The 71,848-nt window shown below is 40.3% G+C and overlaps 1 protein-coding gene, 1 long non-coding RNA gene and 1 pseudogene across 3 annotated transcripts; 1 reads left to right on the top strand and 2 right to left on the bottom strand.

The window, feature by feature from the left end:
• Positions 1 to 5,261: 5,261 nt before the first annotated feature.
• On the bottom strand, positions 5,262 to 6,513 carry LOC122467082 (annotated as a pseudogene).
• Positions 6,514 to 8,612: 2,099 nt separating this feature from the next.
• Positions 8,613 to 9,696, bottom strand: LOC122496919. Its single transcript, XR_006300987.1, has 2 exons — positions 9,489 to 9,696; positions 8,613 to 8,884 (listed from the first exon to the last, which is right to left on the bottom strand). It is a non-coding gene; the product is annotated as an uncharacterized LOC122496919 (long non-coding RNA).
• A 23-nt stretch (positions 9,697 to 9,719) lies between these two features.
• ACTR2 (actin related protein 2) lies at positions 9,720 to 48,471 on the top strand. Of its 2 annotated transcripts, XM_043603520.1 has the most exons (10): positions 9,802 to 9,967; positions 17,969 to 18,079; positions 20,153 to 20,167; positions 23,338 to 23,553; positions 27,570 to 27,642; positions 31,647 to 31,783; positions 33,865 to 34,014; positions 37,837 to 37,982; positions 41,631 to 41,763; positions 45,778 to 48,471. In XM_043603520.1, exons 1-10 carry the CDS (start codon positions 9,920 to 9,922, stop codon positions 45,946 to 45,948), a joined length of 1,200 nt encoding a protein of 399 aa, XP_043459455.1. In that variant the 5' UTR covers positions 9,802 to 9,919; the 3' UTR covers positions 45,949 to 48,471. The 2 variants fall into 2 exon arrangements, with proteins under 2 accessions (XP_043459456.1, XP_043459455.1); XM_043603521.1 differs by lacking the exon at positions 20,153 to 20,167 and having other exon boundaries at positions 9,720 to 9,967.
• The last annotated feature ends 23,377 nt before the right edge of the window (positions 48,472 to 71,848 follow it).

The raw sequence follows: 71,848 nt of genomic DNA on the forward strand, positions 1-71,848 counted from the left end.
ATAATATTCCAGTATGCATATTTGGACACCCTATATTTTGTCTGTATACTCATTGGTTGATGGCCATTTGGGCTGTTTACTTTTTTTGGCTATTATGAATAATACTGGTATGAACATTTATGTACAAGTTTTTGTATGGGCATATGTTTTCATTTTCCTGATATATACCTAGAAGTGGAATTGCTAAGTCATATGTTAACTGTGTTTATCCTTTTGAGGATCTTCCACCCTGCTTTGTAAAGCAGCAATACCATTTAACATTCCCACCAGCAATCGATAAGGCTTCCAATTTCTCCACATCCTTGTCAACGCTTGTTATTATCTGCCACTTTGATTACAACTATCCTGGTGAGTATGAAGTGAAACCTCATTGTGGTTTGATTTGCATTTACCTTATGGTTTCTTTGATGCTAATCATGCTAAGCTTCTTTTCATGAGTTTATTGGCCATTCTATATATCTTCTTTGCATAAATGTCTATTCAAATCCTTTTCCTATTTTTTAAAAATTATTCTAGAGAAAGAGAACGTGAGCAGGGGAGAGGGGCAGAGGGAGAGACAGAGAGAATCCCAAGCAGGCTCCAAGCTAAGCATGGAGCCCACTGTGGGGCTTGACCCAATGACCCTAGGATCATGACCTGAGCCAAAATCAAGAGTCAGGTGCCCAACCAACTGAGCCACTCAGGTGCCCTCTCCTTTTCCTTTTTTAAAATTGGGTTAGTTATTTTTTATTATTGAATTTTAGAAGTTCTTTATATATTCTAGATACAAGTCCCTTATCAGGTGTATAATTTTCAAGTATTTTCTCCCATTCTGTGAGTTGCCTTTTTATTCACTTGATGGTATCTTTGTAGCACAAATGTTTTCAGTTTTGGTGAAGTCCAATTTATCTATTTCTTCTTTTGTTGCTTGTGCTTTTGTATCACATCTAAGAAACCATTGACTAATCCAAGGTTGTGAAGATTTATATCCCCTATGTTTTTAAAAGAGTTTCATGGTTTTAGCTCTTAAATTTACATCGTTGATCCATTTCAAGTTAATTTCTGTATATGGTGAGATGTGGGCAGGGAATATTAACCTTTTTAATGAGGAATATCACAACTAAAATGCCAACTAAAACTATAGCTTATACACACTAAGTGCCTATGAGATTTGTTTTTTTATTTTAAAAATAATTTAATTAACCTAGTTTTAAAACTATAATTCTTCTCTTGGAAAGCACCTGCAGTGGATAATTAGGTCAAAACCTAATAGACTTGGAAATGAGAAATTGTGGGTCAGGCAAACTATACTTGATTGTTTTCTGGTCCAAACAGGCAACAATCATTGATGACTGCTTCAACCATTAAGTGACAAACTCCTGGGGAACTCTGTAATAGATCATTGAATAAAACCAAAATCTGCTGAATAATGTTAACATCACTAACTGCGGGACATCCACGCATTGTGTTTCTTCAAATGTGATGTGATAGGAATTACATATCACTGCCCATGAAATACTTTCACCAAAATAGTTGAACCTAGATCTAATCAGTCTCCTAGATCTACCAGTTTATAGAAAATATGGAGGCTTGAGGAACAAGAAAAACAACATTGCATGGATACAATCAGCCAAATCCAGAATGAGGACATTTCAGAGGACAAATGATCCAATTTCTTCACCCAAAATATGGTATAAGAAAAGAGAGGGAAGTGTCATGAACTAAAATAGTCTTAAGAGACATATCAACCGAATACAATATGCAGGCCTTATTGAGATCTTGATTGAAAAAAAAAACAAATGAAAGAGGACATTTTGGAGATCACTGAGAAAAGCTGAATATGGACTGAATATTAGGAGATAATAAGAATTTGTTAATTTGGTTGGCTATAATAATGGTATTGTGATTATGTTTTTCAAGCCTTTATCTGTTAGAAAACATACCAAAGTATTTAAAGGAGGCAAAACATGATGCCTGAGATTTGTTTTAAAATACTCCAGCAAACAAGAATAGCAAAACTGTGTGTGAAAGGAAACATGGAACAAGAACAGCAGAAAGCTGATCACTGCGGAAGTTAGCTGATGGGCTTATAGGGTTCATTTTACTATACTTCTATATGTGTTGAAAATCTCCAAGCTAAAAGCCAAAAATAGTAATCAAATTGATTATTAAAAAAATAACTTAAAGCTATTAAATCATAAAGCACATAAATTCTCCAGAATTATTTTCCTCCAATACTGAGATGTACTTATGTTATACAGAGCATCCAAAAGCAAGTAAGAGGCTAAATGAAGTCAGGAAAAGGGTGCTTGGCTGGCTCAGTTGGTAGAACATGTGAGGGTCATGAGTTCAAGCCTCACATTGGGCAGACAGCTTACTAAAAACAAACAAACAAACAAAGGAAATTGGATAGTAAAGCATTTAGTTTATTAACTTTCATATTATTTATTCCCTTCCCCAACAGAGATATGGAATCACAGATCACAGATCCCTATTTGTGTGTGTGTGTGTGTGTGTGTGTGTGCGTTCATAATAATTGTGCTCATCCTCGGCTAAATCAAGACAATAGCACTATTTACAGTATTGCAAGATTTTCACTTGTTTCTGATATCAATACAAAGCAAAGAATATCCATACAACACACCTTGCCTATAACAAAGTTATGTATAAATGTCATTTAAAATTTAATCGACCATGAGAAAACAATCAGACAAATCCAGAACATGGGACATTTCTATAGCCAAATGATCTGACTTCTTCAAAAAGTTAATCTCATGAAGAAAAAAAAGGGAGAAGACTTCTAGATTAAGAGATTAAAGAGACGTAACAACAAAAACAATGTATGAAGCCTGATTGGATCTTGGTTTAGGAAGAAAAACAGCTGTAAACACTGTAGGGACAACTGGGAAAATATGAATATGGACTGAGTGTTAGGTGATATGGAATCTAACGGATTGCTAATTTTTCCTACATATGATGATGCCATGGTTTTGTAAGAGATTGCTTTATTTTTTATAGGCATGCTGAAGAATTTAGGAGTGTAGTAATGTGATGTCTGAAACACTTTCAAACGGATTAACTTACTTCCATCTAATTTGACTTAACACTTCTAACATAAATGTTTCTCATAGCAACACAAATGGGAATGACCTGGAAGAGGTTAGATAATTGACAAGATGGAGAAATACTTTTCTGGGATAAATACAAATCTTTTGACTTAGTGACTTTTACAACTAAATAATTAAAGAAATGACATGGATGTCCTCTTCCTGAGTTTTTCAGGTACAGAATATGCTGTAATACATGTGGTAACACTACCAGTTTCTAAAATGAGTAAACATCTTTGGAGTGAATTAGAGTTCTACTCAAAACATCCCGAAGGGGATTTTTTGCTCATTAATTTAGATACTGCAGATACAAATAACAGTATTTTTAAGGAAACCATTCTTTTGAAAAAAATTTAAAAATTTTTAATTCCAGTGTAATTAACAGATGGTATTATATTAGTTTCAGGCGTACAATACAGTGGTCCAACAATTCTATGCATCACCCAGTGCTCATTATGACAAGTGCACTCCTTGATCCCCATCACCAGTTTCACCCATTCCCCCACTCATTTCCCCTTTGGTAACCATCAGTTTGTTTTCTATAGTTAAGAGTCTGGTTTTTTGTCTTTTTTTCATTTGTTCATTTGTTTTGCTTCTTAAATTCCACCTGTGACTGAAATCATATGGTATTTGTCTTTCTTTGACTGACTTATTTCACATACCATTATACCCTCTAGATCCATGTTGTTGAAAATGGCAAGATTTCATTCTTTTTTATGGCTGAGTAATATTCGTGTGTGTGTGTGTGTGTGTGTGTGTGTATGTCTGTGTATATATCACATCTTCTTTACCCATTCATCTATTGATGGACACTTGGATTGCTTCCATAACTGGCTATTGCAAATAATGCTGCAATATAATAGGGGTGCATATATCTTTTCAAATTAATGTTTTCATATTCTTTTTTTTTATTTTTTTTTTTATTTTTGGGACAGAGAGAGACAGCATGAACAGGGGAGGGGCAGAGAGAGAGGGAGACACAGAATCGGAAACAGGCTCCAGGCTCCGAGCCATCAGCCCGGAGCCTGACGCGGGGCTTGAACTCACGGACCGCGAGATCGTGACCTGGCTGAAGTCGGACGCTTACCCGACTACGCCACCCAGGCGCCCCTTCATATTCTTTGAGTAAATACCTGGTAGTGGAATTACTGGATCATATGATAATTCTATTTTTAATATTTTGAGGAAACTATACTGTGGAAATCATTCATATCTATAAATTCTGGAGAGAAAAGAGTTTATTATTTTTATTATTTTACTTCAATACTAGAAGACATTGTTTTCCTTTTCAATTCAAGCATGATACATATCTAGGAATACAAGTGTATTTTAATATTGTTTTACTCTATAACCATAAAAATATACCAATCCATTTCCACCTAAGCACAGAGGATAAATCAGGTCCAAGTGAAATGCTAAAATTACTCCAGGAAAGTCATCCCCAACTGGGATGCCAAGTGGGGCTTAAGGTTCATGACAGATCTGGAGTTTCCAAAAATCCTAAGGGTAAACAAAATTCAGGCTTTGGAGTCAGCCAGGCATGTGATTAATCATAGTTTGGATATATTATAGTTAGGTGAATTTGGGAAGGTAACTTAATTTTTTAAAACAACTTTGTTGAAATTATAAAATATATTTTACATATCTCAAATGTACAGTGTGATGATTTTTAGTAAATGTATATAGTTGTGCAACCATCACCAAAATCTAGTTTTAGAACATTTTCATTTCCCTATAAAGTTCTCTCATGCCTATTCTCAGCCAAACCTAGATCCCAGCCCCAGCAATCACTGATCCACTTCCTTTATCTACAAGTTTGCTTTTTCTAGAAATTTAATATAAATGGAATTATACAATATGTAGTTTTTTGCATCTGGCATAATGTTTGTTAGGGTCATCCATGTTTATAGTATGTATTGTTTTCTTTTTATTGCTCGATACTATTGTATGCATATATCACATAGTTTACTCATTCACAAATTGATGGACATTAGAATTGTTTAACATTTTGCCTGTTATAAGTAATGCTGCTATGAACATTTGTGTATGAGTCTGTGGAAATATGTTTTCATTCCTCTTGGGCATATACTTAGGAGTGGAATTGCTGGGTATGCTAATTTATATTTAAAATTTTTCAAAAACTACCAAATTGTTTTCCAAAGTGGCTGCACCATTGTACCTTCCCACCAGCAATGGAGGGCTCCAGTTTCTCCACATCCAACATGTGTTATTTTCTGTCTTTTTGATCACAGATATTCTAGTGTGGGTATGATACGGTATCTCATTATAGTTTGTTTTTTTTTTTACACTTGCATATTTTCCTCACTGTAATGCCTCCAACTACCACGTTCCCCTCAGTATTGGTGGGTCCTCCCATAGTATTCTGGGAGTGAGCAGAGATAGCAAGAGGAGTGGAGGTAGAAGAGGCAGGGAAGAGTAAGAGAGACGGGAAGGACACTGTGGAGTGACTGCTGGCCCACCAGGCAGCTGGCTGGGCCCCCAAACCTGACCTCAGCATGGGAATATCATACTGGCAACAGTAAGCGGTGCTCCTTTTTCTCGGCAGCCTTCAGGGCATTGGTCTGCGCAGGTGCCCCTCCACGTTGCGCACCTCCATCTTGTCATCCGTTGAGATCAGGATCGCAGATTCCGACTCCTTGTACGTGGGACTCAGCCCTCCTGCAGTGGACCTTGCTCTCCTCCCTTGAGTCCTGATTGGCTCCCCTTTCTTCTAGTTTAGCTTTCGTCCTCCCCTTTCTCCTGAAGTTGTTCACTATCCAAAACATCAAAGCATTGACGAGGAAGGGGATGATCAGCATGATGATGGCCAGTTTCAGGTCTGAGTTTTCAGGGGACTCAATAGGGCCACCTTTTCCCACTGATGTGTGAGGAGGATGATGAAGACAACAGACTTGATCATGGTGTTAAAAAGCACACTGCCTTAGGCTCTGCACTGCAGAAGGTCTCCACGTTCATCAGAACGGGGACTCTCACTGCTGCCACTCTATCAAGACGCAGACGGACTTGCACGCCCATGTAGGTGAGCAGCATGCCCACAGTTGTGTCCCAAGAGGAAGCTGAAGTGAACAAGGATCCTCTTCAATGAGACCTGCTAGGTTTGCAAAGTGGATGGACAGCATAATTATGGCTTGTTTGGAAGTATCTAAAAACCGTATCTTCTTTCATGCTTTGGTTCTTTGGTTTGAGCTTCGACGTGCTGAAGGCCACTGCCCAGAGCAGCCCTGCAGGAAGATGCTGAAACTGCGCAGGAGTGCAAGGCTTTCGCCTAGCAGCTCCCACCAACCAGCAGGGCCGCCTGCCCTGCAGTCCCAGCTGTTCCTGGGGAGGCCCTGCATTGACTACCTGGCAGAGGGGCACCAAAGCCAGCCCACCTGTGGCCTTGCTGCCTGCAGGCCACCACTCTCATTAGGGTTTTCATTTGTATTTCCTCAAGGATTAATGATGTTGAGCATCTTTCCATGTGCTTGTTAGCCATTCATAAAACTTCTTGGGTGAAATGTTGATTCAAATCTTTCACCCACTTTAAAATTAGATAATATGTCTTACTATTGTTGTTCTTAATTTATTCTGGATATAAGTCCTTTGTTGGATATATGATTTGCAAATATTTTCTCCTAGTCTGTGGCTTCTTTTTTTCTTTTATTTTTCTTAATACATCAATAAAAAGTTTTAAATTTCTGATAAGTCCAGTTTATCATTTTTTTTATGAATCATGATTTTGGTGTTGTAGCCAAGCAATCTTTGCTTACCTCAACATCAAAAGATTTTTCTTGTCCTTTCTTCCAGAATGTGTAGAGTTTTAGCTCTTCTAAATTTAAATCTATGATCCCTTTGAATTAATTTTTTTTTAAATTTTTTTTTCAACGTTTATTTATTTTTGGGGACAGAGAGAGACAGAGCATGAATGGGGGAGGGGCAGAGAGAGAGGGAGACACAGAATCGGAAACAGGCTCCAGGCTCTGAGCCATCAGCCCAGAGCCTGACGCGGGGCTCGAACTCATGGACCGCGAGATCGTGACCTGGCTGAAGTCAGACGCTTAACCGACTGCGCCACCCAGGTGCCCCTGCTTTTCTTTTTCAAAATCGTTTTGGCTATTCTGATTCTTTTGCATTTCTGTATACATTTTAGGATCAAACTTGTCAATTTCTAAAATGAAAGAAAGTCTGTTGGGATTTTGATAGAGATTACATTCGAATTTATAGGTTAATTTGGAGAGAACTGTCATCTTAACAATGGATGTTCAATCCACGAACATGATATATTTACTTACCTAGATCTTCTTTGATTTCTCTCAACAATGTTTCAGTGTTCAGTGTATAGGCCTTGCGTTTAATTTATTTGGAGTTTTCTGATGTTCGTGGAAATGGAATTGTTTTCTTAATTTCATTTTCAGATTGTTCACTAATGACATATGAAAACATATTGATTTCTGTTATGTAAGCTTCTATCCTACCACCTTGCTAACCTTAATTTTTTAAAGCCCCCATTTCTCATGTGTAAAATAGGGATATTTACCTAGTAAGATTTTTGTGTGGAATAATGTATGTAAAATCGCCACAGAAGGCTAGAAATGAAGTCTCCCTCCCCTCCCCCCACCAAAATAATTGCCTTAAAATGTATGATCACATTATTTTGAGGAAAGTGAAATGACCAGGTTGTGCCTGGTGTAGAAGGCAGGAGCCAGTTACCAATAGTACTGAATCTGAATTTGCGTAATCAAGGGGTTTGCTGCATTTTCATTAGTGTAGTGAATAGATATTTGTTGATACTTTCTATCATCTGCATGTATTGTTTCTATAATTGTAAGAAAACAAAAATTATGATTTCCTTAAAAGTAAAAAATAAAAGTTTGAAATTTAATTTCATAGAGAGGAAAATTAAAAGGACACAGAAATGTTTGAGTTCAATTTGCTCAGACCAAATAAATACACTTCCAGGAGGAAAATGGCACAGTGTTAGGCACTGGGGCCACAAAAGGAAGATGTGTAGTTTGTGAATGAATGCACTGTTTAGCAGGCTGAGGTACCTTAACCACTACTGAAGCAGGTGCGGGGAAGACCTATTTCCGAGGACTCCTGTCCGTTCTAATTTCTCAAACTTCCAACAATTATGGCAGATTTTTTTTAAAATTTTTTTTTTCAACGTTTATTTCTTTTTGGGACAGAGAGAGACAGAGCATGAACGGGGGAGGGGCAGAGGGAGAGGGAGACACAGAATCAGAAACAGGCTCCAGGCTCCGAGCCATCAGCCCAGAGCCTGACGCGGGGCTCGAACTCACGGACCGCGAGATCGTGACCTGGCTGAAGTTGGACGCCTAACCGACTGCGCCACCCAGGCGCCCCGATGGCAGATTTTAATCTATTTTATATGTTGAGGTTCCATGTAAGATTAAATTAGAATAAAGTCGCCTATGCCTTTATGACAGTGTAGAAACCACTGGTCTAAGAACAGAACAAAGTGAAAATTGAGAGGCAGCCTAGTATTATAATACTGGACTGAAGGGCTCATGATCCAGGTTTTATTCTAGTCCCTGTACATGTACAGCCATATGAAAGGCACAATTCTAGTTCTCACCTCTCAAAAATGATGGCATTTTTTCTAGATAAATTTTAATATCACTCATCCAATATTTGTTGAGTGTGATAAGGACAAAAATATTATTCACATACCCACGGTAAACTAATAGTGAAGAAAGAGAGTAAAGAGCATCTTGAGGGTTATCCAGCAAAGTCTTCATAGATGTGACAACTGGGTTTAGAGCATGAGCAGAAGTCTCCTGATTGACGAAAAAGGTAAAGGCATTATAAATAGAAAGAACTATATATTTAAAGGTATTTAATAACAAATAGCCACCACTGAATGGATACTTTATGCATTTTATCCTCACAACCACCCATGGAAGTAGAGGTTAGTATTCCTATGCATAAGCAAGGAGATGTCCAAAATCACAAAATTCTTGAGTGGCAGGGCCATATCTGAAACTCGGGTTGTCTGATTTCAAAGCCGAGACTCTGGGTTCAAACAGTACATACACTGAAGAAGAGTGAAGCAATGTGCTGTTGGAAGGGAGGTGGTGAGCGAGGACGCTGAAAAGGTAGGCACCCACTCCTGCTCGCTTGACTATGAGCAAATTGGGTAAAAAAGGGTTGGGCTGGAATTGGGAGACATCGAATATAAACGCATGATTTCATGTGTGTGTATCCATCCCCGCTCTGCTCATTAAAAAGGCCTAAAAGCTATGATACACCAAGCCATGTTCATTGGTCGTCAGCGGGGAAGTCCAGGTTTACTTCCCATGCCCTCCGCCCTCCCGGCTGTCTCTCCTCGCTACATTCCACTGCCATCTCGCAACAGATCCAGGGTCTTTCAACTGCCTGCACCTTTTGCAGACCGGTAAGCGACCCCCTCAACTCCTGCAACGCCTTTGGCCGACGCATCCGCCAGATCTGCCGCCATTACGGTCGGGAGAAGATCCAGGAACTAAAAGCGGTGAGGAAGAACCTGGGTGGGCGGTAACCCGTACGCCTGAGCTGGAACAGAAGCTGAAGCCAGAGTTGTAGGCGGGGCCTCAGTTGCAGGCTCCATCTCTTATTGGAGCGTACTGCTGCCAGTCTCGGCCCCCTCCCTCCTACCTCCACCGCTTCCGTGCAGGCTGTGTCTTAAATGGCGGGTGGGGCCGGGCAGTGACTTCCGGTTGGGGGAAGAAAGTTGGGCCGAAGGAGGGGCTGTGAAAGAGGAGGAGGAAGAGGAAAGGGCCGGGCAGCAGGGGCTGTAGGTCGTTCGGCGGCGGCGGCTCTCTTCCGGGAGGACGATGGACAGCCAGGGCAGGAAGGTGGTGGTGTGCGACAACGGCACCGGGGTAAGAACCCGGCGGAGAAGCCGTGGCCAACAGGCCCGGGCGGGGATGTGCTAGTGGCGCGCCGGCCCTCGGCGCCCAGGGTTGCACCCCTGGGCCCTCCGGCCGCCGGGGCCAGGGGCGCGGGGCAGCTCTTCCGGCCTCTGCGGGCGTGGGGAGCTAGCGGACAGAGTCCAGCCCTGGTGTCCCCGAGCCTGCCACCCCTGCGGCTCGGGGTCAGGGCGGCGGGCGAGGCCGACGCTGGACGGGGGATCCAGTCTGCTGCCTGGCAGGGGCCGGCTCCGCGCCCGAGCGGGGACAGTTTGGCTAAAGGACTGGAGGGGTAAAAAGGCTGGGTAGGTTTGTTCGTTGAGGGTTCCATTCCCCAGGGTCGCTGGTTGTGTCGAAAGGAGAAAGAACCAAGAGGCCTTCCTCTTCCTGTATAGTGGAAGATACCGAACTGGAGGCAGGAAACGGGTTTAAAGAAAAAAAAAAAGGGGGAAGTGCTGTCATGCAATGAGCCGCAGCCCTTTCGCAGTTTTTGAGGGGCGGGGGGGGGGGGGGTGGATTTTAGCAAAGCATCATTTACTTTTTGCTCTGCATACTGGGAATTTGGCCCCGGTGCAGCCCCACAGAGACAGTATGTTCCATTGATATTGGGAGATCTAGGACCTTTCAAGGCCCAAGTGTTAATTTTGGACCTTAGAGGAAGTTGATTCGTTTTGGTATTCCCCCCGCCTTCATTTTTTTCCTTAGGTGCAGAACACAGATCATATTAGATGTTAGATTAGATTCTAAAAGGGAAGTGATTATAAAAATCTGGCTAAAACACTGATTTAGAAATCACTTGAAAGTTGTTACTTTCAACCCCCCACCCAAAAGAAAACTTACTTAGGGCAGCACATTAGAAGACAGAAATGTTACTTATTCGGGATGAGATCGATAGTGATAATTTCCCCCTACATTACGGTGATTTCTAACCATTTTGGAGTTGCAGTATTTTGTAACTTCCCCCTCTTTTCCATGAATGTGACATGTGAATTTAAAAAATAGGCTTCCACTTATGGAATGAGTAAATCACAGGGATGACAGGTGCTGCATAGGGATTATAGTCATTGGTATTGTGATAGCATTATATGGTGATAGATGGTAGCTACACTTGTGGTGAGTGTAGCATAACATACAGAGTTGTCAAATCACTATGTGTACCCTGAAAAAAAAAAAGATTTTACTTGAAATTATTTTAGAAACTGGATTGTTGAGAGGAAAAAAGGAGCTGATATTTACTGACGTAACACTGCCCGTACTGTGCTACAGACTTTTACAAGCAATAATTATATGAGTTTTATATGAACTAAGTTGAAAACACGAGAGTAAGAAGAGTTCTCATATGAGACATCCATACAAAATGGCATGCTTAAAAAAAGATCCACTGCTATGGAAACATGTCTAAGACTTACTGGTTAAGTTTTTAAAAAGTTTTAGAATGATCCCGTTTGTGTGAGTGTTCTTTATTAAATACGTTTATGTAAGACCACAAACTTGTACATGAAAGTTTTAGAGGGAAAGGTATGTTCATAGTAGTTACCTGTGAGACTGGGGATAAGTGTGTATTACTTTTACAGTTGAAGGTGCTTTTAAAAAATATAGTAACCTGATTCCCCCTGTAGCCTCAAATTGACCTCTAACTAAATTTAAAGCTTCAAAGATTGAATTTAAAATATTTTGTTTTGTAAATACGCCTGATATTCTCTTTAGAAATCATGGGGTGCCTGGGTGGCTCAGTCAGTTGAGCATCCGACTTCGGCTCAGGTCATGATCTCACAGTCCCTGGGTTCGAGCCCCGCGTCAGGCTCTGTGCTGACAGCTTGGAGCCTGGCGACTGCTTCAGATTCTGTGTCTCCTTCTCTTTCTGCCCCTCCCTTGATTGTGCTCTGTCTCCATCTCTCAAAAATGAATAAACATTAAAAAATTTTTTTTTAGAAATCAGAGACAGTTGTATTTCAATGGATTCCTCCTCTTTGAAGGGTAACCAACCCTGTGTTTTGTAGTGTATGAGTTTTTTGATATTCAATTAGAATAGAAATGTTAGCCATGAATTCATTTATGTTACTATTTTATTGGTTTACCTTTGATAGAAAGCTGATTGTATGTTATTGATTAGTCTTATGGCTAATCCATAATTTAAGAATCTTGTGCCTTAAAAGATCAATTACTATGACACAAAGGAAAAATGTAGTTAATTTGAACAAAAATTTATGTACTGGTGTTATGTTTCTAGTTATTTTAATTTTTTTTCCAGATTTTCTATAGACATGATTGTCTTCAAGTGAAGAAACAGTTCTGGTGTGATATGTAGCTAGGAATGCTGTGATATTTCTGAAAATTTAGAGGATCCTAAATTTTTTTTTTAATGTTTATTTATTTTTGAAGGAGAAGAGAGACCGAGCATGAGCTGGGGAAGGGCAGAGAGAGAGGGAGACAGAGAATCCGAAGCAGGCTCCCAGCTCCCAGCTGTCAGCATAGAGCCCGACATGGGGCTCAAACTCACGGACTGTTGAGATCATGACCTGAGCTGGAGTTGGACGCTTAACCGACTGAGCCATCCAGGCGCCCCATAGAGGATTCTAAATATAGAAATTCTAGATTTCTTACTGCTTATACTTGATAGTCATCTTGATTTTGTTTAGGTACCTGAAGCTATAGTGAGTTATCTACAATTAAATATTACAGAAGGTATTCATATGTGAGTAGTTGTTTTCCGAAAGCAACTTGCCTCTTATACGTTTTAGGTTTTAAACTTAGGCTATTTGAGAAGTTGATGATTTTTTTTTAACCCCTCTGTCAGGCCCTAATTTGAATGCTCTAAGAGTGGGTGAGTTCTTATGATCACATGCCAGATTTGGTCCTGCCTTTCTTCCTCACTAGCTCCCAACTATACCAGGGTCTCCCTCATTAGGGTAGCCCAGAGGAGGAAAACTCATCTGATTCCAATAATTTATGCATTCCATCTTCATAACCATTCAAACCTAACACAGAGTTAGCTCCCTCTAAATAGAGCTACTGAAAATGGCCAGATAGGTGAAAGTCTGGAGATCTGCTTAGGTTTAGCTGTCTTTCAAGAGTTGGCCCAAATCCCTGATGTGTATTGTTACCAAAGTTGGGTGATTTTTATCAGCACTGAGATAGCTCACTGACCAGGAAGACTTCTGTGGCTACTGTGTGACTGGTACAATTTTTAGGGTCTAGTGATGCAAAGTAGCTTATGGTGCTAGAATAATTATACTTTCATTTATAATTCTCAGCTTTGTTGTTGTTTATGACCTGCTTCATCAGATTTATGCTAATTTATATGTTGAACTTAGGAGTACTTGAAGTGTAAACAAATCAAAAACAAATTCGGCTTCGCTCTGCAAAATGCTTTGGAATAGAATAAGTATTTTGGTGGTTTAAGATCAGAATAGTCACTAGGTAATTAAATTAATGATTATGTCAACACCATCAAACTAAATTAATAAAGGAAAAATACAAATTAAATAAGCCCAAGTGAGGCTTTGTAAATCCCAGTTTATTATTTGAGGGGATAAAGGTACTTTTAGAGCAAATGTAGATGGATTTTTTTGTTTTAATTTTTGCTTGAAAGAACATTATACTGTTCATGTTCTTACCATTTGATGACTCAGTGGCAAGTAAGGGAGCCAGTTCAAACCACAGTGCTATGAAGAGGAAACTATATATGGTAAAATCTATTTCTTAAACACACAATGAGAGAACTAAGTGCAAGTCTTAAAATGATTAGAGTAGGGGAGGTACTTCAAGGATTGAAAGGATACTAATTGAGTAGTTTAGAAAAGACTATTTTCTTTGCATTTTATTACATGAATTAGATTTTTTTTTTTTTAAGTACTGACTTTTTGCAAGAAGGGAAATGCTGGATTGTCTGTTCACTTTATGTTATTAAGAAATAGATTATTTTAATTAAATTCTTGTTATCATAGCTATTAATGCTTTCACATTTGAAATAATGCAAAAGAGTGCAGCTATTGTCGTTTTGACTAAGTATGTAATACCCTGTAGGAGCGCTCTCGCTGGATTGCTATGGCAGCATCTGTTTCCAATAAGCTACTGCTTAAGCTGAATAAGTAATTTCATTAATAAGTGATTGATATCTTTGAATTAAAGCCAAATTTGCTTTTGTTTTGTAAAGCACAAATAAGTAGGTTTACAATTGGTTTTATAGTTTCAGAGGGTCTCAAATTTCAGGGAGGTCTTCTTATGTTAGTCACTTGGCAACTATTTTATCCCTTAAAATATGCTCAAAAAAGAATTTTAAGATATAAGCCACCCATCTGAACATTTATAATCAGTAAACATTGACTATTGTGATTATTTATGGATTTGCCATGTTGCATGTTCCTGAGTATGTGTAGCTCAGAATGAGAGGGGAGGCATGTCAACCTTCACAACCTCCCCCCTGCACCAGGACTTGATTTATTTCCTATGCCAGGCTCATCCTCCCACCTCCAGTTTTAAATGATTTCTCTCTTAAATCATTTGTTTATGTTTAATATGCTGAAGATGACCCTTACAAATTTGTTGATTCTTTTTTCAGTCATTCACAGTTTCTTTAAAACATAGATAAGTGAGCATTTTCAGCTACGTGAATGGACAGTTTTGGCCCATGCAGTGTCCTTATCTGTTCATTACTTTGAGGTAAACATAAGAATTTAATATCTGCATAGTATTTACTTTCTATATTTGGAATATAAGGTAAATTATGACCAGTGCTGATACTGGGCTGATGCTCATGACAGATTTTATTTATATAGAAATTTGGGTATGGTTGGAATAATAATGACAAGAGATTCTCTGTCCTTCCGTATCATTTGAGTTCATATCAAGTGAGCTGAATTTTGACTTAAGGACAAAAGAGTTTAGGATTTAGAAGAGTGTGAGAGGTTTTATTTTTTTCCTCTTAATGTGAACGTACTTGAAAATATTAGATATTATTCATTTCCTCTGTGGCAGTTGTCTTTCCAACTCCTGGGTCTCACTGATAAATACTTGATAAGACATCTTGTAAAAATGGATTAGCACTACTGAATTCCATTTAACACTCCTTTAGGGTAAGAATATATAGTAGTTCTTCACTGTCAACCACTGTTCAAGTGGAGAAGTAGGTATGAGCAAACAAGTAATCTGTTCCTTATGCCATCATATTGTACTACTGCCTTGAAAGATAATCCAGTAAGTAGTTTTAGAAATGGGTATCTGTAACTGAAAAATTCCCCAGCCTTGGTGGCTCAGAGGTAAACTGACCAGGACTAGGTTTTGTGGGTTTGGAAGAAAATGTATATGAACAGTATGTTTTATGTAGATTCTAGAATGTAAATATGAACTGCGAGGGTAGGAATTCAGGTGGTATTTCAGACAGATTTTTTTCATAGCATTAATCTGCATAAGTCATGACTTTAACATATTTTAAAAGCTCTATTTATAAAATTCTTACAATTCATTTGAAATTCTGGATGGCAGAATGTTCTTGGCTATTTATAATTAAATGTGGTTCATCAAAATTTCCACCAAGGTTGTTGTAGAGATCTTTGAAATAAGAAAATTCTGTATTTTGGGGAGTTAGTCAAAAGTCGGTAAGTTTAAGATTGTTGCTAACTTTTACCACCATCAAATAAAACTGTTCCTTGTAGATAGTAGCTTTCTGTCAAGGGGTAGGTTAAAAGTTTCTGTCAGCCTTTTTGTTATTGCTGTCATGTGTCCCATTCGGATACTGTTTTTCTCCTTAATTCTCGGAGAATGTATGGTGCCTGGAGCCATGAACAATGCACTTTTTCTCAATATGAAACATATGCTCTGTATTAAAATAATCACACGGGGCACCTGGGTGGCTTAGTCAGCTAGGCATCCGACTCTTGATTTTAGTTCAGGTCATGCTCTCATGGTTCATGCGATTGAGCCCTGCTTTGGGCTCTGTGCATGGAGCCTGCTTGGGATTCTGTCTCTCTCTACCTCTACCCCTCCCCTGCTTGCTCTCTCTCAAAATAAATAAATAAGCATTTAAAAAAAATAATCGCAGTATCATACTCGCAAAACAACAACAAAACTTCTAGTTTTTATTGATCAATTATATAGTATGCACTTAACTATATGCCAGACACTGTTCTAGGCACTTGGGATTCATCAATAGACACAAACATCCTTGCACATTGAATAGAGACTTGTTAAGGAAGAGAGTAGAGACTATGATTACATATCCTGTTCTGTAGCTTCCTCCTCTTGCCCTGAAGTTTTAATTGCATTTTCCTTGCAGTGACTGCTCTTAAAAGTAAGACTAAGCAGACTATATTATTGGTATAAGAATTAAAAACCCTTGGTTTGGGGCGCCTGGGTGGCTCAGTCAGTTGAGCGTCTGACTCTGGATTTCGTCTCAGGTCATGATCCCAGGGTCGTGGGATTGAGCTCCGCATCAGGCTCCTCTCTCTCTCTCTCTCTCTCTCTCTCTCTCTCTCTCTCTCTCTCCCTCCCTCCCTCCCTCCCTCCCTCCCTCCCTCCCCCCTCCTCCTCCTCCTCCTCCTCCTCCTCTGCCCCTCTCCTTGCTTGCACTCACTCTCTCTGAAATAAAAAACAAAACAACAAAAAACCTTGTTTCTATTTTCAGTTTACTGTGGTTGTTAAGTTTCCTGGTGTATCAGTTTCTTAAACATTATCAGAGTCAATGTTATGCCCTCATTGAAGGAGTACACTGTCTGAATATAAAATTATGTTACCTGGTATTACTAACCATCTAAATATGAAAATATAAATGGTAAAAAAAAATGCCTAATAGGGGCAGCTGGGTGGCCCAGTCGGTTAAGCGTCCGACTTCAGCTCAGGTCATGATCTCACAGTCCGTGAGTTCAAGCCCCGTGTCAGGCTCTGTGCTGACAGCTCAGAGCCTGGATCCTGTTTCGGATTCTGTCTCCCTCTCTCTCTGCCCCTCCCCTGCTTGTGCTCTGTCTCAAAAATAAATAAAAACATTTTTAAAAATGCCTAATAAATGTTTGCGTTAACGTGATGCTAGTCCAGATGCCATTTCCTCCCCCCGCTATTTTGATAAATTTTGCTTAAGGGAATTGCCAGAGATGAATGAAAGCCTGCTTTAGAATTGAAGCTTTAGGGGGCATCTTGGTGGCTAGTCAGTTAAGCATCTGACTCTTGATTTCAGCTCAGGTCCTTGTCTCGTGGTTTGTAAGATTGAGCCCTGAACTGGGCTTTGTGCTGACAGTTTATAGCCGGCTTAGGATTCTCTCTCTCCTTCTCTCTCTGTCCCCTCCCCCCTCACATTCTCTCTCTCAAAAAAAAAAAAAAAAAAAGAATTGAAGCTTTAGTTCTGTTCAGTTTCTAACGTTTCTCTTTTAAAAAATTCTTAGCATTTGTTGAGTGAATCTGTCCATTTCCCACTTGTGTGACCACTGTGTGCTGAGGTCTCTGAGTCATTGGGCTCCACCATGAACTGCTCAGGTTAAGCTCCCTGCTTTCCTGAGACTTTCTCTGTACTGGGAGATTTAAGCACTAATTAAGCAGTTAACTGGCAAGTAAACATGAACTCTGGAAGTAGTCACTGCCATAAAGGAAATAAAAGGAGGATGATAGGTTGGGTGACTACTTTGGATAATTTGAAAGCACCAAAAGTTTAAAATATTGCATAAATGTAAAGTGGTATTTTTCAAATGCTTTTTTATTTTTATTCTTTATTTAAAAAATTTTTTTTAATGTTTTGTTTCTTTTTGAGAGAGTGTGGGGGAGGGGCAGAGAGAAGAAGAAGACACAGAATCTGAAGCAGACTCTGGGCTCTAAGCCATCAGCACAGAACCCGGATGCGGGGCTCGAACCCACAAACTGCGCGATCATGACCTTGAGCCAAAGTTGGATGCTTAAGTGACTAAGCCACCCAGGAGCCCCTCAGATGCTGTTTTTAAATGGACATAGTAAATACCTCGACACTAACCCACTTTTACTGTTCTCTTCCAGTTTGTGAAGTGTGGATATGCAGGCTCTAACTTTCCAGAACACATCTTCCCAGCTTTGGTTGGAAGACCTATTATCAGATCAACCACCAAAGTGGGAAACATTGAAATCAAGGTAATATTTGATTTATTGATAAATGAGGATCAAAACTTGTGAGGGGTTCTTTGAATTAAGTAGTTTTAAGATATGATGCCATGAAAAGCAAAGAGGGAGGACTGAATTTCTTGTATTTTTAATTTATATCAACACTTGAAGAAAGGCACAAAAACTGAAATTAATTTCATCTGACTTTAAGTATGACTGATGCCATTACTCTCTGAATGGAGTAAACTCTTAATAAGATTTCTATATTGATGTGAATATTATATTAGTGACTCAAAGTTCTGTTACGTATAATGTTTAAAAGAAATCAGCCTGATATTTTTATGTCTTTCAATTCCATATATTTTTCATTATATGTTAGTGTCTATTTGGGACCTAAGACTTTTCATGTTCTCATGGCCTGATCTTCCTACTTTTGAATATAGCTAGTCAGGAAAACATAGGGTATCAATTTTATTGATTTCTTTTTTCACTAATATAATAACTGACTTCCATAGTGTGCAGGAGGAAGCCCCGCAAGTCTTTATTTGGCCTTGCATTATTTATCTTCCCATGAGGAGAGAGGAGGGAAAGTTGTCATTGCCTACTCACTGTACTTAACATGAGAGACTGGACATTAAGGATGATAAGACTTTTCTCTGTATTCAGGGGATTGGAAATCAAGTGGGAGTTACGATATTAAAAAAAAAAAAAAAAAGAAAGAAAAGAAATAGAACAATCAAAAGGTCGTTGGTCACCAATTGACTTAAATTCTTCAGGTGGCCTAGGGATCTGATTATAAACGATGCAGTTGAATTTAGGGGCCTGTTTACTGAGTGAATTGTGAACAAGGTAGCATTGTTGGTCCTATCTGGACAGTCTGGCAAAACTTCAGTTAGATTATGAGTCATTTGAAATAGGAATTAGGATGTACCTCTTTGGGACATTTGTTTGAGATATCTAGGAAGGTGATAATAGCTAGTAGAGATTAGCTACTTGGTAGCTCTCTGCCCTTGTTACTACAGAATTGAGTTACACAGTGAATAAAAACACAACTGAAACTTAGGTTCTATGTTAAATTCTTAAAGACTTAAAATAATGAATGATTCTGGCCCCTGTTTTGTTATTTTCGGAACATTCAACATGATAATGGTTTTTTCAAGGTCTTTTGGGAAATTTAGGGGATACCTTATTCTCTTTTTGTGAGTGCCTTTCATTCTGATTGCATTTAATCTTAAATGAACGAGTTAAAATTTAACTGATAATAGTGATAAGGACAAACTTCTTTTAATGAAGTTGGAAGTCACACTTTTTATTCAGTATCAGGCTTTTAAAGAATGTCTTTTTTGTATACTTTATGGATAATAACATTTTTGAGGTGTAAAGATACGTCATGTATAACCATTTTTATTCTCTAACATGGCAGAAATAATTACATATCTTTTCACTCCCACTTTCTTGCTTTTTAAGGCCAAGTGATAGAAATGAAACTAGCCCATATTCTACGACATTTTTGCTGAGGAATTCCCCAGTAGCATTTGCTTGTATGGTTTGTCATTCTGTGTTCTGTTGGCTCAGTTCTGTTCAATCTGCTCAGTCTTTTAAGTCTCTCAAGTTAATTTGTTCTTCCAGTAGAAAATAGTAAAAGAAATCTGTGTCAAATTTAACCGGACTACTAGCACTTGGTAAAAGCAGTCTAAACTCACCCTCTACCTACTCAGCTAGACCTTTTCTGTTATCATTTATTTTCCTTATTTAAGATTCTTAAATTCAGTAAAGAATTAAAGAAACTTGACTTTTTGGAATTCCTGTGCCTAGTGGATTGACTTATACTTTTTGTGTTTTGTTAGCTAAAATGTGGTGATAGACTAAAAACTGGAAACTTAAATTGTTTAATGAGTTAATTTTCATTCAGGAGTAATAACTGTCCATGTTACTTTGGCCCTAATTATTAACTCCGTAAAATATAGTACTGCATCTGACCTCTACCTAATTTGTCTCTATTGCTTGTTATGTTTAAAAATTTCAGTGAGGATTTTATTTAGGCCTTTTCTGACTCTTACTTCTACCTTCTCTTTCTTCACCTTTCTTGACCTGTTGAAGTAGAATAACAAAAAGATGGTAAGTGAGGTTACACACATGCTCTCTGTTTGTTTTCCACTTTTGCTTGATGGGACAGTAGTTGTTGTTTTGTGTCCCTGTAGTATTGGGGAGGGGGGTGATTCCATATTTTAATTTTAAGTCCTTTGATTTTTAACCTTTTTCATTGCTTCAACTGGGTAGCAACTAATTAAGTCCTGTACTTTCCTGATTGCATACAATGGACCAAACCAGAACTAATTACTAACATAGTTTTGAATTGTTTTCCTTGTGTTTCTTATAGATGAATGTTATAATTAAAATGGAATGTGGTGTGCATAATATTAGAAACCAAGCAGCTTTATTTAGGATATGTATGATCCAGAGAATTGGGATGAAGTTGTTACATTTGGATAAATCTATTTTATTGATCAGTGTTAAATTGAACATTGCCTATCATAGTCTGTATATTTTTGCATTCCAGTTTGGTAGCACATATAGCATAGTATTTAATAAACTGGGCAAAATTTTAATAAGCAAATGAACTATAGATAGTAAAAGGGGAGGAAAAGAGATTGACTTGTTTCCTATACCATTTTTATTGATGAGCAGATTTTACAACATTACTTGAGAATAAATAAGAAAAATGTGAAAGTCTTGTAAGACTTTTCCATAAACAACAGATCTTCCCCCTAAATAAATACCATTGTGTGGCTCCTTTTTCTTTTGAACTCAAGATGGGCACATCCCAGACAATTCACTCTTTTAATATGTATTTTTTGTGATAGTCCTGAAGTGCTTCAGTAGTAGGTATTTTCAGGTTTGTCTGTTTTTGATACTATTTGTGAGCAGCTTTGACAGAGACTTTGGTTCTAAAGTGTGTTCACTGTTTTCCAATTTGAGGTGACATTGTTCAGAATAATTCTTGGCAAATATAAGCTACACTGCCTGCTTTTCATAAAATATAAATGCCTGTGAAACAGCATCTCTGACAGTTACTGTGACTTCTTATTCTTTCAGGTAGTAGGTGATAGTTTAGGCTTGAAGTCCAGTGATGAGATGGGTGGTAAAAATCTAAGGTTCTGAGGTATGAGGGCAAGTTACAAAGCTCTTGGCACTTGTAGTTTTTGGAAGGTGAAATGTTCTAGGGATGATTATATGTTTTAGGGTATTTTTAATTAAAATTTTTAGATCGAGATGAATTTTAAATTAGGTGCTTGAACTACTCACAAATACGTGTACTAATTTAATCGGTTAACACCTGTTTTCCATTTTAACTGTCCCTCCTCTTTGTTCAGAGGGATGGTAAAATATTCAATGCCAGATGTTTCTTTCAGTTAATTCTTTATAGTATGTATGTTCTAGAAGTAGATAGATGAGGCTTTTATTTTGAGTTGGTGTTGGGTCAGACATATGTAAGTCCCTATTCCTGCATGGGAAAAAAAGTAAATATTCTGATGAAATCAGATCAGACTTATTCTAAATTTGTTGAACTATAATTGTGAATGTATAATGATTATATAAGCCATCTAATTAATTAATTAATTTTGTGCAACACGTAGAAAGATACATTCTAGAGGAAAGTAAGTAAGAAAATTGTGTATTATATTTGTTAATGGTCAATACTAATGTATGTTCTTGTAGGTATAGATTTCCCCCTTAACATTTTATTAACAAGTATTTAGAATGTATAGCAAAGTTGAAAGAATTTATAGTGAAACCCATATACCCATCACCTAGATTCTGACATTAATATTTACTCTACTGACCTATCACATATTTATTCATCTCTCCATCAGTCTATCTCATTTTTTGATGTATTTCAAAGTATCCATGTACTTCTCCCTAAATAATTCAACATACGTGTGTCATTGACTAGAATTCACAGATAACAGATTTTTAGTTTTGGGTTTTCCTATCAGATGATTTTAAACAGTTAATATTTAAGTTACGGTAAATTTGAGTTATGGTAAATTAACTTTATAAGAAATTAGTTGCAACAGAGAAGTTTTAGTGAACATTTCTAGCATCTGCTTTAACTTTGTTTTTCCTTTTTGTTGTTGCTTTCAGTGGATTTTCCAGAAATCTTTTTTCGAGACCTCACCTGTTTTTAATTATTATTTTCAAAAGTTTTAAACTCCTATATGTTTAAACTTCATTTTGAGACATTTTAATGTTATTTTTTCATTTCTTCATGTTTTAAACTTAAGGTATTGTAGCAAATAGTAGCTATTTCTGATTTTTGTTTTTTGTTGAATTCATCAGTATATGTAGAAATCAGGATTTTTTAATATCTTGACTAGCTGATTTCTAAAATAAGCTTAAATTCTAGGACATCATTAGCTCTATTATACGTACAAAATTTGACTTTTCAAATGTGGGTCATCTTAAGTGCATCTTAAGTGTGCTCTCATTGGAGACAAGACTTGTGAGTACTCCACTTCACGTGTGATCGCATAGTTTTCCAGTATTATATTTTAAGATTGAAAATGTTGCTCATGAGATGATTTTTAGAAATTGTTTCCCTGTGTCTTAATTTTTTTGTAGCTCTACAAATTTTCATTGATCTTGGTGAGGCATGTATAGAAACTCAATTTCAATTCTAACTTAGGTATATGCAGGTAGAAATTTGTGAAATTTGCAAGTTATGTGGTGCATATCTGCATTATTACAGTATAATAAAGAATCATTTAATTTTAGCTTCTTTCATTATGCTTTATAGTCCATAAAAACGTATCATTTACCACCATTTCGATATTTAGTACGAAGAACTGTGCTGCATGCATTGAGCATTTTTCTACAAGTCTTTTTTTCCCTGATGTGCTATTTCACATATCACAGGCCTTATTTTTTGAACATTTGAGCAAAAGAAACAGATGAAACCTCATACAAAACCCTCCAAAATATGAAAATGTGGGGTTTATTTGTGCTAATGCTCTTCTTTTGGAAACATATGTATTAAAGGTAAGGTCCATTTATTGATTTAAACCACGTTGTACGTAAAAATTTATTATTCATGATTAAACTTTCCAAGGCATTGTTCTTGAAAGAAAAGATTTTTTAAACTTGTGGAATGAAGAACTTTATCTGAAAGTGCCAGAAAGATTAAAATTAATTATTCCCAAGTTTTCCAAAATATCATGGGAATGTAGTTTTCTGAAGATATTTTATGCAAAAATTTGGACTAAAGCTTTGATATTATAATTTTCTAGGATCTCATGGTTGGTGATGAGGCAAGTGAATTACGCTCAATGTTAGAAGTTAACTACCCTATGGAAAATGGCATAGTAAGAAATTGGGATGACATGAAACACCTGTGGGATTATACATTTGGACCAGAGAAACTTAACATAGATACCAGAAATTGTAAAATCTTACTCACAGAGCCTCCCATGAACCCAACAAAAAACAGAGAGAAGATTGTAGAGGTAAGTGTTTTTAGGTGGGATATGTACATATGTGTTTCTGTGATGTCATGTTAAAGCAAATGCTCTTTCTTTTATCTTACCATTGTTGTTAAGGATAAAGGGAATAGGGGAACCTGCCTGGGTGGCTCAGTCAGATGAATGTCCAACTTAGGCTCAGGTCATGATTTCATGGTTTGTGAGTTCAAGCCCCACATCAGGCTCTGTGCTTACAGCTCAGAGCCTGGAGCCTACTTCAGATTCTGTGTCTCCTCTCTCTGCCCCTCCCCCTCTTGCTCTCTGTTTCTCTCTCTCTCTCAAAAATAAACATTATAAAAAATCTTTTAAAAAATAAAGGATCGAGGGAATAAAAATAATTGTTTCCCCTCAGATCCTATTTATTGAGCACCTAACTAGTCATTATTTCTAAGTAGAATATATCAGTATACAAAACCCTGCTGCCATGGAACTTATATTCTGTCAGGGGACAACACCCCCACCCAAAAGTGAGTTAATTGAATGGTTTGTTAGAAGATAATAGATGCTAAATGTGGGGAAGCTGTGGGAGATTACATTTTTCATAGGATGTGGGAGTAGACCTCCCTGAAAAGGTGATATTAAAACAAAGAGTAAGGGAGTCAGCCAGGATGTGTGAGGGGAAAGCATTCTAGGCAAAGGAAGTAGCTAGTGTGAAGGTCTCAAAATGGGAATAAGCCTGGTATGTTAGAGAGTCAGCAAGGAAGCCAGTATGGGAGGGCAACAGGAGATGAGTTCAGAGAAGTAATGGAGCCAGATCATACAGGGCCTTGCAGGCCCTTAAAGGGAATCATTCTTTTACTCCAAGTGAAATGAAGGGCTGTTACACAGAAGGGACATTCTCAGATTTAGGTTTCTGTGGCTGCTAGGTTGTGAGTAGACCATAAGGAGGCAAGAGTGGAAGAGAGACCAGTTTGAAGGCTTTCAGTTATCTAGGCAGAAGATAATGATGGTTAGGATTAGGGTAATAGCAGTGGAAGTAATGACAAGTGGCCAGATTATGTATCTGTTTTGAAGGTAGGGCCAAAGCATGTTCTGATGCATTAAATAAATATGGGTAATAGAGAGGAGAGTCAGGGATGACTTCAAACGTCTTGGCTTGGACACCTGGAGGATGACGTACCATCAACCAAGGTAGGAGAAGACGAAATAAGTAAAACAGGATTTGGGGGCAAGGATCGAGAGTTCAGTTTTGGCCTCATTAGACATCCAGTCAAAAACGTCAGGTAGATAATTAGAGGTATCTCCCACTTTTCAAAAGTTCATGTTATGCCACTTTGCTTTTACCAAAGACCTACGCTAGTACCTGTTTTTGCTAACTGAACAAAGTCTGAAGATTTTCACTTCTATGAAAAAGACGGAAAAGCAAAAATTGGATTCAGCATTGGTTTTGCAGCAAGCTGTTAGAGAGGCAGCGTGCACCCATAGCAGGAGAGTGGTGCTGCCATGCTGGTTCCCCAGGACCACACTCAGCATCTGAGCATCAAGGCGCCCTAGCTTTGAACTGTGTCAGTGAGCATCTGTGCTTTATCTCGTTTTATTTTGTGCATCCATTAGCAAGATGTGCCCTAAGCTATCAGAAGAGCCTAAAAGAAGTTATTTTTGACATCTGGGAGCACTCATAAATTAATTTCCATATAAATTAATGGTCATTGCTTCTTTGATTTACAACATTTCAGCTTCACCAAAGGTTTCATGGGATTACTCTACTTTCAGAGAGGAGAAGCCTGTAAAAAAGATCAAGATCAGAAGAAAAGTCTGAGGCTAGACTAGAAACTTGGGAGTCATCAGGATATAGATAATCCATTCACCAGGGAAGAGAGATCAAACATTGGTGAGAAGGCTAAGGACTAAGGAGAGGGAAGCTAGTGAGAGCAGATTGAAGGGCTCTGAGGGAGCAGACACAGAGAGCAAGAAGTCTGCATCCTTCATAGTTCAGATAAGTAACTTTTCAAGGTTGTCTTTCATTATATTTGCTTATATATGAGGTAAAAACTGTCTTTTGTTGTTGTTGTTATATACGAGGTAGAAACTTGGAATAATTATTTCTGTTTTAGGAGCTTTGCAGACACTACTTACTGTAAATATTTTGTTTTGCTCCATGACCATGTTTAGGTGTTGATGGAAATTTTGGAAGGATTTCAGATGAGATTGTTGTTAGACAATATTTTTAAATTCTGGATAAAAATTTAAGTTTCATATTAAGTGTTTTAAAATGTTAAGATCCTGGTTTTAGTTAGGAAATCCATGTCATTTCCTTATGGCTTATAACTACTAATACTTTTGATGTATAAGTAGTGACGTGTCATTGGTATTTATTTTTAGCAGTGCATTGTAAAATCAGAGTAGAGGCATTTTTGCATTAAACTGAAAGGTTCCTAAACACGGAAACCTCTTTAGGAAAGCAACACAATGTCAGAATTAAAACCAAGTTTTCGTTCAAATCAGATGAAAAGTCAGGGAGATGATGTTATACCTGGATGCCTCTTCCACTAGCTAGCTATTTGACCAGGACACGTAGTTTTGGGGGTTTTTTGTTTTGTTTTGTTTTTTGTTTTTTTTTAATCTGCAAGAATGACAAGGATTGTCATGTAAGATTGTCATGTAAGACCTTCATGTAAGGTCTCACCTTAGTTTAGTATTCTTTTTTACTTGTGGGTACAAATTTGGCTGTGACTGATAATGCCCTACTTTACTCTCATCCGGAAAGTTGATTTAGTACTAGAAATACTTTTTCACCATCTTACTGATAAGAACAAATTCTAACGGACTTTCAAGATGACAAATGCAAATACAACTTCACGCTTCCATTTTCTTCTCTGTGGAGGGGGAGTAAAGGATGATGGAATAGAATAATGTTTAGAACATGTAGTTGCTTAATTGATGAATATGTGTTTCAGAGTTACAACGTTTAAATCCTCTGTAAGTCTCATTGTGACTTATAAAGTTTCTGAGTATCTAGATTTTCAGAGTGGTAGTCAGCCATGCCAGTCAAGGAGTGGTCACTGTAGATGACAGAAGAAGTCCTGCAGCATGTTCCCAGCCCACCTGGACTACAGAGAATGAGCATGGTTGTGACCAGAGAGGGCACAAGGAAGCTCCTCCCTCCATCATAGCTCAGCTGAGAGCAGTGCCACAGCCAGGGCTCAAGCTGGGAAGGTGGGAGTACCAGCTAGGCAGTTTCTGTATCTGCCAGCCTTCAGGAATTACTGCATACAGTTTTGTCTTTCTGCCCTACTGTTTTCCTACCTTCCTTTTTTCTTCTTTTTTTCATTTTTTTAACTCCTGAAGGTAGAGCCACAATCTTGGCTCAGCTTAGGGGAGAGGAATCGGAGGGAGGGTCAGCAGTTAAGCAATTTCTGTAGTTTTTCCTTGAGTTAAAAGATATTTCCATGATGAATCACTGAATTCTACTCCTAAAACCAGTGTTACACTGTATGTTAACTAACTAAAATCTAAATAAAAATTTTAAAAATAAAAGATATTTCCATTAAGGGACATCATTAAGAAAGGCTTGTTTAAATGCAGAAATCTTTCTTCCACTCTAATTATCCATTGACTAAAACACTCAAAAATCTTTGCTTTGGGGCACCTGGGTGGCTCAGTCCATTAAGCGCCTGACTCTTGATTTCAGCTCAGGGCATGATCTCGCCGTTTGTGGGCTCGAACCCTGTGTTAAAGGGGCTCAATGTGGGTGGACGTCGAGGGGTTCTCTCTCTGTCCCTCTCTTTGTGCCCCTCCCCCACCCACGCTCTTTCTTTCTCTCTCAAAATTAAAAAAAAAAATGCTTTGTAACACTTATGAAATGCTTGAAAACTCGGTATTTATCCAAAATCTGTTCCCATCATTGGAGCTCTGTGGTAGCTGAGGAGAATGGAGGACTCTTATAGGTCCCTTGATTCTGTCTTGGCAACTAATCCACTCTGTGACAGTCAAGAAAGCATAAATATTTATTATGTAACTTCTAAATACCAGTATTTCTTTCTTTCTTTTTGCATTTTCAGGTAATGTTTGAAACTTACCAGTTTTCTGGTGTGTATGTAGCTATCCAGGCGGTTCTGACTTTGTATGCTCAAGGTAGGTGAAACTTAATTTTTAGAACAACAATTCAGACATTAAGTGCATTTTATGTCACAGGAATTTGATTTTATAATAAGTTTTGAATCCCAGAAAAGCACAGTATTATAGATTTATTCAAATATTTTCATAATTTCTAAAATTTTTCAAATAAAATCTCACATATATTTTTATTTTCTTCATTAAACAATGAAAGACCTAAGGTAAGAAGAGAACTTCTCAATTTTTAAGAAGTAGGAGGTTCCCTCTTTTAGACTGTATTAAAATAACGTCTTTTTGTACAGTGGAAAACGAGCATGGGATTTGTCCTTAGAATTGGCAGAGTTAAAGAAAAAAAATACAGAGATCCAAAAAAGTTAGTAAAGATCACGCCTGCCTTATACATGATAGATGAAATACAAAGGAGAAGGTAGACATTTGGCAGTGTCTTCCTAACTTATATGTTTTCTTGGTGTTGCCGATAGTAACTGCCTTCCTTTCTATTGAGAATAAAAATTGGCCATGTGGGGAGAGCTCTTTACATTCTGATGTTCTGATGGTCTTATGAAGAACTTATGGGGCTGTCAGATATGTGCCACACAGTCTCTGAGGTACTTGAAATGTAAAGATGCCCTCATAGAATATGGAATCTAATGGGGGCAAAGATATTGAAACAGATCATTTTGATTCAGCATGTCAGAGAAGGTTTCTGAAGGAAGGGACACCTGAGCTAAGTCTCCAGCCTTAATAGTTAGCAGTGTATGTGACATAGTACTTAGAAAACTCTTTTTACTATCATTGAGCGCCATCCTATTTTATATATATTTAGTAAAAATCACCTTGTAAAAATACATATTGACTTATTAAACCATCTTTAGTACTACATAGAGATTCTTAGAAAATACTTAGGGGAATTAAATTTTTAAAGAAGCTTTGTTCATTCACCAAGTGGAATGTACCTTGCACTCTGTTTAGTGCAGAGTATATAGCAGTGAGTAAGCTGGATGTGGTCTTCTTGACCTTTTTTTTTTTTTTTAACGTTTATCTATTTTTGAGAGACAGAGTGCAAGCAGGGGAGGGGCAGAGAGAGAGGGAGACAGAATCTGAAGCAGGCTTCAGGCTCCAAGCTGTCAGCACAGAGCCTGACGTGGGGCTCGAACTCACAGACTGTGAGATCATGACCTAAGCCAAAGTCGGATGCTCAACCTACTGAGCCGCCCAGGCGCCCCGGTCTTCTTGATCTTAAGGTGATTACAGTCCAGCTGTGAATAATTTTTCCTTTGAGGAAGGAATTAAAAATTACTTGCTACTTTACAAGGAGCATTTGTATCCAGGTAATTTTATTTCATTTTTAGAAAAATAAATTTTAGAAATTATTTTAGAAAATACCTTGGAGGGACACCTGGGTGGCGCAGTCGGTTAAGCGTCCGACTTCAGCCAGGTCACGATCTCGCGGTCCGTGAGTTTGAGCCCCGCGTCAGGCTCTGGGCTGATGGCTCAGAGCCTGGAGCCTGTTTCCGGTTCTGTGTCTCCCTCTCTCTCTGCCCCTCCCTCGTTCATGCTCTGTCTCTCTCTGTCCCAAAAATAAATAAACGTTGAAAAAAAAATTTTTTTTTTAATAAAAAGAAAATACCTTGGAAAAAGTAGATATTAAAAATTTTGAATCTAAGCTTCGAAACTGGTGATAATAGTTTCATTTAGGGGGTGAGGATGGGACAGTTCTGCTGAAATGAATTTTTGTTTGAACTATATTTGACTAAATACAGTTGACCTTAATGGATTTTTCTAGCGATATTCATAAATTTATTTGCATCCAATGAGAAGATACCCTCACTTAATTCCTAATATTTAACCATTTTTGTTTAACTGTTGATTCCTTAGTTTGAGAAATGATAGTCTAGTAATGAACAAAAGAACTCCAATAAAATTCTCCTTGAAGGTAGCTAGTGCTGTCAGTTACAAAAGCAAAGGTAGGAAGAAGCATTCAGCGCTGTGGAAGGGTTTTGAACAAGAGAAGTGACACGGTGGGTTAGGAAGCTATGTTTGACTACACGTCGCACACACAGGACTGAGGAGAATAAAGGGAATTAGGGGATCTGGAGGTTAGAATTGTCAGGAAAGGTGTAAATGAAAAGGTATGAACTAGATTGAACCTTAAAGAATCCATAGGAATTGAAGTGGAAGGAATGAGTAATCCAGTGAAAAAGAGGGGAGCACTGAAAATGGATCAGATTATACAGGGAAAGGCTAGTGTGTAACCTGGTGGGAGTGGGAGAAAATAAGTAGAAGTTGCATGAGAAGGTCTCTTTGTAAAATATAATGTAAATCCCTGCTTTAGTTGATATTACTGGGAGTATTTTTGAATTAATGATGTGGATTCCTCTTTTTTTCAATGAGAAGTTTCTTGTTGAAAGGAATGCAGCATTAAAAGGTACTAAATGGTTTTTATGAACCTTTTTATGAAGATTTATGTCCAGCATCAATCAAGGAGAGACATTATATGAGCCTCCAAAGGAGGTAGATTAAGTAAATGTATTCAAAGACAAATCATTATGATGAAATATTATAGTACATTCAAGTTTGTATTAAGAAAGAGGGATTGGGCACCTGGGCGGCTCAGTTGGTTAAGCATCTGACTCTTGATTTCAACTCAGGTCGTGATCTCATGGTTTGCGAGATCTGCGCTGACAGCATTGAGCCTGCTTGGGATTCTCTCTCTCTCTGTCTCTCTCTCCCTTCCCTGCTAGCTCTCTCTCACTCTCAAAATAAATAAATAGACATTTTTTAAAAAAAGGAAGAGGGAGGGGTGCCTGGGTGGCTCAGTCGGTTGAGCGGCCGACTTCGGCTCAGGTCATGATCTTGCGGTCCGTGAGTTCGAGCCCCGCATCGGGCTCTGTGCTGACAGCTCAGAGCCTGGAGCCTGTTTCAGATTCTGTGTCTCCCTCTCTCTCTGACTCTCCCCCGTTCATGCTCTATCTCTGTCTGTCTCAAAAATAAATAAATGTAAAAAAAAAAAATTTTTTTTTTTAAAAAAAGGAAGAGGGAGAGGTTCCTGGGTGGCTCAGTCATTTGAGCCACTGACTCTTAATATTGGCTCAGGTCTGAGATTGAGCCGTGTCGGGCTCCACCGTGGGCATGGAGCCTGCTTAAGATTCTCTGTCTCCCTCTGCTTATATGTGCGCCTGCATGTGTGTGCTTGCTCTCTCTCACTCTCAAAAAAAAAAAAAAAAAAAAATGGAGAGAGCCTCTTCAGGGATGTGAAAATGATAACATGATGGTTAAGAAAGTTATAGACATTGCATATTCTGTAGAGTTAAAAAAAATTTTTTTTTTGGTTAAAAACATTATTAGACTATTAACTACTAGAAAATTTGAATTAGAAAAAGTTATGTATTTTTTTCCTGCATTAAGGAAGGTAACTTTTGTAGTCATTCCTATCAATAGGAAATTTTATCAATAGGAATTAGAAAAAGTTATGTATTTTTTTCCTGCATTAACCCTTGTGCGAAGGTAACTTTTGTAGTCATTCCTATCAATAGGAATTTTTCCAAAACATAGTTTTGAATATATGACAAAAATAATAAGTACATTATTTTCAATAAGCTTCACTATCAACTTGTGTAGTATTTATCTCTCACAATGGTTTTCATAAAAGTTACCATGATGCTTTAGAAAATTGCACTTGAAGGGAATTTGGGGATGAAGATTAAATTGGAAAGAAGAAGAATTGTACTGAGCTTTAAGAGACATTCCTTGGTCTCAGAGTCTGTTTCTTCCCATCTCCTGGGATGGCACATAGTTAGACTAAGAGTCTCTCTCACAAGGGACATGTGTGAGAATACTCACTTTAGTGTCCAGATACTAGAAGTAAGCTGCAGAATAGCAAACAATAAAGAAATGGTGGCTTCTAGACCATTCTGGTTGGGGAAGTTCCTAGTTTGGCTTCTCTGCTAATTTTTGAAATTTGCTGGCTTTGATTTTTTCTGGTCTGGCTTTTTATTTAAAACTTCATGGTTTTCACACAGGTTTATTAACTGGAGTAGTGGTGGACTCTGGAGATGGTGTGACTCACATTTGTCCAGTGTATGAAGGTTTTTCTCTCCCTCACCTTACCAGGAGACTAGATATTGCAGGGAGGGATATTACCAGATACCTTATCAAGGTAAGCAAAAGAAGGTATTGTAGAAATTAGCTTTTGTAGTTTGTGTTTACTGACTTAACGCAGTATTTGAATATATCATCTCAGGACCATAGCAGATCTTCTGTACCACTGGAGGAGTGACACATTTACCCCAGTATTCGTATAAAAATCCAAGTAAGATTTACACACATGCTCTCCGGTATAGTAATGAGAATAGAACACATCATTACATAATTATGTTTGCTATTCCCAGGGACTGGGCAGTGAGGTATTTCAAAGATAGAAGAGACCTTAAAACCTCCTTGAACAATAGAGGCAGGCTTTTCTGCCATAAAACCTTTCTTTGACAGGTATATGTTAAAGCCATAATCCTGATTGGGTTGCCTCGTCTTGTCCTTCCCCAGAAAATACAGTGATCGCAAATTAATGCTATTTGTTTAAAAACAGGGCCCCGTTGCACCAGACTTTAATATTTAGTAGTTTTCATGGAATTAACCCAGTTTTTAGTGTTTACTATATTAAAGTTTACTTCTGGGTATAATAAATTATAAACATTGCTGGAGAAAGTGTATAAGGCAATTATTTGGAGGCATGTATATATATATTTTTAATATTGGGAGAAAAAAGTCTAGTCTACTGTCTATATCAGAATTCTGTTATTTAGAATATTCTCTCCAGGTCAGTGGCTCTCTGCCAAGGCTGATGCTGCCCCCCAGGGACACTTAGCAATGTCTGGAGACATGTCGTGGTTGTTAACAGCTGTGTGGGAATGCTACTAAACATCCTACGATGAGTGGGGCAGCCCTCCAACAAAGAATTGTAAGGTCCACAATGTCATTGGTGCTGCTGTTGAGAAACTATTCTAGGGTGATATCTGTGTGATAAAATGGGTCGTATTAAGTGTTTACCTTGACATTGGGTTCTTTTCGTCTCATTTAGAGTAATAATGAGATTAAGTAAATGAGAATTATATTCTCATTCTGGGCCAGAATTCTGTCTGAGGACTTTCCATGGGTTTTCTCACAAAGATTAGCTAATGGGACTTATTTTTAAAGTTTTTTGTTGTTGTTGTTTTGTTTTTTTGTTTTTTTTTGGGGGGGGGGACAGAGAGAGACAGAGCATGAACGGGGGAGGGGCAGAGAGAGAGGGAGACACAGAATCGGAAACAGGCTCCAGGCTCCGAGCCATCAGCCCAGAGCCTGACGCGGGGCTCGAACTCACGGACCGCGAGATCGTGACCTGGCTGAAGTCGGATGCTTAACCGACTGCGCCACCCAGGCGCCCCATATTTTTAAAGTTTTTATATGCAAAGTCCAGTTTGTTTATGCTACATATTATGGTATAGGGTTTTTTTTCTGTCAGCTACTTGAATTCTTATAATTTATGTGATTCACAAATGCTCTTGCCCATCTAATACGTGTCAGATATAATACTAGAAGTTAGAGATAAAACTTTCTAAGACCTAGGGATATTTCATGAATATGGCATTGATTGAGCAAGTGGCAGATTGTGGGAGTACAGAACTAAAATAATATGTATTAATACATAGAGTTTTGGGGTGCCTGGGTGGCTCAGTTGGTTGAGCATCCAGCTTGATTTCTGCGCAGGTCATCATCCCAGGGTTGTGGGGTCAAGCCCCATGTCAGGCTCTGCGCTGAGTGGAGCCTGCTTAAGATTCTTCCTCTCCCTCTCCCCTTCTCCCCTTCTCCCCTTCTCCCCTTCTCCCCTTTCCCCCTTCTCGTTCTTGTTCCCTCTCTATGAAAACGTTTAAAACTTAAGACTTGATTATTTAACAAAACTGTCTGAACATTGGTACTCAAGCAATAGTCTTTTTTTAAAACTAGCTTTTTTTTTTTTTTAGCTCTTTTACCCATTTATTATTCATGAACTGTCAATAATTTTTTTACTCTTTGTGAAACAAATATATATCCTTTTATGGAAAGTAATATTTCCCATTTCTGAAATATTCAGTGAGTCCTAAGGATCCACTGTCCATTGCATTTGTTATTGACATGAGCTATTTAGTGGGCAGTGATCACTTTTCCAGAGTTGAACTCAATTCAGATTGTCAATTTACTGTTTTTTGGTTTTTTTTTTACCAGCTGCTTCTTTTGCGAGGATACGCCTTCAACCATTCTGCTGACTTTGAAACAGTTCGCATGATTAAAGAAAAATTGTGTTATGTTGGGTATAATATTGAGCAAGAGCAGAAGCTGGCCTTAGAAACCACAGTATTAGTTGAATCTTACACAGTAAGTATTTCCAATGTATAAAATGTGTGGTTTTAAAATGGAACACCATGACTATTGGTGTATGCTTAAAGAGATTTTCTTAGAATCAGTATTTTTGTTTTGAGTTGTTATATGTGTGTGTGTGTGTGTGTGTGTGTGACCTTATAATGTCTTTCCACAATAAGATCTTTGATTTAAGTTATTTTAGGATACCATATAATGTGAAATAAGGCAAGAATCATAAATAGCCTTTATACCTTAGGATATAAATTGATAAGAGATGTTATTTTGAGATTCTAATATCTGGAATAGCATTTTCAACATGCACTTTACAGAATGTTATTTCCCTGAGATGTTAAGTATTTTCACAAAAATTACAGTGGAGTATACATTGTCCAGTAAGTTTGGGAGTGTTTCGCTTTACTGAAGGACTTTTCAGAGCCTTTGATGTGCTAATTTGTGTGTGCCTGTGAGAATATAGCATACTGCGTGTTTCTCAACCTTATTAGACTACAGGATTCCAGCATTTCATGAGACTTCAAACGTTCTACGAAGCATGCTTTGGGAAGTGCTCATCCTGTAATATTGCTCTAATAATTCACTAGGTGGCAGTGTTTTCCTGACTTTGTGTTTTCACAATGAGATCTCAAAACACATGTTAACTTGAAAGTGTAACTAATAAGAATTAGAACCTAGTTATAGGTTACACCACGGGAGTTGGTCCTACCTGAATTTTAAATGTGTTGTTCTCCTAAGTCTATTATATTCATCTGGGTATAAAGTACTTTCATATCTTGTCTTTGATCTAGTTATTACTAAAATAAAAGCAAGTAATAGGCAATAAAAGCAAGTACAGTATTCTTAAACTATTTGATTCATAAAAAAGGTAAATAAAAATAAACTATTTGATTCATGTAAGCTCTACATATCACAAATATGTAAAAAATAGTCCTTTTAAAAATAATTATTAATTTTATAAATTATATTGTTTGATTTTTAAACAATACTGATCCAAATAATTGATAAGCAACTTAGTGATCTCACGATTTGCCCTAGGGATTCTTTTCTGAAGCTTTTTTGACAGTTCCTCTAGATGTATAATTTTTCATCTACCTGACTTGTTGGGAAGGAAGAAAGTGGCCTGAGACAAAGGATGAGGGAACTAGAAGTGTACATATGTTTTGTTAATTTCTCCCCTCCTTTGTCAAAGAATTTGAGGTGGGTTACAAAAACATCTACAGTTGACTCTTGAACAGCACAGGGGCTTGGGGCACCAACCCCCCCCCCCCATACAGTGTGTATAACTTTTGACTTCCCCAAAACTTTACTAATAGCCTGCTGTTGACCTTGCCAATAACATAAACAGTCGATTAACACTTACTTTGTATGTTATAGGTATTTTATACTGTATTCTTACAATAAAGTAAGCTAGAGAAAAGAAAATGTTATTAAAATCATAAGGAAGAGAGAATACATTTACAGTCCTGTACTGTATTTATCGAAAAAAATCCATGTGTCAGAGGACCCGTGCAGTTCATACTCATGTTGTTATAACAAACATGTTATACGTAATTCTTACTTATTTGTCATTTGCACAACAAATAAAACCAGTACACTGGTGAAACTGATAAGTAAGTGAAGGGGGAGAAAGGATGGGATAAGATTTGGTGCAAAAAGAGGAGAATCCTACAGTCTTAACAGTCAGTTTCTAGAGGTAGGTAGTTCCCAGGCTGGGTGGCCCCACGCTGGCCAGCAGCCAGAGTACAGGAAGAAGCCCCTCTGGCAGAGAGGCTGGAAATGTGAGCTACAGAGGTTTTACCAATAAGTGTGCTGTGTAAAGTTTTTCCAAATATCTTAGGTGATTTCATGTGGTTCCTAAACTCACCTGATGGTTTTATTTTGTTAAGAGTAAATGTTTGAATCCGTATCCTTGAGGGTTTTTTTTGTTTTTGGGTTTTGTTTTGTTTGTTTAACTTGATACAATTTATTTAAAGACAGTTGTGGAAGTTTTGAAAAATGTGATTGCTTTTGCACATATCTGTAAACAGTTATAGCAAACATGGAGTAAATGTTTTAAAAGCTTGGTTTGTGGGACTTTGTCATACTGAAAAGTCATTTTTAGAATCTAAATACAATTACTGTATTATATTATAAATATACTGTGAGAAATGTTCATGTAAAACTAATTCTGGTATCTCCTATAGAAATGGATCAAATGCCAGCATATACAAGCATGCTTAAAACTTAGGTCAATCCAATGAGTTGTGAGGTGGTTTTAAGAGAGGGAGTTTTTGGGATGCTTGGGTGGCTCAGTTGGTTAAGCGTCAGACTTCAGCTCGGGTCGTGATCTCTGAAGCCTGCTTCAGATTCTGTGTGTGTCTCTCTCTCTGCCTTTCCCCCACTCACACTCTGCCTCTGTCTGTCTGTCTGTCTGTCTGTCTCTCTCTCTAAAAAAAATAAGTAGACATTAAGAGAGGGAGTTTTGGGGGCGCACCCGGCTGGTTCAGTAGTGGAGTAATCTGTCTGCTAATGTTGAGGTCATGCATTCATGCCACACATTGGGCATAGAGTTTACTAAAAAATAAAAATTTTAAAAATAAATAGAGAAAGTTTTTACTTAACATTTCTCATTTAGTTAAACATGATGTGACTTAAGAGTTTTCTATACAAGGTTATGTTGTAATGATGTCAGATCTGTTGTTTAAATTTTATTTGCTTAAATTAAAATTATGTTTATCCATTATTTAAAATTTAATGGGGGCTAGAGGGGAGCCTGACTGGCTCGGTAGGTAGAGCATGCAACTCTTAATCTCAGGGTTGTGAGTTCAAGCCCCATGTAGGTGTAGAGATTACTTAAAAATAAAATGTAAAAAAAAATGTTTTAAGGGTGCCTGCTCGGTCGTTTAAGCATCTGACTTCGGCTCAGGTCATGATCTCACTGTTGGTGAGCTTGAGTCCCGTGTCAGATGAGCTTGAGCCCCACTCCGGGCTCTGCACTCTCTTTCCTTCTCTCTCCCTCATAAACAAACAAATAAATAAAATAAAATTTATTAACAGGGTCTAGTAAATAGGACACAGAATTGCTTAATAAAAGTAGTCTAGGGGCGACTAGGTGGCTCAGTCAGTTGAGCATTTAACTCTTGGTTTTGGCTTAGGCCGTGGTCTCATGGTTCGTGGGATCCCATGGAACCTGCTTGGGATTCTCTCTCTCTCTCTCTCTCTCTCTCTCTCTCTCTCTCTCTCTTTCTCTGCCCCTCCCCCCTTAACCATGCTCTCTCTCTCAAAAATAAATAAACTAAAAAAACACATTTTTTTGGATTAAATGATTTGACAGAAGTTTTACACATGATATATAAAGTGTTTTGATGGCAAAATAGTAACGTTTCACGGTATAATTATTTGGTGAGAGAAATTAACATTTTTAACTATATGTGTCTATGCCACTTGGTAAAAATATCCATAAAATCACAGATGTGTTACAATAGAGAAGCAGCATTGACACCAGCAGTAATCCAAATGCAGTGGTTTATGAACATTTCCTTTTTATGCTTAGCTGCACACAGCAAAGGAACATAATACACTCGTGCCTTGGTGGTTGTTCCAAGAAATTCCTGCTGTGTTGGAGCATGGTGTGATGGCATGTTCTGCATTGAAAAGCAGAACAGCTATCTGAATATATTTTATTTTACCTTTTTTCTTTTTCAAGAATTTATTGTAGGAATAATATGTTGCTGGTAATGATTTTGGTTATAGAACAGATGTGTTTAATAGTGTTCTAGAGAACACTGGGAAATTTTTTAATAACGTTTTGCTGACTAATACCTGGTTATTCTTGGTTTCTAGCTCCCAGATGGCCGCATTATCAAAGTTGGGGGAGAGAGATTTGAAGCACCAGAAGCTTTATTTCAGCCTCACTTGATCAATGTTGAGGGTGTGGGTGTTGCTGAATTGCTTTTTAACACAATCCAGGCAGCTGACATTGATACCAGGTATGTTATAAATGATGGCTTCCAAGTTATTTATCAGTAGATGGAATGTGTGTAGTTAAAATGACCAAGTTGTCTATTAGCTCACTCATGTTTTTGAACAGGTAAGGCAAAATAATTTTTGGAGGGTGGCAGTGGGTGTTGAATATATATCATTGTGTCTCAGAAACCATTTAAAATTTTTTTTTAATAATTTAAAACTTAAGGAAAACTTTCAGGAATAATACAGATAACTCATGTATACTCTTTTTTCAGTTTTGCATTCTACTAAGTTTAACATTCTGCATGTTCTTTCTGTCATTCTCTCTTTTTTCTTGAGCCATTTGAGAGTATGTTGAATGTATAAGTCCTCTCTACTCCTTAATATTCTCTTTTTATTTCCTGAGAACAGAGGTATTCTCTTCTATAGCCACAGTGCAGTTATTGAGCTCAGGAGATTGATAACTGATACACTGTCATGTGCCATCCATTTGTCACTTTCATCTACTGTCCCAATAATGCCCTTTATATAGTTTTTCTTTTCCCCAGGAGATTATCAAGTTGAGGATCACACAGGGTATGTAGTTGTCATGTCTCTTGGGCACAGTTCTTCAGTCTTTCATGACATTGACATCTTTTTAGAGTACAGGCCAATTATTTTAGAAAACTTTTCTCAACTTGAGTTTGTATTTTTTCTCATGAATAGATTCAGGTTATGCATTTGGGACTAGAATACTACTTAAGTGATGAGTCCTTCTCAGGGTTTCACATCCAGATATGAGATCTGTTGTTTCCTTATTGGTGATGTTAGTATTAAGCTCTTAATGAAGTTTCCTGTTTAGTTTTTGTTTTTTTTCTTTCTTAGTTTCTAAGTAATTTGTGAGAAAATACTTTGAGACTGTCTTGATCTCCTGTTCCTCATTAAACTCTGCCCCCACCCTTTTTAGCATCTATTGATGCTAAAATGCCTAAATGCATTTTTGTTGTGGTTGCAAAAAGGTGATTTCCTAATTCTGTCATTCCTTTTATATGTATTAGCTGACATTCTAGCATAAGGAAGCACTTTTCCTTGTTTTATTTGTTATCAGCGTGGACTCATGATTTTGTACAGTGGATTATAATTCATTACCATTTTTATTTATTTTAATGCTCAAATTGTTCCTGATTTGGCCAGAGCCCCTTCAAACAGGGTCTTGCATCCTTTGATGTGCTGTAATCTTTTTGAGCACATTGTGTTTTGTGGCATAGGATATTCCTGGCCTTTCTTTAATTTTGTAGGTGAAGCATTACCATATAGTCAAAACTATACAAAAAGTATTCTTTGAAGTATTATTACTCTCCCTGCCCCTTGTTCTCCACCCTAGTCCCCCTCCCTCTTATAGGTAAATGGTCTCATTAGTTTCAGGTTTATCCTTTCTATGTTCGTTTTTTCTTACACAAAAGGGAGCATAGTAAAAATGCTTTTTTGCCCTTCTTTCACTTAGTATGTCCTAAACAATCCTGTACCATTTCCTAGGGATCGTCCTCCTTTTTCTAGTGTATACATATCCATTTATTCCATGAATCTTGGTTATTTAGGTAGATTCCAGTATTTGTGCAAATAATGCTGCAATTAATAACCTTGTGTACGCTTTATTTTTGTATTGTTGGGCATGAACATTCTGAAAAAATTTCTAGAGGGGGAGTTGTTGGGCCAAAAGGTAAATAAATGCATGTAGTTTTGTTACTGCTCAGTTCCTCACTGTGCGGGTGGTACCTTTCTCCTTCCCGCCAGCAACAGGTGAGGGCACCTGTGTCCCCACAGCTTGTTCACAGTGTGGTGACTTTTTAACTTTTATGCCAGTCTGGTGAGTGTAAATGATACCTCAGTGTAGTTTTAATTTGTATTTTCCTTAAGAGTGGAGTCGAGCATGTTTTTCTTTGTTTAGGACTGTTGTTATTGTTCATGGCTTTTGCTTATTCGTGTATGGAAGTTTTGTAATATTTTCCCCTCACGTTTTAAAAGTTCTTTTGCTATTATAGCTAGTTCTGTGATCCATTGCAGATACTTCTCCTAATTTTCCATTTGTCTCTTGCTTATGGTGTTTTTGGCTATGCAGAAATTTGTTTTTACGTAGTTATTAAATTCATATCTTATATTGCATCTAGAATTGATTTGAGTCATATTTGGAAAGCCCTCCTATATAGCTAGGTTATAGAGGAATTCACTCAGAAGCATTTTGTAAAGCAGGTGTTTGCTTACTTGTCTTTTTAACTTTGCATTAAATAACCACCAAACTAATTTTTGTGGGATGGCTGAGGAGCAGGATAATAAAGGAAATTAATAAAAATCGCAGTTGGCTTATAACAAGCTATAAATTTGATGGAAGACGATCAGAAAACTAGACTTGGAGTAGGGAGTAAATTCCCTTAGTAGGGATTAGGTAGACGCTTTTGTCCCTTGATTTAATGATCACTGATACTAAAATTGCATTTAAAAGTGCATGCCTCTCAGTGGTGATTCAGGCGTTGGCATGCCTGAAGCCCTGGACTCAGGTTCGGTACCCTTTCGACGGAGCTGGCATTAGGAAGTGGCACAACTCAGCTGTTGTGTGTTCTGCATTTTGAAAGTGTTCATGTAAACACTAGTGGGTACATGTCACCTCAACTGCTTGGCATAGGCTACGTTCACGTGCATACTTCTGCAGGTAGATAAAAAATACCGCTCTCCTAGAAGCTGGGGTTAACAAATTGAGAATTTCTTCCACTGAGAACCTAGAAGCCAGTTTGAATGAGGCCAAAAGAAATGTGACTCAGCTCCTAAACTAACTTTACAATGAAAAGAGTTCCTCAGACCCTCACTCGGTGGAATCACTTTTAGTACATAGCAGTTATTTTAGATTTGATTATCGGTATGATAAGAGCAGCATATTCAAGGAAGAGAGGACTGCTATATGAAGCAAAACACATCAGTCTAACCAAAAATAACAGCGGACAGTCTCAAGGCAAAGGAACAAAAGGGAAAACTACAAAAGGCAAATGTAAACATTGAAAAGCAAGAACTGAAATCATAGTAGAAAATGGTTAATTATAGTAAACAACCACATCACACAGTGGCTCCGGGGAAGCACTGTGATAACACAGTCCGAATATGAAAGTTTGTAATGTGAACTATGGTCGTTATTAAAAGGTTCGGTTACATTTGCAGGAACCTGTGTCAAGTGCTTTAGAAGTATTCTCATTAAAATTATAATTATTGGGGCGCCTGGGTGGCGCAGTCGGTTAAGCGTCCGACTTCAGCCAGGTCACGATCTCGCGGTCCGTGAGTTCGAGCCCCGCGTCGGGCTCTGGGCTGATGGCTCAGAGCCTGGAGCCTGTTTCCGATTCTGTGTCTCCCTCTCTCTCTGCCCCTCCCCCGTTCATGCTCTGTCTCTCTCTGTCCCAAAAATAAATAAACGTTGAAAAAAAAAAATTAAAAAAAAAAAAAGAAAAATAAATAAAATTATAATTATTTTACATGTAGAGAGGGTTTGTTATAACAGTATTAATAGCAAACATTCAGCCCTGTGATTTCCATGTTGGATTTTATTTAATTCTCCCAGCAGTCCCCTGAAGCTGACAGACAAAAAGGAGCTCTGAGAGACTATTTTCCCCATCTGAAACCCCAAATGAATACCTTTTGTGTCCTTCTAGATCTGAATTCTATAAGCACATTGTGCTTTCTGGAGGTTCTACTATGTACCCTGGACTGCCGTCACGGTTGGAACGAGAACTTAAACAGCTTTACTTAGAACGAGTTTTAAAGGGAGATGTGGAAAAACTTTCTGTAAGTATCAATCAATAATCCAGCTGTTAACATACTTTTAAAACCCTGTAAAGTAGCTTGTGAATTTTGACAACCACCAGAGGGAGCATGAAGTCTTCCTAAACTAATTATTAATACAGTCACTTGCCGCCTTGAAGAGATAAGAGGAAGTGAATGGTTCGAGGTAAACTCTCTTTCAGAATGCTTGTGCTACCTGGTCACCTCACTTACCTGGTCACCTCTGAGTCAGTGGCTGGAAGCAGTGAGATCCAGGGCCACATGTTCTGATTCATCTGTAACAGCCTGGAGTCAGGGTGCCTCTAAATGCACGGGAAGAACCTGCCTTATAGGAGTCCCCCTTTTCTGCGGGGGATACGTTTGAAGGTCCCCAGTGGACACCTAAAACCGCAGATAGTACTGGATCCCACGTATACGATTTTTTCCTATACGTGAATGCCTGTGATAAAGTTTACTTTCTAAATTAGGCACAGTAAAAAACGACGATAATAAAATAGGACAGTTATAACAATATACTGGAATAAAAGTTATAGGAATGTGGTCTCTCTCTCTCAAAATATCTTCTTGTACTACACTCACTCTTCTGTGATGATGTGAGATGACAAATTGCCTGCGTGAGGAGATCAAGCGAGGCGTTCTACGTAGGTCTTGTGAATGTAGTGATACGTCAGAGAGGATCATCTGCTTCCAGACCATGGGTAGCAAACCACAGAAGACAAAACCGCAGATAAGAGGGGACTGCTGTACTATGGAGAGAGAAATGCCTCTTTGGGGGTTTTGAGTTTGGTTTTTTTTTTACCTTTTTGGATATGTAACCAGCCTTCAGTGCTACCTTTGGACTGTCTCATTTCTGATTCTAGGCTATTTTTCTGGCTGTTTCTTGCATATGTCTTATCTCCCTAATCAGATTGTAAAACACCATGTGTCAAATATTTTGTCTCCCCAGCTATCCTGGCTCTTGAAACAGACTTAAATTGGTAGTTGTTGATGTGTAGAATAGAGAGAGATTTTTAAACTAGTATGTAATAGTCGATGGTTATTTGGGATTGATTTTTCTTCTACAAACACTGGAGTGTGTGAAGTACAGTACGTATACTCTGCATTCAGCCAGAAGTCATTCAGTTCTGAGTTCTCCTCTTTGTCCCAACAACTTTGATTGGTTGTTAGATAATGAGATTACATATTACAGAGGACTTGTGTTTTGGAGATACTAATGTCACATCTGTGACTCGAATTGTGGAAATTAAATTGAGTACGGACTCACATACATTAAACAAATTAAAAGACTCAAAAGGAGCCATGTTGTCTAAGTACTCCGCTTATTTGTCTGATTTTATTGAGTTATACATACAATTTAAAATTAGCCTCAGGTGATTATTTCCTTATTCAGCAAAAATTTCTTGACATCCTTCTGGGTGTTAAACACTTGTCTTAGGTGCTAGAACAATCAAAACAGTGGTAAATAGAAACAAAATCACTGCTTTTATTCTATGAGTAATACTTCAATAGTAATAAGCACTGTGAAGAAAACTAAAGTGAGGTCAGGGGCTAGTAAGTGGTAGTCATTGGGGAGTTGGCTTGATCGTTCGTATTGTGTGGTCAGGGAAAGACTCTGATGAGATCAGTTCTGAGCAGAGAATGGAGTGAGCGGGTGAGCCACGTGACTATCTGCGGGAAGAATCTTCTAGGCAGGAATACCAAGTGCCAAAGCCCTGGGTTGTCAGGATGTAGGTCTTTTTCAGACACAGTAAAGGATTCAGCTTTAGTCCTAATGAAATAGAAAGCCTTGGGAGGGTTTTGAGCAGAGAAGTGATAAGATCTGACCTCTTTTTTTTGTTTTGTTTTTAATCGTTGTTTATTTTTGAGAGATAGGGATAAAGTGCAAGCGGGAGAGGGGCAGAGAGAGAGGAAGACACAGAATCCGAAGCAGGTTCCAGGCTCTGAGTTGTCAGCACAGAGCCTGATGTGGGGTTTGAACTCAGCAGACCACAAGATCATGACCTGAGCTGAAGTCAGATGCTTAACCGACTCAGCCACCCAGGTGCCCCGGATCTGACTTGTTTTTAAAGAATCACAAAGCCTGGGTTTGCCTGGGTGGCTCACTCAGTCGGTTAAGTGTCTGACTCTTGATAGCTCAGGTCTGATCTCAGGCTCGTGAGTTCAAGTTGTTTTTTTGTCTTTAAAAAAGAATCACTAAGTCTGGTGTGAATAGATTGTTGGGGGAGGGAGGAAGAAAGAAGGATGTAAAAGGATGCGTTTGCAGGCTCAGAGGGAGGAGACAGGAGACGGAGGTTTATGAAATGGAGGAGGAGGTGTGAAATGGTTGTGTTGGAGAGAAGAGAGAAGAGACATGTAATGGGGTTGCCGTGCTGCACTGAGGGGCCCAAGTAAGGTAAGCGATGCAGTCAAACCAACACTTTTGAGTTTCTCACCTGTTGTGTTCAGTTCCTTGAGCGCAGCTACAAAGTAGAGAGTTGAACACCCAAGACGGTGTTTTGAGAGGCAGAGGACAAAGTCACTAAGGATAACACCAGGAAATGGTGGTGAGAGCGTACCCCCACGCACAGTAGGAGCAGGGATGAGAGGAAGAAACCTGGGGGTCCTGTAGGTGACTTGGCAAGGAGGAGTGGTGGATGGAATGGTCTGATAGAATGAGCTTCAACTTTGGCGTTGTAGGGAGGAGGGAGAGAGGCGCAGCAGTGAAGAGCAACAGTTGATCAGAACCTCCAAGGTTAGGAAGGTGGTGATGTGAGGAAACCAGCAGCCAGTTGAGAGAGCTGCAGGGGCAGCAGGGTCTTGAGGGGCCATTATTTTTTTAGTTTACATCCAAGTTAGTTAGCATATAGTGCAACAGTGATTTCAGGAGCAGATTCCTTAGTACCCCTTACCCATTTAGCCCATCCCCCCTCCCACACCCCCTCCAGTAACCTTCTGTTTGTTCTCCATATTTAAGAGTCTCTTATGTTTTGTCCCCCTCCCTGTTTCTATATTATTTTTGCTTCCCTTCCCTTATGTTCAGCTGTTTTGTATCTTAAAGTCCTCGTATGAGTGAAGTCGTATGATATTTGTCTTTCTCTGACTAATTTGACTTCTGGCTGTTTTTATAAATAAAGTTTTATTGGAACACAGCCAGGCCCCCCCCCCTTTTTTTTATGTAAGTAAACTGGTGTTTTTATGTGTCATATACTATCAGATCTCACAGTTCCATTTATGTGACGTGAAGACAACTTAACATGACATAGTTTACTTGGAGTCTTGCAGGATTTGTGGCACAGTAAATTAAACCATGGCATTTTAAGGTTTCTCTTTGAAGCGTGGACTGATCACACAGATTGAGGTGTATTTTTATTAGGCAGTCAATAGTGGCTAAAGATTATAAAACTTTTCCCATTTATCTTTAATTTTGGGTACTGTTTTGATTTTTTCCAGCATCCCCAAGGTTTATTTGACTATATTTTGAGAACATTTCATTTCAATTTGAAGCAATAGAAAGTGAGCTTTGCTTATAAGAAAAGAACTTCAGTCTTACTCTTACATGGGACTGCAATCAGAGGCGTTAGACCTTGAAGAAACCATAGAAGTCCTCTTACCCAAACTCTTGACTTGACATCTGGCTAAATGATTTGCTCATGTGGTCATCACCAGTTGATGGGAAAACCTGCCACAATCAGGACTGTGGTACTTGGGCTCTGTCAGTAGGCTGACCGTGGAATTTGTTGTCCAAATCAAGACACTTCTGAGAGTGACAGAGGGCGTTGTTAATAGTGATGCGGCAACAAGTGTAAATCAAATCAGGACTGCTCTAAGCACTCTGGGATGGATGTGTGATCTCCTAGTTGTGAGCTTTTGGCAGATTACAAAAAATATCTCTGTACCTCAGATACCAAATCGCACCGTCCTGCTTACCTCACAGGACTGTTGTGAGAATTCAACAGGAGAATGTATGAACAGTCATTTTCATGAAGCAGAAAGCATTATGCACGAGTGACACTCTGTGATCCCCTCTTTCTCCTTTAGAAATTTAAGATCCGTATCGAAGATCCACCGCGCAGAAAGCACATGGTGTTCCTGGGTGGTGCAGTTCTGGCAGATATCATGAAAGACAAAGACAACTTCTGGATGACCCGACAAGAATACCAAGAAAAGGGTGTCCGTGTGCTGGAGAAACTCGGTGTGACTGTTCGATAAACTCACTCCAGAGCTTGCTCGCATCACACCCCTAATGCTTTCTTTTTTCCTTTTTGCCAATCTTTGAACTCATTCAACTCCAGGACGTGGAAGAGTCCTCTCTGTGCCCTTTGACTGGAAAGGTCAGGTTTTATTCTGGTGTCTTGGGGGAAGCTTTGTTAAATTTTTGTTAAAGTGGGTAAATCTGTTTAATTCAGCCACTTCCCTACAAACACAACGAGAGGGCAAAGGGTCCCCCCGTCTGCTGCTTTGTTTCTTCTAAGTAGGCATTTAGATCATTCCTGTCGGCTTCCTATTTTCACTTTACTGCTCTAATGCTGCTAGTTTTAGTCTTTAGCACACTAGGTGGTATGCCTTTATTAGCATAAGAAAAAAACTTTAACAGGAGCTTTTACATATTATTGGGGTGGGGGTGGTAAGGGATGGGTGGGCAGCTGCTGAACCCTTTATGGCATTTCCTCTGTGGTGTGGTGCTTTCAACAGTTACTGCACAGTTTAAGTACCTTAAAGCTTCTGGAATTAACATTGTAGGGAAATGTTAGGCTCAGAATTAAAGTGTTTGGGATGGGATTTTGCGTGGGGGGAAGGGGTGGTCTTTGGACTTTTTAATTTTTGAGCTTTTCTGCTCTGAGGTATGTAAGATGAAATTTATTTCCAGTCCTTTGATTTGGCAGGTTTTCTTCGACTTTTGGTCTGCCTGGAACTGTTTCCATTTGATGTAAAGAGCAAGTGTAATACTCCATTACCATGTGGCTTAGCGATTTTTTTTTTTAATTTTTATTTTTTAAATCAACCATGTTAGCTGGGAATAGACTCCCTAGAATCTATCAGTGGACAATTGACAATTTAAAAATGCTTTTGGAAATTCCAAGTACAGATTAGAAGAGTGCTTAAGAATGCTTCTTCCTATACCAGAAGCATTAAGGTACTCCAGTGCCAAGTGCCATTCTTACAGTTACTCTTTCACGTAACTGACCAGTGCTGATTTAAGAAGAAGAAGTAGACGCGTATAAATAATTACTGGCGGTAGGTTACAATTTGGGGGTTAAAAATAACATTGAAACATGGGACTTGTTGCCAGTTGGGTAATTTTCATTAGTCTTTTTATTATTTTAATTTGCAATCTGGAAGTGGAGTATAATTTGACTACTTAAAATGTTGTTGGCAAAAAAAAAAATCAAGATTTAAATTTGTATTCGTGCTGAAAAAGTAATCATAACTAGTAAGTCTCAGTCGTCTTATGCCTGAAAGAAGAATTGTTGGTATTTTGTAAGTGGTAGCAGACTTTTCTGTGTCAGAAAATCATATTTATGAATCTGTTGGTACTGCTTTGTATCTGAAAAAAATACCAAATAGTACTCAGATTTGAATTCTTTCTCAATTTGAAAAATAAAGTAATAAGAAACTCAATCATGCTAAGTACAAAATGCAGATTCTGGGGGAAAAAATGTTTTCCTTCATTTCAAAACATTCTTTACGAATAATGGCTTTGAAAGAGGAAGCTTAGTTTTTAGGTGACTACATTTGGAAGAATTATTGGCTTTAAGACCTTTTTTGTGAGAAAACTTAAAAGTCAGTTTACATGAAATAAGCAGCAAAAGAAGGTTAGTTTTAATAATGCAGCTTCTGTTCATATTAAGTATTTTTTGTCTGTTTTACCTCACTTTGAACAAGTAAAAGAAGTTAACCTGCATGCTGGACATGCCTCAGTACACGCGAATAGCCTATGAATAAAGTGTACTAGATTTTAGGGACATGGGTGTCAGTCATTTTGGAATTCTCAAGTGTTCCTAAATCATGTTCTAACTCCCCCTAGCCTTTTGAGTCCTGGACTTGTTAAAGGACACACACGTAGGACCAGTACCTACCAGCTGTTCATTTCAGGTAAATTGGATGAACTCTTGGCCTTTGGTCATGATTTTAATATATGGGGGTAGAAAACAACAAGGACAAGGATGGACTCTTACAACAATGAGAGAGCATTTATCATTTGCCCCTTGAGTGTAGAATTTGGTTTTAATTTCAGTATTCTGCTAGCAAACAGGACAGTTAAAATGGTGTATTTATATATATAGTATAATTTTAAAATTCCATTTTCTAATTTTCCTATTCCAAGGCAAAATAATGTATTTAGTTATTTGGGGGGTAGTTGAAACACTAGGTTTAACTGGAGTTGTCAGGTGGGAGTCCCTCAAACTAACATATTTTCTGTTTTAAAAGAGATCTGATTTTTAGCTCTTGAGAGCCATTGTCACTTAAATTTCCAATAATGATTAAAATTTCTTTTTAAATTAGAATTGCCAATGCCTTGACCTTTGAGAAGGGTTTCTTAGAAATAAGTCCTACATTTAAACTTCTTTCTTTAAAACATGGTATTGGATGTTGACTTTTACACAGTTCTGAGCACTGTTAACAATATCTGGAAAGTGTTTTGCGAGATCAACGGAGAGTTAAACATTCTACATTTAACGTGAATACACTTCTTTTTGATTCAGAAAATAAAATCAGATTTTTGAAAGTAAATTTGAATTTTATCTTGGTTTTGCCTGTTAACATTTCCTCTTTAGTTTCATTTTCGTATTCTTATTCATGTTTTCATTTTTGCTAATGCAAGATGGATTGACAATTCCATGCTAGTTGTTAGGCCAAGTTCCGTTCAATGTTGTGTTTTTATTTGGCCAAAAAATGTCTTTATCTTTGGTGTGATTTTAAATAAGGAAAGGAAAAAACTAGCAGTAAGAGCAAATTACAGGTACAGCTGTATTAGAGGGTCCCCCCTCCCTCCGCAAGCAAACTGTTTTTTTTCCTGAAAGACTTAAGGTGGCTTTTGCAGTATTAGGAAAGCTAGACAGATATATATGTCACTTGACCCTTTTCAAAGACCTTTTAGCTCATTTGCAGACTTTTGGCATATTATTTTTAACACAACTAAAGGGTGAACTTTTTAAAAACTCACCTTCCTTTACTTTCATACTTGCCTTTGAGGATAGGGGCTGAGGAGTAGCTGATAGAATTTTTGTTTATCCTTCTTCATGAACTTGTACGCTTGGATTTCACTGCTCCCTTCATGGCCACGTTCCCCCAGGACTTCCTGAGGCCTGCCTCTGGTGTCTTACCAAGCTCTTAGTTGCCAGAATAATGTGACAGCCGTCCCCGTGTGTTACAGAGGAAGAAGTTACTGGGCACTGCTCCTTGGTCTCCTTGGTGATAGAATGAGTGGTTTAATGCTCTTCGTTTGTTTTTCTTCGCCCATAAACTTTGACCACTGTATAATTACGTGTGGAACTGCACTAACTTTAGAACCATTAGTAAGGGCACCCAACGACAGTGAACCAGAAGCTCAAGGAATTATTTTAGCTCAATATTTAACACGTAATCTAATCTTGGACTAATTGACCAACTACCCACAATACCCGGAGTATTTGTAGGCTCACTTTTTTCCTCCAGCTCAAATTGACCTATTAAAAGCTTGAATACCTTGTAAAGGCCAAATTGCTGACTTTAACCACTATATTGTAAGTAACCTTAGCTATAGAATAGAAAAACTCGTGTTGGGGTTGTAAATAAGGCAGCCGTTGTATAAATTCCACCGATTTTTGTAGTAAGTGTTTTAAAAACCTCCTAAAGCATCTTGCTCTTCATTGTTTAAATAACATCTGAAGTTAGGGAGAAAGAAGCTATTAAACCATAGTTACTTTTGTTTAAATCATCTGCACCATGGCAGTGACAAAAAAAAAATGCTTTGTGCCTATTATAAGTATTTCACTTTGTGTTGTGTAAAACGTGTTGTTTTCACCTATCATAAGCATCTCATGTTGTGTTAGAGGTAAAATCTCTGACTGGGTAGGGGGAATCCAAATGATTCTTTAGGAGAACAGTTCCTGTCCTGTCTCATATCTACCCTCAGTTCCTCCCCAGCCACTAGAGGGAAAAGACTGGGAAGGACTGCAAATAATTTTCCTTGAAGTAGAAGCATTAGTACTGTAACTATGCTTACATGTACCAGCCAAAAGGTGTGGGTTCGGGACATGCAGAAAAAGCAGTCACAAGGTTAGTAAAGTGGGGTTTTTAAGCCCCAGGTTGACTCCCAAGAACACTGCCTCTGGCCATTAACATCAAGTTGAGCTTTTGCCTGGTGGATGCTTTGTTTTAAAGATTAGTGGAAAGGATACTCTCCCAAGCCTCTTTGCTCTTCCTTGAGTATGGGTTTGGAAAAGAGGGCCCTGACTCTCAAGAATTCAGAGTTCTGTGCACCAAGAAAGTAATTATAAATATTTGAATGCAAAGGTATTGATATCGAATGAAGGTTGACATTTTAAGCAAGGAAACTGACGTTAAGACCTGCCACAATATTAATTTGATCTTTTTGTTCATTGACTGCCTTGATGTTGTGTGCAGGGGTTGGGGTTTTTTTTTGGTTTTTGGTTTTTTTCAGGCATATCCTAAAATACGCACAAAGAAATTGCAAGGCCTGTGTTACTTTAGGAAACCAAATCTAAGGATTTCCTGAGTGAGGAAGACTTCTCTTAACTGCTCTTACATTTTCCTATCTTGTGGCAACTTAGTATTTGAAGAGTAAGAAATTTGGGCCTTAACTGAGGCTCAAATGTCAAAAATAAGTTGGTGACATACATTTGACCCCTTGATTTGAAACCTTCATTGTGACCTCCATGTGTGTGGGGTTTTTTTTTGTTTTTTTTTTTTCCTTAGATCTAAAGCTTCTGGCATTAAGTTTTAAGAACTGTTGTAAGGAATGTGGGTTTGGAACCTAAAACTCTGATGACTAGGTACGATTCAAAAGACCTCGATGATCAATTAAAGGGCCATTTTGCTTGTTTTGTTTTTACTTAGAGCTTTAGGCGGAATTTAACATACTAAGTATCCTATAGGAAGTGCTGTAGGTAGAGTATAATTACCTGAATTTCAAAAATGATCGAATTACTTGCCCCCCTTGATATGCCTTCCTTGATATGAAGTCAGTCTCATGAAGTGTTTAAATGCGAAGGTTCCTGGCCTCACTCTGGACCTACCGAATTTGGGGCGAAGGGTCTGCCTGCTTTCCAGCTGCGCCGATGGTTCTGCTCCCCATCAAAGCTCTCACTCCCCTGCGGTACAGGCACCCCGGAGAATGGGCCTTGCCCCCGACGCACACCTGCACGCCCTTGCCTCGCTCTCCTCCTGACACCTCGCACAGCCGGCAGCAGATGAGTTCAGAAGTGAGATGGGAACAGGCCCTGGAATCCAGTGTGCTGGTTTCCTCCCCCTCCCCCAGACAAACCTCACCCCTCCATCCTGGTGGGTGATAGGAGCCTTTCCTCAAAATGCAAATTCTTCTGGGAAGGTTAAAGCACCATTAGCCATTCACACATTTGTGTGAATTAAAAGGAAGTCCAGTGACTCAGATTGACACCTAGTGAAGATTACCATCTGTTTGTGATTTAAGGCAAGTTAGGTCTGTAAGTTTGGCCCCAGGAGTGCCTTGGAGAAAACAGGCCGACTCCAAGGAAATGTGAAGTTACTGGTTGATTACCCTTTAGGGGCGGTGAAATAACCAGACTACACTGCTTACTTCAACATTGCTTTGAGAGAGGTTTTCCCCTCACTCTGACTTGCACACTTCCCAGCTCCCCGAACTTAAGCTCCTAAGGCTAGTGCTGCAAGTCAGCCATTTGACGGATGAAAACGATTTGTAGACTGGCCAAGCAACCCACCTACCCGATGTAGCTTTACTTCTGCGGAGAAAATACCTGTTGCAACTTCCTTGCAACTGACGTACAAACGAACTTTTGGATGCAGCTTGGAGACCCACCTATATACACAGAGAGTTAAGTTTTGATTTTTTTGAAAGTAGAAACCCAGTTCCAAAATTTGGAAGTTTGTGGCATTCTATTATCGTAGAATGATAGCTGCTAGAGAGAGAAATAAAAGCTTAACCTCTGCGTTTGCTCTTTTAGGCAAGGATAATTTTATTTATTTATTTTTTAATTGTTTTCGTGTTTAAAAGAATACCATAAATGTATTGTCTCACAGTTCTAGAGGTCAAGGTCCAGAATCATTTTCACTGTGTTCAGGTCAGGGTGATGGCAGGCTGGCTTCTTTGGAAGACTACGGGAGAGGAATGATTTCCCCGGGGGGCGAGGATCATTTTAGCCAGAGATTTAAATGAGGAGGAGGGAGGGGGGCGTGCCTCTCCTATACATTAAAATTCAGTAGCTGCAGGTGAGTGCATGCACGAGGAAAATTAAATAAGCGGCTGCAGGTAAGGAGGTGGTTAGTTTTCCGTGTAGGAACCCTCTCTCAGAAGGAGTTTGACGGATCCTCTGGGTGAGTAGAAAGTTACTTTTCTCTTCTGAACCTAGTTCTTCTACAGCCCATACAAGAAAGCTTCGGAGCTTTCTCCAGCTGGAGAGTGTGCAGTTGATGCTGGGTTCGTTTTCTTGCTCTTTGCCGGCCTACATATCTCCTAGTGTTTTCACCATGAGAGCTTCTCTTAAGTTTTCTGTTTCAATCCAGAGCGCACAACAAATCGCCTCCAGCCTTTCGAGCACCACCTCTGACCGTACAGTTAGCTAAAAATGCATATAGAGTGTTTATAAGCCTCGTTTGTTCCAAATGTTGACCTGAAATTTGTCCCAAAGTGGAAGTGCTTAACTGTTCATAATGATCAATGGTCCTTTAATGACTGCTATAAATACATTTCTTACCACGTAAAAGCTGAAAAATCACAAGGTCCTCTAAAGCAGAGTGCTGTTCATATGGTATGTTTGGAGGTATCGGTGTTTACTGCTTGGCTTTTCTTAAACGGGTGGAAGCGATGTTAGGAAAACTATCTTCTGAGACTTTAAACTACTGTTCTTTTAAAAATTGTGTGACGGGGCGCCTGGGTGGCTCAGTCGGCTAAGCGTCCAACTTCGGCTCAGGTCATGTTCTCACAGTTTGTGAGTTTGAGTCCCGCGTCGGGCTCTACGCTGACAGCTCGGAGCCTGCCTGGAACCTGCTTCAGATTCTGTGTCCTCTCTCTCTGCCCCTCCCCTGATCACACTCTCTCAAAAATAAATAAACATTAAAAAAAATTTTTTTTTAATTGTGTGACAAAGTTACGTTTGGTTTTGGTTCATTCTGCCAATCTCAGAAAAGAGTTGGCTGAAAATTATCTTTCTCTTTTCCATCTCATATATGTAGCACCATTTATGCCTTAAACCTTTTTTCTCCTCATACCATTCAAAAGAAACTAAGATTTGTGATGTGAGCCCAAGAAATCATCTCTCAGGTGCTTTTGAAACCACAAAAGACTTCCTTGAACACTCTAAATGAAAGTTTTCTTTGTCTTGTTGCATTTGTGGGTCTTTTGAACAGATACGTGAGGGGAAAGATTTATGGAATGAAATTCCCATGTTTAAGAGTCTAAAGAGGTTTGGATTTATGGTGCCCCCAGCCCCACCGTTGAGTCACTGAGACTGGAAGACTTTTGAGCAAACTAAACCAAATGGTAGCTCTCTCCACTAGCTGATTTCATTCAGAAGCTGGGGCTGAAGGAGGGACTCTTCCCACTAAATGTCAGTACAGTTTACTACTTTAAAGAATAGGTCCTGTTTTCTTCAGGCTCGGAGCTCGTCTGCTAAAGTCATTAGCCGTGAGGCAGATGGGGGCGAAAGGCGGGACGAGGTTAGGAGAGGAGGAGGAGATCCGCCCCTCTCTGGACTCACAGCTGCCCACCCTGGGAACAGAGCTTGCCAGGAATATCCACCCTGATTTATGGAGGAGAAATGAGGAAACCATTTGCCCCAGATATCTTGGATCTGTGACAATGTCGGCGTAAACTATTTTCATTTAGAAGGAGATAATTCCGAGTGTCCCAGGTGTTCCCGCCCCCACCTTGGACCCTCCCCTTCTAGTGTTTCTGGCAGCACCCAGGCCAGCGGCTCTCCACGCTGGGGCACCCATTGCAGCATAGGTCCCGGGCCCCACTTGCAGGAATGGAGGTGATGGTTTTAGAAGGGCTCCTTTGCACCTGGAAAAACATAAATCAGAAACCACGGTGTTTTGTACAGGATTCAGTTGCAGCCTAAATGCTAAAAACCTGGTTCTGTTTTCCCAAAGGTTTTGCTTAACTGTTTTCTAAGAGAATGAAGACCAATGCTTTCTGTCTAGAACTTAGCTACCAGGGGCCCTTGGACTCCTGGTTCGTCTGTTTCTCTTCCTCTCTCATTCCTGTTGTGTGCCTTGAGAAAGTCGGCTTCCTTTATTACGCTCAAAAGTGTTGCCAGTCTCCTCTGTTTCAAAGGGCCTTTGTTTCAAACCCCTTTTGGAAAAGGAGAGCATTTTTTCTGCCTGGGTTTACTGCCTTTCAGAAAACAAGAATGCATCTTGAGCCAGTGTCGATTGAACTTTTACATTTCCTTGACTTTCTGTGAGGTGAGCCAACAGGGGTCATCAGGCCCAACATGAATTAAAGGAGTCACCTAGAAGCCATAACAATTATGACCCACCAGAGAGATGTAATGCTCACTGCCCAGGACTCACTGAGTACCAGGGGCCGTACCCTCAGCGCTTGTCAAGTACTCTCCTGCCATTCAGGGAGGGATTGCTATCTGCACTTCATAGATGAGAAAACCTACCCCAAAAGAAGAATAACCAGCACAAGGACTCAGAGCTAGGAAATTGTAGAGGCTGTCTAACTCCTGGGTCTCTGGCTCCACAACTTGGCTTCAACCCCCTGCGATGGTTCTGCGTGGTGGTCATCCGTGTCTGTCGGACTCTCTTTTGAGGGTTTGATCAGCTCAGGACGCTATCTTGATTCTACCCTCCTCACTCAACGGCCTTGGGAAAAGCACTGGTCTTTTGTGTGCCTTAATTTAACTCGGGCAGATGAGTAGAGTGCCCTCAGCCTGGAGTGGTTGACGTCCCAAGTGCCATTAGACAAGCGCTTTGATATGAAGTGCCCCATAAGAGCTTGCTCTTCTGTTTATAGCGAACCATTCCCATGAAGAAAATTAAGTGGGAGCTCTGGGAGTGAACAAGCGAATGGTCTGCTGGGCATAGGCATTTAACTCCAGAGGAGCTTGACACCCTTTCAGGATTTATCTAGTTCGGGCTTCAAAAAAATTTTTTCCAATAGGCTTAATTTTCGCCTAGCAGGTGTTCATTCTGGTCCAAGGCTCCAAATTTAGAGCAGAACTGGACAAATTAGTCAATGGAGTTTTCAGAATCTGTACTCACGACAGGAAGGCGAGAAATGGAAAGAATGTCAATTATTAAGGGTGAGCAGTGGCCCCTGGAATCCAAATGGCCCTTGAAAAGAACGCTTGGGGAGAGGAAACATTTGAATCGCTAAGTCTGCTAAGAACTTGCCCCGTGTGGAATGCTCTGAGTGGCGAGTGCATGAGCAAGCTCTCAGAGTGACTGTCGTCAAGGGGGACAGCCTACTGGAAGGCCGTCTGGAGGGGCTAAAATGTGCAAGGGGTGTTTGTTAACTCTGTTCCCATGTGAGAGCAGCTGTGTGTCACCGAAGCAGCAAGGATTCGCTATCTGAATTCAAGGATGTTGCCCTCATCTCTGTACTGTGAATAGCAGTGTTGTTCAAAATGGCTATTGTTTGCTTCTATCCTTCTTTGGCCAGGAGCAGAGGGAGGAGCCTGGATCTGGGTCTCCTGTCCTGCTGCAGGAGGACATGATTAGTGGTTAGCCTATCTCTCAAAGCCCTGGGGAGCAAAGGACAGGAAGGAAGGAAGGAAGGAAGTTGTGTAGGATAAACAAAACAAAGCAAAACCAAAAAAAGCCGCAAGAAAGTGCTTCAGATGTGCAAGAATCTATAATTCACATACTCATGGGATAGTTGAGGCTTAGGAACTGGATTAAATACTTTCATATGGATTGGAATACCACGAAAAAAGCAACCAAGAGTATGTAGTGCCTGGCTTGGTCTGAAATCAGCCTGGAAACAGATTCCTCTTCTGTTTCTGGATGTTTAGACCTATCAAGGCCTATATGTGAATTCTTTTTAAATTCTATGTAGCAAATTCTACCATAAGGCCCTTCATATTGTCAGTTTGCCTTAGTTTTTCGTGATAGGATTAAATAGGTTTTGTGACCTTGTTGAAAATAATCCATCACTTAAGAAAAAAACTGCTTTGGGCCACCTGGGTGGTTCAGTAGGTTAAGGGCTCCACTTTCGCTCAGGTCATGATCTCATGGTCCGTGGGTTCGAGCCCCGTGTCGGGCTCTGTGCTGACAGCTCAGAGCCTGGAGCTGGCTTCGGATTCTCTCTCTCTAAATATTTTTTAAAAAATTTTTAAACTGCTTTTTTTTTTTTAATTTTTTTAATGTTTTATTTATTTTTTGAGACAGACAGAGCATGAACAGGGGAGGGTCAGAGAGAGAGGGAGACACAGAATCCGTAGCAGGCTCCAGGCTCTGAGCTGTCAGCACAGAGCCCGACACGGGGCTCGAACCCACGGACCATGAGATCATGACCTGAGCCAAAGTCGGACTCTTGAACCGACTGAGCCACCCACGTGCCCCTTTTTTAAACTGCTTCAAAAGAAGTGAATATACCGATAACAAGTGTGGAATGATCTTGAATGTTAATCAAAACCCATTCCAAGTGAAGGAGTCTTCATCAGACACTGTTTTAGGATAATGAGGCTGCAACCTTGCAACCTTCACAATTCTGTGACTTTATCAAAGACTACATTCCTTGGGACTGATGCTGTGTGTCACACCTCATAGATGGGGTTTTTCAACATCTTGATGGCCCTTTGGATAGAACCAAACATCTTTAGAAAGTAGGAATGGAGGGCATTGTGATAGGCTGGTCAATTGTCTCCCTAGAAACTACGCCAAGGATTTCTAAGCCAAGTGCGGTTGGAAGTTGTCAGCCTTGTGCGGCTGTTCTGGAGAGGGGCTTGCGGGCCAGCTCACGTAGGAGCCCAAGTTTTTGCAAGTTTTGTGTGTGTATATGTGTTAAATGAATGTGAAGTTGAACTTGACAGTGAGCCAGAAAATGAAACAAAAACTAACAAAAGAAAAATCAACTCACAACAATGTTTTAGTTTGTGCAAAATAAGCATATTTGAAATTAAATTGATTTTGTAGGAAAGCTCTTGTTTTCTCCTCGGATAACATGATTATGTTCTGTAATAACTATAAGTCAGTTATTTTAACGTCAGGCTTGCATGTAAGGTCAGGGGCCCCATTGTTTAAAGATCGCAAGCTGTGTTTCCGAGGTCAAATGGCAGCAGAGGTAAAGCAACTTCCTGAGACGGTCAAGAGATTTGAAAGAGACTGAACTCTGCAGTGTCCTGTCCCCTGCCACCCACACCTTCCCTTTTTAAAGCACCCCTCAAAATTGGTCTGAAACCAGTGACATTTAAAATCACTTGTAACTGCATGGGAATCTCCAGGAGTTTTGAATCTGAAGAAATGTTCTGTGGGGTTCTAAGGCACCATGGGGTAACAGCACTTCCGCGAGGGTATTCTGTGAAACCCAAGTCCCAGCAAGGTGCTTTGCACCCCAAGTGTGCTCTGTATGGCTGAGGGAAAGAAATCTCCCTTGCAACATAGGAAAGTCTCCGAGAACTCCTGCAGGAGGGACACCGAGGGGACCTTATCTGGTGCAAAGTCACTCTCGTAATCATCACCTCCTTTTCTGCCTGGCCACCAGCTATTAATACTATGCAGAGCACGCCCAGCGAATCCTGGACCTGGCCAGTAGCACAGACACAGTAGCTGTGGCCCCTTTTCCTAATCTGAGACCAACAGGTTTCAAGGTGTTTGAAATAGCTATTCTAGTCTCTTCCTCAAAGGTCCACTTTGGAACTAAGATTCGGGGCTTTTACAGACTTTTTTCATATTCAAATAAGCCTTAGAATGCCAGAGCAGCAGCCTGAAAACAAGCATAGGAGACGAGCCAATGCAGAGAAAATCCGGCAACTGGGAGTTTTCCCTGGCTTCACTGGTCCACGTTGGTGCCCTATTATTGGCGGACGCTGGTCATGATGCTCGAGGCCACCACGCATCTTTTGAACTCTTTGCCCACGTTTAGGGGCTTTTCTGCATTGTCAGTGCTCCCTCAAGACAGAAGTCCCTAAGTCCCCATCCCAGCCTTTCCAGCAGTGGAGATCTATCTGCCCAGGAGACACTCGCTCCCATGTGGGAAGCAGATACCCAGAGGAATCGGCTCTGGCCAAGGCTTTGGGGCACAGTCAGGGCACCTGGCGTCCACTGCCCGTTGTCAGATGTGAGCATCAGAGGCTCTCCCAGAAGGGGAGGAGGGGGAGTCTCCGCTGAGGGCCTTGCTCCTTCCTGGATGGCCTTCAACTGGACTCTGCCCTTTCCTAGGGCTTCTGTGAGCTCCTGAGGATCCCTTAGGAATCATTCGGCTTTTCTGCTTAATTCATCCAGGGCACGTTATGTTGTTTGCAGCTAAGAGCCTGACTAAGAGAAGTGCATCCTGCCAAAAATGGCTAGGATGCACTTCTGTCTTCATAAAACTGGTGCCTAGCAATGAAGGACCCTGGACGTAGTTTCCAAACATTTAGTTCAGTAACCTAGAATGTGTTTATTCTCTCAAATGTCTGGGAGAAGTGCTCTGTCTACCACACGTAGCAGAGGCTGGCTCAGTGTTTGCCGAATCAAAGACAACTTTCTTTCTCAAGTGAGAGGCCCGACTCCGTCCTTTCTGTCTGGTAGAGCAAGAATCTGATTTAAGATTTTCATAGCAGCAGGTCAGAAGAGCAGAGAACGTACGCCGTCAAATCCTAAGGAGTTCATTTTTTTCGCCCTACAAATATGGTAAGAGTACTAACATCCCAAATACGTCTTCGGGAAATCTGGAGGAAACATCCAAATGATAACACAGTATGACAAATTCACAGTAGGGTTTTCCCCTTAAAGGAGCTGAGGGTGCGGTGGCGAGGCGGTTGGTGAGGCATCAGCATTTCATTCTCTGAAATCAACAGAAGGGTTCGAAACCCAGAAAGTCACTTTGAAAAGTATTTTCCTTGAAGTCAGGAAACCGTGGGATTATTTAATCAAATAAAAAACAAAGATTTTTTTTTTTTTCATTCCCTATCTGCCATGGGCTTCGTTCTCTGCCAGCTTCTGGAAGGAATACCGCAGCAATACTTATTTTTTCGGAGTCATTGGAGAGTAGCTTGAGACCCCACACCCCCTTCTCTCTTCATACCTGTGTGTATTTCTGAAGAACAGGATATTCTCTTACACAGCCACGGCAGTTATCGGATTCTCGAAACGTAATGCTGTTAACAATGTTTCGTTGTTGCTGTTGTATGCTCTACATTCTAAGTTTGCCGATTGGCCCAGTAGGGCCTCAAAGCACGTCCCTGCTCTGCCAGAGAGTCCAATCCAGCACCACATACAACCTGAAGACGTAGCGTCTCTTTTGTTTACTCTGGCACAGTTCCTCTTTCTCCGTTAGGACATTGAAATGTTTGAAGAACAGAGGCTAGTTATTTTACAGAACGTTACTCAATTTGGGCTCCTCATGAGTAGGTTCAGGTTATGTGGCCCTGGCCAGAAGACAACATAGGTCATGTTGCCTGATGTTTATCTGCTAATGTTTTGATCAGCTGGTCAGTGTGGTCAGATTCTTCCACTGCATCATTACTGTTTTTTCCTCACCGCTAAGAAGCGATCCCTGGGGCGACAGACCCTTTCAAGGACACGCCACCTTACTGGAGGAGCCTACAGAGGAGGGTAGTGAGAACTGGCTTGAATCCTGACTCCCACTCATGAGCTGTGTGACCTTGGGCAAGTTCCCTAACCTCCCAGATCCTCCATTCCCCATCTGTGAAATGGGATACGAACATTCCCTTCCTGTGATGTTGAGAGGATAAATAAATCTGTAAGGTACTTGGCAGATAGGAGGCATTCCACAAATTTAACCCACTTCTCGTTCTCCCCTCCTCTACCTTTTTAAAGTTACTTTGGGGACAGTGGTTTGTTGATCTCTTACTATTGTTTGTAGTGCCATGAAGGGACCTCAAGGGCAAGCAAGTAATCCAGTGTAACACCTACAGCACGTGGCATGAAAAACCAGATATGCAATAAAGACCAGGTGTGGGAGAATCTTGGAATTCTTTTTGGAAATGCCAGGAGTGTGTGTGGGCGGGGGAGGTGGCCATATGGCCGTCTTAAGGTGTGTGGTCATGCTCATCTTGAGTGTCAGCTGTAAGGAAAATGGCCAACAGGACACAGATTTTGAGACTGATGTGGGCTCCAGGACTCTACGTCTTTTTTTTTTTTTTTCAGGTTTATTTAATTTGAGAGAGATAGAGACCGCACAAGTAGGTGAGGGGCAGAGAGAGAATCCCAGGCAGTCTCCATTCTGCCAGCTGCGGAGCCTGACGTGGGGCTTGAAGTCATAAACCATGAGAGATCATGACCTAAACCGTATTCAAGAATTGGATGCTTAACTGCCTGAGGCACCCAGGTGCCCCCGGGATGTTACTTCTGCAGCATCAAGGACCCAGGGGCTTCACCCCACGCCCAGACCAGAGGCTGGGGCTGCAGGGCAGAATCTTCTCTGTCCCCAGCTGTGTGTCCCCAGGAAAACCACCAGGCTTCTCTAAGCCTCCATTTCCACATCTGTAAAATGAGAGGTTTTGACCAAGTCTGTAGTTCTCCGTCTTGGCTGAGCATTAGAATCAGTGGGGGAATTTTCAGAAAATGTCAATTCCTGAGCCTATCCTCAAACCAATTAACTCAGAACACACACCGGAATTTTTCAAAAGTTCCCCAGGTGATTCTACTGCAAGCTAAATTTGAGAACCACACGCCTAAATACTCTTAAATGTCCTTCCTTAAGTTCCTACAAGTCCATGAATGGGATATTCTGAGGAACTGAGTTTTCTGGTGAACTTAGAATTCACCACCAGAAATTCCTTCTTGTTTCTGTTCCTGTTTTTGAAAACATTTCTAAAGTGAATAAATCTTGGGGCGCCTGGGTGGCTCAGTCGGTTAAGCATCTGACTCTTGATTTCGACTCAGGTCATGATCTCACGGTTCGTGAGTTTGAATCCGGAGCTGGGCTCTGTGCTGACAGCTCAAAGCCTGTTTGGGATTCTCTCTCTCTTTGCCCCTTCCCCACTCATTCTCTCCCTCTCAAAAATAAACATTAAAAAAAAAAAAAAACCTTTAAAGTGAATAAAGCTAAATAATCTTTTAAAAATTGTTTTATTTTTTTAAATTCCAGTGTAGTTAACATGGTGTTCTATTAGTTTCAGGTCTCCAATCTAGTGATTCAACAATTTCATACATTACTCAGTGCTCATTATAAGCGTCCTCTTTAATCTGTATCACCTATTTCACCCACCCACCCCCACCCGCCTCCAGTCTGGTAAACCGTCAGTTCTCTAGAGTCTGTTTCTTGGTTTGCCTCTTTTTCCCCCTGCTTTGTTCATTTGTATTGTTTCCTTTTTTTTTTTTTAATGTTTATTTATTTTTGAGAGAGAGAAAGACTGAGAGAAACACTGTGTAAACTGGGGATGGGGCAGAGAGAGGGAGACACAGAATCTAGAGCAGGCTCCGGGCTCTGAGCGTTCAGCACAGAGCCTGACGTGGGGCTCGAACTCACAAGCTGTAAGATCATGACCTGAGTGAAGTCGGACGCTCAACTGACTGAGCCACCCAGGTGCCCCTTTTTGTATTGTTTCTTAAATTCCACATGTGAGTGAAATCATATGGTATTTGTCTTCCTCTGACTGACTTAATTTCACTTAGTATAATGTACTCTAGCTCCATCCATGTTGTTGTAAATGGCAAGATTTCATTCTTTTTATGACTGTGTAATATTCCATTGTGTGTGTGTGTGTGTGTGTGTGTGTGTGTCTGTATACATACATACAGATACATACCACATCTTCTTTATCCATCCATCTATAGATGGACAAATCTAAGTAATCTTGAAGGTCATTCCTACCTTAATGTTTCTATGACTACATGAGAAGCTGATTCTGAGGAACTGGTGTTTTCTGTTAATTTAGAATTCCACCAAAACTTCCTTTTCAGTTTTACTTCTACTTTGGAAAGTGTTTCTAAAGTGGACAGTTTCCAACCTAGGGATACAAGGATAATAACTTCTTAGTTTGGAAGATGCCAGAAGCCCTCTTCCTAGCCAGGACAGAGATTACTAATTGATGATGACATCTCCTGCTTGCCTTAAAAATCCTCCTCAACCCAGGGTGCCTAGGTGGCTCGGTCGGTTGAGCATCCAACTCTTAGTTTTGCTCAGGTCATGATCTCACAGTTCCTGGGTTTGAGCCCTATATCAGCCTCTGCGTTGACAGTGCAGAGCCTGCTTGGGATTCTCTCTCTCCTTTTCTCTGCCCCTCACCTGCCTGTTCTCGCTCTCTCTCTCAAAATAAATAAATAAACTTTGAAGAAAAAAAAAAAAAGAATGCTGTAAAGAAAAAAAAAAACCCTTTAAAAAAAATAGGCTTTGGAGCACCTGGGTGGCTCAGTCGGTTAAGTCGGCTCAGGTCATGATCTCGTGGTCCATGAGTTCGAGCCCCGCATCGGGCTCTGTGCTGACAGCTCAGAGCCTGGAGCCTGCTTCGGATTCTGTGTCTCCCTCTCTCTCTGTCCTTCCCCCACTTGCCCTCTGTCTCAAATATAAATAAACATTTTTTTAATAAAAAAAAATAGGCTTCATGCAATACTAAAAAAAGAAAAAACCTTTTTAACCCTAGGCAGCCATGGCCAATCAGAAGACACTTGAGATGAAACCTATTTGCCATTCTGGCGAAGGGAAATTTAGCTCAATATTTCTTTCATGATGGAGTATCTTTCAGGGCTCAAAGGCAGGATTCCAAACAGCATTTCCTCCACTCCAACTCCACAGGAACAGGACTATTAAACTGGTGGTATTGGGGGGCCGTGATTAATGTATACTGAATCTGGGTAAACTTTGGGTGCAATTACATACAACTTTTTATAAAAGTATGCTTTCTGCCATTTACCTCTTTTACTTAAATTGAATACAGAGAAGCCAGCTCTGGGGAAATAGTACAGCAACTAGAGGAAGAGCCAGAGTCCAAATTCTGATCCTGTCACTCACTAGTTGGTCACTTTGGACAAGTTACCCAGACTCCCTTGTGTAAAATGTGGCTAATAATAGTGTCTACCTCACAGGGCTGTTGTGAAGTTTGAATGAAACAATAGACCTAATAAAACCCAGGGTGTGACACACAGGGAACTCTTGACAGCTGTTACCTTGTTAATACCATTTGTTGAGGGTTTCATTGAGTTATGATTAATTAACATTGCATAGAAATATTAGAGGTAATAGAGATAACAGTAGTGGAGACAGGAGAAGTACCCCTATTTTGTGCCCGAAACACCAGCTGGTGGCAGGAACGTGTGAATCTGTGCCTCCGACGTGGGTGCTTGTCAGTGTCATCTTGGGTGGCAGTGACCTACATCTGGGATGTGGTCATGTAAGTATGGGGTAATCAACAGGAGCTGTGGTGCCCCAGAACAGGCATGCTGGAAATTAGTGGGTGTGCTTTTTTGTTGATGTTCCCATTGCATTTGGGGATGGGTGGAAGCTTGATGTCCGGGAATGTTTGGAACAGTCCCATACAATGAAAAATGTCTCCTGTCCCACACGGCTTTTGAATGTTCTTCCAGACGAAACTCATTACAAATGTAAATCAGCCATACCTAGAACACAATCATTATGGAAATAAGTTCTAAGAGAAGTTACTTGAAGATCCTAGTAATTCAGAAGACCATTCCATACAGAGAAGCTTAAATGGAAGGAAGATCTTGTCTGGAAATTAGCGTGTTATTTACTTGCTCTGTGCAGGCGGCCAGCCCTGTGCATTAAGCATTTCTAGCTGCAAATTCTCCTGGAAAGGGTTTCAATGCTGTAGGGCAGTTAACTGCACAGTGAAACCAACTGAAAATCCGTAACAGAGATCTGAGATTTCCTTGAACAGACTTGAGCCTGCTATAAATAACACAACCATGAAATAAAAGGATGCCGCTAAATTTCACTAATGTTTTAAGAAAATTAAAAATATTGTTCTAATGGCCATCTATATACACATTCTCTTTATTACAAGAAATCTAGGTTGTGGGCATTACACTCTAAAATTATTTATTTCCCAGTTGCCTGTTCTTTTTCAAGAACATCATTCTGATTCCTTTTCTGGAGTCCTCCCCACCACTCCCTCTTTCTCTCCATCCTCACAGGAGAGAACTCCAAGTTCTTCTTAAGCACGAGAGACCCTGTCGCTAGAGCTATACCACTGGTCATAACTATCCTGCTGCTGATACTGCGTATTAGCATAACATTAGTTTTTATTCTGATGTCCACCCATACCTCTGCCCTTTCATTTTTCTGTTCTTCTTGTGTAAACAGCTTCTTATCCTCTTAAATCCCAAACTTCTTCCTCATCAGTGGGTGCAGGCAGCTGGCTGCTGCATCGTGTCCCCCAGGGCAGCCATGCCTGAGCCTTTAGATTTTGAAATCCATGTTACTTTATTATACATTATCTTTTTATTGATCCTTTTTGTTAGAAGAGTGGTTCTCCATGGGGGCGATTACTGCCCCTCCCCCCCCCCCCAGGGACATTTGGCAATATCTGGAGACATTGTTGGTTGTCGTCATTGGGGGGGTAACATGCCGCCGGCACCAGGCAGAGGCCTGAGATGCCGTGAGCCACTGTGCAGTGTCCGGGACAGTGCCGCAGGGGTTATGTGGCCCCATGCCAATAGTTAGCTTAAAACAAAACAAAACAAAACAAAAACCCGTGTTGAGTTAGGGTATTAATCACATTAATTTGTGTGTAGATAACTTACATAATCCACCACTTTCATTTAGGGTATTAAGAGGACTTTATAAAAATATTTGTCATACAAAGAAGCTGTAAACCACTAGCATAAATCAAAATAAGAGGAAATAGTCTGGGTAGACTTTGGATTCCCCACTTCTACCATTGGCCTTGAACCAGTTATATAAGTAAAATAGGACTCTGGATAAACCTCTGTCCCCTAATCTCACGTGGAAGCCAAAGGTGACGTGTGAAACTCCAATGTGTCTGAAGTGCTGAGCTTCCATCCTTCCAGCGGCATGTCTCAGACGTCTGTCACCGAACATCCTTGTTTTGGGAAACATTTGTTCAGCACCTGGTGACTCCACAGTCTTCTCCTCTCCTGGTTTGCTTTTAATTATTATTATTTTTTTTAAGTTTGTTTATTCTGAGAGAGCACGAGCAGAGTAGAGACAGAGAGAAAGGGAGAGAGAGAGAATCCCAAGCAGGCTGCGTACCAGGAGCACAGAGCCCAACTCCGAGCTCGAACTCATGAACTGTGAGCTCATGACCTGAGGCGACATCAAGAGTCTGGTGCTCAACCGACGGAGCCACCGGGCTCCCCTCCCTTTCCGTTTTGATGATGAGTTTTTAGAACACTTGAGAGGGTCTAAGTCCTCCCACAAGATTGGGTAGAAACCCTTCCCTCTCAGTGGGCACCCAGCTCTGAGTCTCTGTCACAGATCCCGAGCTAGAGGAGCACAGCTGCAAGAAGGCAATGCGAGCTTCCTCCCTGTGCCGCAAGTATTGCGACAAGAATGTCTCAGAATGATTTAAAGGCGTAGCACTTAGTATGGCTAACACGTGGGAGAAGTGAGTTTGTATTTGGTACCATTTAGCACATTCCTTCCCATGATGCATTAGGAAGCCTTCACTACAAATGGCATCAAACAAATGAAATGGAAAATTCCAGAGTCTGCAAAACAAAATAAGGGTGAACAGACTTTCTAGGGGCTTCTCATGCTCTTTCGATGCAGTAATACGGCAGCATTTGAATTCTGGCTCCACCTTTTGTCATGCTGTGTGACTTTGGCCATAACCTTATTCTTCTGGGTCCCAACAGACGTCCTCTCTGTAAAAGGGATACAAAGCCCCTAGCAGATGTCTGGCACACGAAAGATGTACCATGAGCTGCTTTTGCTTAATAAATACACTCAAGGCTGTACAGTATAAGGGAGAGCTGGATCCCACCCATGTCAAAACTGGAGCATGCTTTAAATGAGTTCTATCTGTGGCAGAGTGGTTAGCATTGGGGAAAGGCCTCTGGCATGAAGCCAGCCCTATACTTTGAGCCACTTGGTGGCTACTTACTCAATTGGACCTTCAAACCATTTTAAGGCAACCCTTGGTCACTATGAGTGCTTGCTATATGCCAGACGATACACGTATAATCTCATTTTATTGTCATGATAATAATAAAAAAAAATAGGTGATATTGCCCCTTCTGGTGGATGAGGAAAGTGAGGCCCAGCGCAGTGGAGTGATTTGTCCAGGCTCAGGGTGGCAGGGGTCTTGGGGCCAAGACAGGACTAAAGCCCAGGCACGGCTCTTACCCGCTGCCTTTGCACTTGGTCAGGGCCTCATTCCTTCCTTCTGGAGAAATCACTGCCAAAAGCCAACTCACACACCTTGCGGGAGGGGAGGCTTTCTGAAGTGGCCAGCCCTTCTTCGGGACTCAGCTCCTGGGCCCTTGTGCTTGCTGCCGCCAGCAGCCCAGCCCTGGGCCCCCCAGGCTTGGCTCCCCACTACTACATCTGCTTGGTGGAGAAATGGGCGGGGCCCCAAGAGCAGATTTATTGTGTCTCCTGCGCCTTGGGTTCCATCCCAGCCGCGCAGAATTGGAGCGATGACAAGGATAAATGTGTTTGGCTCCAGGCTCGGTCACTGAGAATTTATCTAGCACCTGCAGTAATAAAAACTAACGCTGCAGCGTGCAGGGCACTGCGTGGGCGTTCGGGAGGACACAGAGGAGGTGCTGAAGACCCTCGCTTGCCCTCTCGCCGCCTGAATTCTAGTGGTGGATCGCAGTTGGTTCCCAGGGAATCTCCCAGAAGGAACAAGGTGGGGCAACTCTGAGATGAGGAACCCGAGAGGGCGAGTACTCTGAGGTCACACACAGCTAGTGAGGAAGCAAATGACAGCTGTGGGTTCTGTGACACTTACACGAGCTCTTTTTTTTTCTTTTTAAACACATGTAGAAAAATAAAATTGTATAGTTTAGCAAAAAAGGAAAAAACCACCCCAGATCCCACTGCCCAGAGATAGCCACCGTCACTCCCCAGCTTCTTTCTCCACGCAGATGTACATGAACATCCCCAAGGCACATGCTGCTATTTTACAGAGTTGGATCTTGCACAAACTGTCCTGGAACCCTGTCTCCTTTACAACACACACCAGCTATTTAAATGGCTCCCTGCAAAGAGGCACCCCCAGGGCAGGGAAGAGGAAGCACTTCTGGGCTGTTTCTTGGCCCCTGTGGGTGCCTTGGGCTCCAGGAGGGAGGAAGCCCTCCCAGCCAGGGCATCGGGAGGTAGGTGGGTGAAGGTGAGGCCTGGAGGGAAAAGATGACCCAAGTGAGTCTTGAAGGGAAGCACTTTGAGATGCTGAAGGAAGTGGGTTCAGGTCCAGGGACCATGGAGGGGGCAGATTGTAGAGAGAGCTGTGCTTCAGCCCTTCTGTGGGGAATGGAAGGAGCTGGTGAGCATGGCTTTGTGGAAAGGAGAGGCCCTTCTCTGGGTTCTTTAGGTAACCAAAGCAACTGGCTTTCCTGCAGCTTCCCACACACCTATTCAGGAGGCACTTCAGCCAGAAGAAAGCATGAAGCCAGTGTTTTCTTTTCTTCTTCTTTCTTTCTTTCTTTTTTTTTTTTTTTACTGTTTGTTTATTTTTGAGCGAGAAAGAGAGAACATGTGTGTGTGCAAGCAGGGGAGGAGCAGAGAGAGAGAGAGAGAGAGAGAGAGAGAGAGGGAGAGAGAGAATCCAAAGCAGGCACAGAACCCGACTTGGGGCCTGAACCCACGCACCACGAGATCATGACCTGAGCGGAAGTCGGCCACTTAATCGACTGAGCCACCCAGGTGCCCTGAAGCCAGGGTTTTCTAAAATGCATCCGTGGGAACACAAATCCCATGAAAGTGTTCTCTGGCCAAAGGGTTAAAAGAAAGTTTGAGAAATGTGATCTACAGTCACCCTACCTTGGAGAATCACAATGCACAGAAGCTTACCTGTGGCCCTGAGAAGAAAGGACATCTTAACCCAGGGTTTCCCAAATTTATTTTCTCAGAATAGCTCTTACTGTCTATGGAATTTCCCTCTTGCTCTGGGCCCAGTGAGGCTGGAGAAGACAGCAGAGCCCTGGGCTGGGGGGGGTCTCCCTCCTCAGGGCAGCTTCCTTACCAGCAGCGGAAAGCCCCAGGCCTTGCAGGTGTCAGATGCCCTCGCAGGGCCCTCAGAGGGCAGAAGTCCACGCTCTCAGGGACTCCTCCAGCTCCAGCATTCTGTTTCTGAGATTCATGACCATCAAAATCTTACTCCCAGAGAACACCCAGTGGGTGTTAAATTCACCCATTTACTCAACAAGTATTTGAGTTCCTACTGTGTGCCAATTACTGTTTAAGGCATTGGGGGATCGAGGAGTGAATAAGAACTTTTCTCTTATTGCCCTAATGGGGGAACAAGCTATATTATATGTCACTTAAGGGCCATGAGGAGAAATAAAGTAGTGTAAGCACAGAGTGTAGGGCAGGGAGACTGACAGGAAATGCTATTTTATTTACTTTTTTAAAGCTTTTCCCTTAACAGGGCTTCTTGTTTATTAATAGAAACATGCTGGGCTAATGAATTTCATTTGGGTATTACTTTAACCTTTTGTGATCCAATCTGAGGGTGTCCTGTTTTTTAAATTCCAGTAAACATACAGTGCTATGTTAGTTTCAGTTGTACAGTATAGGGATTCAACACTTCTGTCCATTACTCAGTGCTCCTCATGAAAAGGGTACTCTTAATCCCCTTCACCTATTTCACTCAGCCCCCCACCCACCTCCCGTCTGGCAACCATCACTTTATTCTCTAGAGTTAGGAGTCTGTTTTTTGGTTTGTCTCTTTTTTCCTGTTAGCTTGTTTTATGTCTTAAATTCTACATATGAGTGAAATCATGGTATTTGTCTTTCTCTGACTTATTTCACTTGGCCTTATACCCTTCAGCTCCATCCATGTTGTTGCAAATAGCAAGATTTTGTTGTTATGGCTGAGTAATATTCCAGTGTGTGTGTGCAAACCACATCTTCTTTATTTTTCCCCTCCCTATCCGTTTATCAATGGACACTTGAGCTGCTTCCATAATGTGGCTATTGTAAATAATAGGGGTTGCAATTTTATTTTATTTTTGAACACTGCTCTTTTTTTTAATGCTTATTTTTTATTTTTTATTATTTTTTTTCAACGTTTTTTATTTATTTTTGGGACAGAGAGAGACAGAGCATGAATGGGGGAGGAGCAGAGAGAGAGGGAGACACAGAATCGGAAACAGGCTCCAGGCTCTGAGCCATCAGCCCAGAGCCCGACGCGGGGCTCGAACTCACGGACCACGAGATCGTGACCTGGCTGAAGTCAGACGCTTAACCGACTGCGCCACCCAGGCGCCCCTTTAATGCGTATTTTTGAGAGAGCGAGCGAATGAGCGGGAGGGGCAGAGAGAGTGAGACAGAGAGAGAGAGAGACAGAATCCCAAGCAGGCTCCATGCTGTCAGCACAGAGCCCGACACGGAGCTCAAACCCACAAAGTGTGAGATCATGACCTGAGCCGAAATCAAGAGTTGGATGCTTAACGAACTGAGCTACCCAGGTGCCCCAAGGGGAATGCAATTTTAGATAAAGTAATTTGGGAACACTTTTCTGAAGAGGTGACATTTAAACAGAGACCTAACGTAAGCAAGGATAAAATGCTGAAGAGTTCTCCAGGCAGAGCATTTCAGGTGGCGAGAAGAGCAAGTGTAAAGGTCCTGAGGCAGGAACATGTTTGAGGAACAACAAGGAGGCCAGTGTGACTTCAGGGAGCAAAGGAAGGGGTGAGTGATAGAAGATGAGGTCACAGAGATAGTGGGGCCAGAGGCTGTAGGACTCTGTGAGGGTCCCGGTAAGAACTTTGGATTTTGTTCACAGTGAGACAGGAAACCACTAGAAGAATTGAGCAGGGGGGTGACACACAGCAGAAGGGAGAATTTCTGCTTTCTAATGGGCACGAATAATTTTCTAAATGGTAAGAGCCCACTCCCTGCCTGTGAAAATAATAGAACTTATGAGAAGTAATTGGCTTTTTATTTGACAACTGAAGGAAGATCTTACAAGGCCCCTGAATTGGTCGTGCGTACATTATATACTCACAGAGCACCTACTTTGTGCCAAGTTCTGTGCTAGGTACCAGGGATATAAATGTAGTTCATAAGACTTTTTAAAAATACTTCTAAGTAATCTCCATACCCAACATAGGGCTTGAACTTACAACCCAGAGATCAAGAGTCACATACCCTACCGATGGAGTCAGCCAGGTTTCCCATGTAGTTGATAAGACTTTTAGTTCCCAACTTTTGATACAACAACAAAAAAATCACAGTTACTTCGTTCCCCTAATGAAATAGAATTTCAAGGTCCTGTGGAGGCATGGAGGTCCATCTCAGTCATTTCAAGATGTAGAGGTCTTCCCTTTCCTTCATGGTTCTGTAGAAATCCAGTAATTCACAGGTGCGTAAGCGGGGAAGGGCCTCTGGCCTCCACTCTGTCGGGGGTAATGCCGAGACACTTTTGACCGAAGCCCAGTGGTATTCACAAAGGCAAGAAGCCCCATCCCTTTGTACCAACCCACGCTCCCAAGATCCTTGTTCCAGGACCACAGTTTTTAAGAGTTCAGTCTCCCTGTTGTCTACTTACTGTTCTCGGTGATCAGGTCACTGATGGTTGCTGCATGGATGCATAAGGCCCCGTAAACTTCACTCAAGTCTCTTGTACCCTGGCTTAGATAGACAAGTAAATCAGTATTTCTGGTAGGTGAGCTGGGCTGGGTCTGTACAGTGGGATAGACTCTAGAGCTGTTGGCCTTACAAGGAATGAGCCAGAGCAGACTACACAACCCATGTCCTATAGTTGCTTGTGTGTGTGTGTTTGTGCGTAATATGATCAACACAAAAATTATTCATTTTCAATTTTGTGCGATAAAAGGTGCACAGCAGGCTCCTTCTGTTTCTTGTGAAAGATGCTGAATTCATCATGACTGTAGAACAGAAACGGGTTTTTGTTTTCTTCTTGGAGATTAAAGGGATCTTGAGGATCATTTAGCGGAGATGAAAAAACCGATTTTGCCTTTAACTTTTTGTCCTTGACCTCTTGTCCGTGACTTCTCCAAGCCTTAGTTTCCCCGTCTCTTTGTTTCATACTTCAGAGAATATGTACCCTAGATCACAGCCTGTGTTTTCTAGAAGCAATCACTGGTTGAACAGAATGTCAGTTGTCTGATTCGGCAGCTCCTGACTTTGCTTCATTCCCTAGTTACTAGAAGTTTCTCTGTCCTTCTTCACTCTTGGACCCTCCTCCTTTCCCTTTGTATTCGTTTACCAGTTTATTACAAGGGATGTTTTAAGGGCACAGATGAATAACTGGGTAAAGAAAGAGGTGCAGATGGTGACGTCTGGAAGGGTCTTAAGCCCAGGAGCTTCAGTCCCTGTGCAGCTGGGGTGTGGAACCCTCCCCAAACGTGGGTGCCTTCACCAACCTGAAGCTCCAAGTTTTGTTTTATTTTTTATTTTTTTTTTAGGTTTATTTATTTATTTTGAGAGAGACAGAGAGACAGTGTGAGCAGAGCAGAGGCAGAGAGAGAAGGAGAGAGAGGGAATCCCAAGCAGGCTCCACACGGTCAGCACAGAGCCTGACACGGGGCCTGAACCCACAAAACCATGAGATCACGACCTGAGCTGAAACCTAGACACTTAACCGACTGAGCCACTCAGGCGCCCCTATCTTTTTTTTTTTAATAATTTATTCAGATTTTCTTAGGTAGGTGTGTGTGTGTGTGT

Source organism: Prionailurus bengalensis, chromosome A3 (assembly GCF_016509475.1).
Source record: "Prionailurus bengalensis isolate Pbe53 chromosome A3, Fcat_Pben_1.1_paternal_pri, whole genome shotgun sequence".
NCBI classification, from domain to species: Eukaryota; Metazoa; Chordata; class Mammalia; order Carnivora; family Felidae; genus Prionailurus; species Prionailurus bengalensis.

Coding starts and splice junctions, on each gene's coding strand:
- ACTR2 (XM_043603520.1), top strand. CDS start 9,920: ATGGACAGCCAGGGCAGGAAGGTGGTGGTGTGCGACAACGGCACCGGG. Junction 37,983..41,630: donor GCAGCTGACATTGATACCAG/GTATGTTATAAA, acceptor GTGTCCTTCTAG/ATCTGAATTCTATAAGCACA. Junction 41,764..45,777: donor GAGATGTGGAAAAACTTTCT/GTAAGTATCAAT, acceptor TTTCTCCTTTAG/AAATTTAAGATCCGTATCGA.